Source organism: Phalacrocorax aristotelis, chromosome 4 (assembly GCF_949628215.1).
Source record: "Phalacrocorax aristotelis chromosome 4, bGulAri2.1, whole genome shotgun sequence".
Taxonomy (NCBI): Eukaryota; Metazoa; Chordata; class Aves; order Suliformes; family Phalacrocoracidae; genus Phalacrocorax; species Phalacrocorax aristotelis.
The window spans coordinates 11,355,970-11,428,058 of NC_134279.1; the positions used below are offsets into that span (position 1 = coordinate 11,355,970).

The 72,089-nt window shown below is 39.3% G+C and overlaps 1 long non-coding RNA gene across 1 annotated transcript; it reads left to right on the forward strand.

The window, feature by feature from the left end:
* Positions 1 to 4,216: 4,216 nt before the first annotated feature.
* Positions 4,217 to 52,547, forward strand: LOC142056069 (uncharacterized). The gene is made up of 3 exons (XR_012660197.1): positions 4,217 to 4,306; positions 14,918 to 15,045; positions 52,391 to 52,547. It is a non-coding gene; the product is annotated as an uncharacterized LOC142056069 (long non-coding RNA).
* The last annotated feature ends 19,542 nt before the right edge of the window (positions 52,548 to 72,089 follow it).

The following is a 72,089-nucleotide window of genomic DNA, read 5'->3' on the forward strand; positions in this document are numbered from 1 at the left end:
CTCACTTCAACTAACCCACCTTGCAGAGTGCCTTGAGGACAAGAAGGGGCCTGCCACACACCCCAGCCGGCCACAAGCTTTGAAGATGTGGACCCCTTGTAGCAGCTACATTTCTTCTATGTACGCAAACTGACTTGGTGCAGTGGCTTAGACAATTTTCCCTTGGTTTTACAAATCCACAGACTGTTCACATCAGATGAAAAATTTATTCACTTTACCAAATCTTAGTTGTGGGATTTACTCCTAATTTTCTTCTTTTGAGGAGTTTGCTTTTTTCTGCTGAACCATCCGTAGGACATATAGCCTTTTATATGCAGATTGCTATAATTATGCTTTGAAATAGCTCTGAATTCCCAGTGGCTTAAAGTAGAACATGAAAGGGCAAATGTTACGCTGAGCTGAAGGATATGAAAGTGGCATGTACATCCGTCTAAAATGAGATATAGGGACGAACAGCTCTTTACGCAGCAACGTCAGTTCTTGGCAGGTTATTGAAGGATCTCTGCAGCCACAGAGGCTGCCTTGGGCAGCACAGAAACGCTGCCTAGGGATAGCTTATCAGCTTACATTTTTCTTTTTTAATACCAGGAGGTGAGCAGGTGCTAAGCGAGGCAGGAGATGCAGGCTGTCACGAAAGCTGCAATCCTCCCCACCACAAGCTGGCCTCAGGCCCCAGGCAGGCACTGGCCTGCTGCCGCCCCGGGGCAGTCCCCCACGGTCATGCCTGTTATATTATTTGATCTAATATAAAAATATTATATTTTTAATACCGCTACAGGAGGCTGCGGCCCAGAACACCCCTTACCCCAGCCCCTGGGGCTGCCCTCGCTGTGACTGCACAGGCCTGAGGGTGAGGGGCTTGCACCTCTTCATGGTGGGAAGCCACAACGCTGCCCACTGCCTTCTGGCTTTATTTACTTATCTATCACTTTATCTTTTTGTTTACACGGTGAGACTACTGCTAACAGAGAAGAGGTGCTTAAAGCCAGCCCGTGGCATGCTGGGCAGGCACCAGTGGGGCTCTGCCTCTCCCCCACGGGGGAGCCCACGGCAGGTCTGCCTCCCCAACATGGCCAGTGCTGGAAAATGGGGAACGTACAAGCCCTGTTCCACACCACGCTGTTTTAGCAGCGCAAAAATGTTACATTGGGAAAGGAGTTCCCCACTCCAATATCGAAAAGCCGCACAAATTCTTCCTGTGAATGGAAATATGCCAGGTCCCTTTATATGCAAAGTGTTTTCTCAGGTGTACATTTTAAAGCAGCTAGATTAGGTGCATATATATTCCATTTTTGTTTAAAATGTATTGTCTACAGAACTGTTAAGGTGGCTTCTTTTCAGTCGTGGTTGCACAGAAAGGATTTGCATTCAGGCCCTCTGAAACACTTGCATGCTCTTTTAAACCGTTGAGCCGCGCAAAAGCGTGAAGTTTTCTGTTTCGGGCTTTTTAAAAACTGCCTGTAAGTTCCTCGATTAGCACCTGAAGGCTTCACGCCAGGTCCCCATTTTGCTGGCGGGGGTGTGAGGCGAGACCCCCACCCCGGCCTAGCCTGGCCGGGCAGGGCGAAGGGCAGCCGGGGGAGGCGCTGACCCCGCAGCGGGGGGCACGGTCCGCCCTCGGCGGGGAGATTTTGGAAGGGGGGAGGGGAAAGCCCTGCCAGGGAGCTGCAGCGGCGACCAGGCGGGTCGCGCCGAGCCATGCCGAGCGCGGCTGGCGTTAGGGTCGGCGGGGGAAAGGGGCGGCTGCCGGCTGCGGTCTGGAGCCGCGGTGGGGCCCCGGGAGCGACGCCTCGCCCGCTGCCCCGGGGCTGAGCCGCCGGCCTCGGTCACTGGAGCTCATCCGTGAGGTGGCTGTGTTCAGAGACGACAGAAATCGTTTAGACTATAACAGTAGGAAATCTGACTAATAGGTATCGCCCGCGCTGGAGCAGGCAGCTCCGGCTGCGCGGGCTTCGCCGGCTGAGGAGGCAGTGCCAGGGCGGGGAGGCTCTGGGGGGGCTGCAGGCGCCAGGTGCAGTGCCAAGACCTCTGGTCACATCCTGCCCCTGGGGGAGGTTAAAAAAATCAAACAAACAAACAAACCCCAAACCCCAGTGAGGTACTACAGCCAAGGGGCTGCTGCAAGCTTGGGGCTATCTAGGATGGTGTTCCTGAGTGTTGCTCCAGGTGTGTTTCCCTTCAAGGCTGTATCAGGCGTTGGACCTTGGCACTGGGGTGTTTTTTTTGGATGACAGACAGAAGACAACCTCTGCGCTCTTCTTATTGATATGACTCTAAAAATAGTGGCATAATAAATAATGAAATAAAGCTGAGTAGAAAATAACTACTCGGGAGGTAATACTTTCTGAATCTTGAAATTATTTATGTATATTGATGAAAGCTTTTTTTTTTAAAAGGATTGGAACAATAGGAGGTTTGCTTTGATTAAGCAGAGGCTTAAATCTAAATACTTAAGAACCTTGCTCTGTTATGGTCAAGTGGTGGTGGCTGTGTGCAAGCTTTGGAAATATTCCCCCCTTCTTTTTCATTCTGCCTCTGTGGAAAGGCTCTGACTTGATCTATCCAGTTTGAAGACTTTAATGGATGGGCCAGTTGACAACCTTCTTTTTCCTTCAGTACTTAGAAATGGACTGGCTGTGTTCAGAGGTTATAAAGGAACAAAGAGGAAACTGAATGTGCGCTAGAATTTGGTTGTGTTATAGCTAGATTCATTAAACTGGTACTGAGCTATCTAGCTATCTGTTGTTATTGTTGATATGTTGTTGGTATGGTTTGGAGGTAGAACAGGAAATTCAGTAGTTCCAGATGTTTGAGAAGGGTTTAAATACTTGACAGATATAATGAATGTTACTCTTGGATGGATGCACTATTTAGAGCAGCTCCCTGAACCTTTTTGATCATGCACCCCTAAGAGTAAAAAAAAAAAAAATGCACTCCCAATGAATGTATACTCATATATTGTACTCTGAACATCGCCCCCCGCCTTCTTCCCCTGGCTTTATATACTGAGCGTGATGCCATATGGCAAGGAATATCCCTTTGGTCAGTTGGGGTCAGCTGTCCTGGCTGTGACCCATCCCAGAATCTTGTGCACCTGGCAGAGCATGGGGAGCTCAGAAAGTCCTTGACTGGTGTAAGCACTACTTAGCAACAGCTAAAACATCTCCACATTATCACCACTGTTGCCAGCACAAATCCAAAACATAGCCCCATACTAGCTACTACAAAGAAAATTAACTCTATCCCAGCTGAAACCAGGACAATTTATAAGTTATATACATGTACTACTGTATTAATATATTATGGACATACACAAAAACAAAACTTAAAAAAGGATGAGATAAAAATGAAACAAATCCTGTTTTTAAAATATTTTTGTTTTTCTTTATTAAGGGTACAAAAATATTATTTCCTGCACCCCTGTGTCTTGTCTTGCACACTCCCTGAGGTGCATGCACCCCACTTTGGGGACCACTGACTTAAAGCTTCTTTATAGTTGACCAAGTAAAGAACCCATCTCTCAGTGGGGTAGAAAGAAGAGATGATGTAATTTGAAATAAGTGCTTTTACGACTGCAGAGTTCATTGTCTTATATCTAACACCCTCTTCCCCCCCCCCCCCTTTCTCTGTACTCAAATTCTTCACTAGGTTATCAGCTTTATGAGGTCAAATACCCTAATTCAAATTCACTGGCAGTGAGAACTGAATTTGGCTCAGCTGTAGAAATACTTAATGAACTTAGTTATACCCTTTGCTGATACTCTCTGCTATGATGGTTATCTTGCAAGTGCTTCCAGAGTTCAAGTTTTGTGAAGGCGAGGGAAGTTTTAATGAAGTCCTTAGATTGCAGCAATAGCTGAAAACTTGGTTATTTAAAGTTTTTTGAAGAGATCTTGAGATCAAGACCTATTAATTTCTGGGAAACCGGACACAAGTTTGTATATTGAAGTTCAGACATGTGTTCTGCGTTCATTTTATGTGCTAGTTATTTTTTTTTCTGCTGATTGCTGTTCTTCTGCAATGAAAAAAGTGACAGGAGCACCAGTCTGAACAATACTTTTTCTTCTCTGGCAGTGGGAAGCGAGAGGGAACTTAATGAGAAGTCTGATTTATCTGGTGAGATCTCATATCTTAGAATTACTTGGTGTAAGACTTTGCCTTTTGCTTTTAGTGAAGGAAATTATTTAAAAAAAAAGAAGTTGTCCTTGGCCTACCACTTGAGAAAATTGCATGAAAATCCTCATGGAAATGAGAAAGCAGTAGGACATACGTTTTCATTCTGAAAGTGAATCCTTGCTCCCAACAGGTATGTAGTAATTTCACTCACTCTACCAAATGAAAGATGGCACACTTATCAATGTTTGTTAGGAACAATAGTTAAGAAGGTTTGTAATTCCTTGGTGAGGGGTGTGTTCAGCAGCTCATTGGTCCTATAACCTCACAGAGAACTGTTCTGGTGTTCAGTGTGTACTTTAAAGGGCTAAACTTAAAAGGGGAGATACTGCATGCCCACTCTTTAATGCAGTGCAATGCAGAGATCCTTGAGCTAGCTCGGATGTCTCCAGCGTGAAATCCTGCACTCAGTAAGGAGTTTTCCTCCCTGCCCTCCTGCCACTTAAGATAGATGCAGTCCTGTGCCGTAGCCACTCTCTTACTTCTGGGACCTGAATGGTGTCTTTGCATAGCAGGATGCTATGCTGACTTTTTTATTAACTTATTTGCTGTGATCTCTGGACTGGGATGTGTGAACTGGTGTCTACATACATTATGGCTCCTGAAACTTTCTCTTTAGTTGAATAATCATTGCAGAATCTTTACATAGTTTCCAGAGCATGATAGAAGTTAAAACCTGGATTCAGAGAAATGACTGCACTGAATGCAAGACCTCTCCAGTTAACTGTAAAGGAATGCTGACTTAAAACAGGATGCCAGTTTCTATGCAAATCTTATTTTTCCGCTCATGATTTAACTTTTATTTATTCATTACATAAGAAATCTGGAAAGCAAAGTTCTGATTTAGGCAATTATCATGCAAACTGGCATTGGGTTCAGATAGCGTGTTTTAAATTGTAAGAGGTGAAATATTCAAAGGAGTGACAAATGTTTTGCTGATCAGGCAAGCGGAAGGGTGTATGTTATGTTAAGCTGTGGCTGGACAGGGAAGAGAAACTGTATATGATGGTCTGGCTGCTCCTGTGCTCTTGGGCATGTTTTACTTTCACTGGAAAGGGAAAGAGGGAGGAATTGCTCCTTTCCTAGTGCGCTGAGACTGGGGAAAGCTCTGGTGAACAGGGTGAGGTGGTCAGCTAGTGAGATGGGCAGCAAGAGGAGATCCTGCTTTCAGCAGGGAGCCACTTCAGGAGTGATGACAGACTTTACCAGGGACCTAAGAGAGGATTGTCTGCTCACCCTGAGAAGGGGCTGAAAGCTGTTGGGCTAGTAATCAGGATTGGGAGGGACCTCTCCCCTTATTTCAGAGATGTCAGCAGGGGAATGGAGACATTCCCCCTACCTCAGCAGTTTCTTTAGTCTGATCACCCACTGGGTTTGGGATTCTCTGTCTGCTTACATGCTGTCTTGCAAAATGATATCTTGGTGCATTCTAATAAAACACTGTTCAAGTCCATAAGCCTGCTCTCTTCAAGAGGCATAAAAAGATTAAGCAGTGACCCCTCCAAGTCTCGCTGAGCTCAAGTCTCAGTATGGTTCTGGATTTTCTTTCAACCTGGACTCTTTCCTTTAAAGTGGAGAAGAAATTTGAATGGAGGAAAAGAGGAGTGGGAGTTAATTTCTTTGAATAACAAAGATGCAGGCTTTGAAATGTAAGTTACAGATGCTTGGCCATTTACTTCTTGATATATAGGGGGGTTTAGTGTCTTCTGGTGCATAAAAATCTTGGTTTTCTTTAGTTAAGAAAAAGACTACTTTGGAAAAGAGAAAACTGTAGGCAATTTAATTCATAGAGGGTAAGGTTTCTGAACTTGTCTGATCAAAATAACCTCACTTAATTTGAAAGAAATTACATTTCATACTGCTGTTTTTAAAGTACCTGGTTATTGTTGTTGCATAGAGTAAAACTGCTGCTTAAAAGTCTTTTTCTGTGAAAACTCCTTTAATCATACTGTGGAGAAAGTAATTTTCCCTAGTGCTATCTTCTTGCTTAATAGATATCCATCTTCCCCACTATATTTCTGAGCTCAGATATATATATAAGCAAACAAACATGCCATTGGAAGGTTCAAGTAGTGATTTAATGATTACAACCCTTATCTACCCTTCTGATTGTGGAGACTACTTTACGTTAGACTTATTTTGGGGATGCTACACCGATGGCTGTGTGGGCTAGTATGTTGCATCTTGCTATTGAGTGATTTATTTCTTTTAAAATTTACGCTTAAGATTTGACTATGTAGAAGAGAAGGTAGATGCCAAAACTAAAGCTCTTAATTGCTTGCTATCTTACAAGAAAATACAAACGGGTGGACTGATAAGTACCACTTGCAGGGTGATGTCTGTGGGTGTGAACACTGGTGGGCTAAGTCCCATGGCTTGCAGGTAATTCATTTCATAATACGTCGCCAAGCAATTTGTGTATTATGAAATTCATTTCATAATACCTCACCGAGACTGTGATTTGCCTCAAACATTCCTGAGGCTTAAGATGGTGACCTGTAGCACGTGCTATGCTGCTCTTTCCTTTGAGCCTCTTCCTGTTTCTTGCAGATGCTGTAGAATAAATAGGAAAGGTTGGATTTTAAGGACTGAGATAATTTTGCTATTAGGCTGATTTTTGTAGGCAGAAGAAATGAATGTGCAAACTCACAAACTGACCCATCCATTCTGACTCTTTCTTACTGTGCTTTAACAACAATAAGCTTGTATCGAAATCTGAGGTCTTGACCCCCTCTTAAATCTCTTTCATCTCTCTTATCCTCTTTTGCTTTTGGCAAATCACTTTGACTTGGAAGCCTAGGTTATCTTTGACATGAGAGTTGTGCGTCTGTAGTGAGAGGCAAGAGTCAGAAGGCAGCTCCATGCATCCACTGATCCACAGCCTAATATTCCGCTTGAAATGCAGCTGTGTTGGTTAACAAGGTACCCTCTGCAGGCTTGCTCAGAAGCACGCAAGGTTGTGAAATGCCTGCAACTTGCTTCGTTTCACCCTTTTGTAGATTGGGAAGCATCAGTTTTGTTGATTTCAGTATCTCAGGAGGTAAACTATGGTAATTAGTCTTAGTGATTCAGATCCTGGGTTACAACCATGTGAAAGAATGTACACCCATTTGCGTGCAAGTGAGCTACATACTTTATGATGTTTCACTCATAACTGTTCCCTGAAGAAACCAGAATAAAATGCTGCGTAATGAATTAGGAGACACGCGAAGATTTGTACGGCTCTCAGAACAGTAGAGGGGCCAGACATCCAGGTGCTGTTAGGACCACTCCTCATCACACTGAACCTTGATTCTCTTGGGAATCACAGAGCCATTACATCCTTCACATCCAGGAAAGATGGACTTACATGAGTCTGTTTTGTCAGTCTCCAGGACAAGCAGCCCTGTATGGTACCCTGTAGCTCCTGGAGATTGAATCATCCCCTGCCCTTTTCTTGAGTCTTTCACATGTCTGTGGTGGTATTACCTTCAAGAGATGTCACGCCGTTGAAAGCCTGTCTTCTCTCAGCATTTCAAACTGGTGTGTGGTTGGATGATGATTGCTATTTGGCTCTTTCTGTGAGGAGCTAGGTTTGAATTGATGGCCAGATTGACTTTTCACGCGCAAATTTGGGCATGACAGTGAAGAATTACTTCTGAGCTTTGCAATAAATATGATAATTATAACAACAATCATTGTACAAATAAGAGAGCTGGAAGAAAATTGTTAGTCTAGATGGGGAAGTACACTTCATTTCGTCCTCTGTTGCCATAGGTGAAGTGGGAAAGTAGTATCTGCCTGTGGATCGCTTATGTTTTTTGTTTAATCCCAGGAGCAAGGAAGCCTGGAGAAGCCCATCCAGCACATTTTTTGAGTGACCTGATACGTAGTTTCTGTCCAGGTTAGTGGTGGTGGTTTGAAGAGGTGGTTTGGTTTTTTGGAATAGCTTTCTTTTCAGTGCTAGATAGTCTTTCAAAACTCTCAGTTTTCAGAGATGAAATATATAAAACAACTTGAAAAGTGAAGTTCACAGTGAATATTCCAGACTAACTTTAAGGAAGATCTGCAGAAACCATGAAAGCTAATCAGATGAGTGCTAGATAAAGTATTTTTCATGGATTTCATTACATACCTGATGAAAAATGAGAAGGTAGCACTTGTTTATTTGGTCACCTGGGTTTTGATTAATGACGAGCAGAAGGAACTAAACCTTCAGAATATTCTTGGGATGTTGTCCTTGAAAGGAGGAAAAAAATGGTAAACTTCATTCCCTGCAATGTTGAACCTAAACTGTACTAGCAGTGCTTGCAAAATAGTAAAAAGGAAAGATAAGAGAGAGACAAAACTAACCTGTATAATACAATAAGATGCTGTGAACTTTCAGAATGTATTTGCACATATAGCAATACAATTTTCTTTAAAAAAGGGGAGCAACCCGGATGTCTTCTATTCGTTTCCAGTTCTTCCTTAACTCTTTGGACCTCTGAAGAACCTGATCCTGCATACTGTTACTTTCTATATTAAATTTGGAGTTCATTGTTTCATTTCTGATATAAATTTGGATTACATAATTGTTTTGAAATAAGCTGTAGCTGACAATTATTTGAGTTGCATCACTTCTGAGGAGCAGAAGAGGTGATTGCTTGTAAGTATGAAAGACTCATACTGGGGCAAAGAAGAAAGCTCTAATGTGCTCAGAACTAGTATGTATATATACATATATCTGACATTGCAGAAGTATTATAGAAGGACAAGAGTTAGGAGTTTATTTACATAACTCTAAAACACCTGCTATCCCAGAAAATGTGCTGGATTGAAAGAAGTTGCAAGTTGTTTAATGTGACAGAACAAAAATCTAGCTGCTGCTGAAAACAGACGGTGAAAATGCAGAACGGACGGCTGATATTTAATGAACAGTAGCTGTGTATTATTGAACATCAGAAAAGGATCTATATAGCCAGATTAAAGACAGATGACCTTTTTAGAGTTTAGTTAACCTTTTGGTCACTTTTGAGAGTTATCACTTAAAAAGATAAAGGTCAAGCTGGAGCTTGGTCTTCATATATTATCTTTTTCTGCTTTCTTAAGGAGCTATAGGAGTTGTTCAGTTTAAAAAGAGTAGTGTGTGGAACACTTCTGTTTTTCTAATCCTTGTCAAAATGATTTTGAAGGGGGAATCCTTTTCTATGAAATGGATGGTCCTTGACCGTTAATCTTTTCAGTGTCTTCCTGTTAGTGTAACAAAAAAAAATATTGTGAAAGAGGTCAATGCTTCATCTAAATTAATGCATTACTTTTGAAATCAATATAATTATGCAAACTTGCACTGAGTAGCCTTTTTTTAAAAAAACAGCAGTAGGTAGGAAGAAAGACAAAATATTGCACCCAAGAACTCCATAATGAAAACCAGCAATTGTATCGCAGTTACTTATGGATTGATAGATGTACAAGCTTCTGATCAGCCAACTGCTTGTGAACGTGGCACGCTGGTGTATAGCCACTCGTATAGCCAAGGCGGCCGTGGCTAGTCAGTTCAGCATTTAGGTAAAATTGGAAGCCTGCTTCAGGCAGCTGTTTGACTAGTTTCAGCATTTGGGTTACTCTTACAGATGGGCAGTATACTTTCTAAATTTCCTAAGGCTTCTTTCATCTATCCTTCTTTAGCTGATATAGTCAGGATAAAAATGAAATTAAATTTTGCATCACCCAGGAAAGACACACATATATGACTAGGTATCCAAGTATTTGGCTGGGTGCTTTCAGTGGAAATGTAATAGTTCTCTGCCAGAGTGAATTTCATACCCAGGGAAGAGGGGCTGCATGTGAGAGGTACAAAAGCTGCACTTGTGCCTTCCTTTCTGCCTCTCACGAGAGCAGCAGGTAGGGAAACTGGACTGATTGTTAGAGGACTGTCAATGGTTTTCAGTATATAGACTTCACAGAAAATAAATAACTGCTTAGTAATTGCAAATAACGAAATATTTGCCAATGACCAGGTTTTTTTTTCAGAATTTTAACTTAACATTTGCAATGACCAAATAAGTCTTCTGCTAAAATTAATTTTAGTGAATGCTTTTGAAAATATTTGAGTGTAATAGGAAAATAACTCTTCCATCATCGTTCTTGCAGACTGGCGTTCTGTGTGTTACACAGGAAGTAGCCAAGTGAAAGGATTTCCAGGCCAGCTTGAAATTAAAAAAAAACCCAAACCCGAAACAAACAGACAAAAAAAACAACCCCCAAACCACATGTAACATTTGTAACATGAATAAAATGATAGTTTTACAGGCTGTGCGCGTGTTGACTCCTCACAGAACTGGAGACACAATGCATATTGCATGGATACTGAGTTGTAGATTAAGAATGTAGAAAGGGCTGCGGGCTACTTGCTCTTTCCTTTAATCAATCATTAACGAGACTGACTAAGAGAAAGACCTGATTGTCTTTCCATTGTATCTAACCAGTTGCTACACCAGGTCTAACCAAGGATCTTTCTGCCCTGCTGCCTCAGAGCTTGCAGTGTTCACCAGGGAGAGTGTGAGGAGGTGCAAAGTATGCATTGCATGGGCTATACACTGCTACGCTTGGCTGGCATCTAGGCATCTGGAAGTTATGTCTGGGCGGTCAGGTTGTGAAGGTCACACTAACGCTCTTCAAATTGATCAACTCTCAGATTTGCTGTTCTTTGGCAGTGACTTCCAAAATTAGGAGGAAAATTTGCTTGAAAAACAAATTTAACTTCCTTTTAGACCTCCTCAATGATGACTTTACTGGGGGCTACGTAGTTCTTTCCCCCTGCCCTGCTGTAGAAGAGAATGGTCTCCTCTTCAGTTTCTTTATACGATGTATAATTTTGTAGACTACCGCTCTGTCTTCCCTAGTTTTCTCTTCAGATGGCAAACTAATCTACGTAATCCCTTTGTAAAGAAGATTTTCCCATACCTTTGATTATCCTCGTGACATTCTGCATCTCTTCTACTTTTTTAATCTCTTTTTTTGGAATGGCATTAATAGAACTGCATGCAATATGAATTCATAAATGTGTGTGTGGTCTTTCGGAGGGATATCACAATGCATTCCAGTTTACTGTTCCTTTCCTAATAATTACAAATCTTCTCTTTGTCTGCTTCTGAACAGTGAGTTAATTCTAGTATCTTTCCTCAGTGGCAACTCTCCCTCCTTAAGTGTTTGTGTGAGGCAGAGACCAGGTTTTTTTCTCCATGTACATCTTTGCATTCATCTTTGTCCTCAATCATCTGCTTAAGGTACTCTCCAACCTGTCACAGTAATCGTCACCTCTTAAACCATAAACTCTCTACCCTACTTTCATTTCTCTTGATGCGTCATCTTCCTCTCTGCCCCATCCTAATCACTTGAGTGCATTGAACAGTGGAGTATCACATATATTTCAAGGACTGTCTTAGCAACTGCTTTGAAAGGACAGTTTATTTTTTTCATTAATTAATAAGTGATCAAAGGATAGGAAATGAAGGGTGGGATCTTCTCTCATCTAATTACAGTTCAGTTTCTTTAGGTGCCTTTAATTAGGATTTGTAATTCGTTTTTTTTAAATAATAATTTGTAATTCAAAGTGTCTAGAAAACATGAGTATACTTTATTGACAAGATTATCCACCTGTTCCCTGACCCTTTCGAAGGGCTTCAGCTTGAACTGAAAAGTAATTTCTTATCCTAAGCAAATCACTGCTCTTTCCCTGGTTTGTGTTTGTGTCTGCTAATTTTCCTCTTTTTATGGGTTCTACGTTTTGCTTTGCACACAAGTGATGGATTAAAATTTACTGTTGTCTTGAAACCGTTTTTAAAGATTGTTACGTGGCAAATAGGCACAACTCCTCTTCCATATGTGCACGTGCAGATGACGAGTTATAGGATGCAGTTATTCAGCATCTTTGTATTCAGATTCCCTTAGGACCATTTGGATGAACAGCTGAGTGACTGTCCCAGTCATTTGTGTTTTATGTTCATTTCCTGAATTTATTCTAAGATGTTTTCTACTGATAACTGGGTCAGGTATTCTGATTCAGCCATTAAATAATAGCATCAGCAGTGTGGTGAAAATGGGAGTGAATTGCTCTGAGGACTGTGCTTTAGTCGCCTGGTTGCTGGTTGTTGTGAGTTAACATAATCTCTTCCTGTGTGTATCTTAAAATACAGAGCAATTTAGTAAAGCTTTGACTAGATTTAAATGAGGACTGGCACTTCCAGCAAATGAATGAGGTCTCATAGACAGGGCAGGGCTTTCTCCTCCTTCTTACTTATTTTGTTTGGCTGGACTGTCGCTGGTGGCATTGACCTCGTGAAGTGGTGTCAGCCAGCAGGGGTGGATGTGTAGTGTGAGCTGGGAGGAGCTGAGGACTTCATGTGCACACTTGAAGCATGTCAATGCACCTTTTTCTTGTCTTTTTTTACTTTGGATTAATTTTAACCTGATTTCACAGGCTAAGTATCTGTTGGACTGGAGTACAAGGGGTGCTGTGATTTAGCTTCATCAAAAAGGAACCCCGTGTCCACGTCGCTGTGCAAAATGAAGCACAGTAAATGTGTATGTTTGAAAGCTTAAAATGTGCAATTCCAATCTGCTAATCACTAAATGATGAAGCACCTGCTGTTCTCAAGGATACTGTTGTGAAATCTGCCTCCGTTCTTGGCAAGGCAGGATAGATTGTGAAGGAGCTTTGAGGAAGTGTTCAGTAACTGTCTTTCCGCTTGGATCTATTCTTCTGGTGTGTGAAAGGATGGCTCCTGACACTCTGTTTTCCCGTATCATGGGCAGGTTTGCTGTGTACAGTCACCTGTGCGCTCAAAGTAGGGTGAGGGTTTGTCTCAAAGCTGTAACGGGTCTTGTTACGGACCTTACCTGAAGGCTGTTAAAAACTGTGGCTCACAGTAAGAGAACTTGTCCCTTACAGGGCTACTATTAACATGGAGTGATCGTAGACATAATCTTGCAACTGTCTAGGCTGAAATTAAAGCAGTTTTGCCCGAGTAAGAGGTTCCATACAAGACCTTTATATTTTTTCAAGTATAAATCATGTTGAATGATGTATCCTTTTGATTCTACGTACTCAGTGTTATTATTTTGGAATACAGTCTGTGTGGGGCCTTTTTAAAGAAGCTTTGGAAATGGAGGTCTTGGAGACTTCTTTTAGACATTTAAAAAATATGGAACAATTCAACCGATTGTATCGGTTCTTTGTTATTAGGCTTTTTCGCTTGGTTAGAAAAGCAATAAGGTTATAAGCTTCTCATCTAATAATGAAAGGTCTGGAATGATTTACATCAACTGTTCTTCAAAATTAGGAAAGGGGAGATGTGTCTAAATTGAGGACTGTAATGCCAGGCTTCACATTGATGGAAGACAACTTTGATAAGTCTTTAATTGCTACAAAGCAGGATTTATAATGGAAACGTGACCAGACATTTGAATCTATAGCATGTTTTTGAGGTGCCACTCATATATATTGGATTATCTTTAAGTGCTACTTGTTTAAATATGACTTCTCGTATAGTTTTAGCCCAATTCTTACCTTTAGTAGTCTTTATGCTTTCTTAATTCTCTCTTCTATATTATCTGTATATATTTGATGGTATAGTATATATAAAACATTGCTAAGCAGCTATGGCTAGCGCATAAAATGGGCTTGACTTCTTCATAACTATCAAGTCTAGCACAAAAAGGTATAATGTTTTTCACCCCCTATCACCTATAGTACCTCAAAATAGCACCTCATCAGAAAGGAGCTTTCTCTAATTACATTCTGTGCCACTAGTTCAAGTCACATGCAAATATTCAAAAAGAGCTTGCTTTAGTAGAAATCTGACAGTGCTGGTCTTGCAGATCTTTTTTTATTATTATTAACGTTGGTCTGAATTAGGAGTGTCTTTAAATAAAACATCTGCATCTTAATGAACGTTGAGCAGATTTATGCCCTTTATCTATCCTTTGACCTTAATCCTTATAACTCATCTGCGTGTCCAAGTCAGATATTCACATTAAGTCACTTATTCTGTCTTTCCCTTTTCTTTGGAGTTTGAGTGAGATAGGGTAAATAATATATGACACAATTTTTCCTGTGTAGACAGTTCCTCCCCTCTTCCCCTAACTTCGCAAATCATCATTATCAGTTTAACACTTTTTATTAATAAAAGACACTCTAGTCTTTCTAAAAGAAAAGATATTATGGAGAATAATTGAAAAGTAGGGTAATTGAAACTGTTCCTATTACATCTGGCGGAAATTACATTAATTATGTTGGACTTTGCAGGAGCAAGTAATAGTTGTTTTCATGAAACTTACTTTGAGCAAAATTATTTTTGAATAAAGGCCATCAAATCTGTTACTAAGTTTAACTCCTGAATTACCACTATTTGCAAAAGAGCAGGTGGAATTTATGTTGAAGAGACTTCTAATAAAGAAGCATCTTTATTGTTTATTACATTGCTTGGAAAATAAGATTCCCTAAATGTTTTAATGGATAGTTGCAAGGGTAAGCTTGACTCAAACATTTTTCTGCACACTGAGATATACATGAAATGCTGCAGAAGAGATGATCAGCTGCCTTGTGACAGCAGCTGCTTCATTAAGGTGTTATCTGGCTCCTGAATCAAGTCCCCCCATGAAGTGAAGTACTTCACTCAATGTTATTATATCTTACAGTGTTTGCTTATTGTCAGATTCTATCTATGAAAGATGTGAGCAATTTGCATGAGCAAAACTTAAATTAAAATTCTCCCTTGCATAGGGGCTCGAGAAGAGAGACTTTGTGCTTCTGATTCTGACTGCTGTTCCTACCTGAAGATGCTGTAGGCCTAAAACCTGCCAAGTCCTGATGTGCACAGCTGTGATGACTGGAAAAAGCTCCATAGAAGAGTAAGTGCATAAATAACTTTGTCAGACTCCATTGCTGGAACTGTATGTGTGTGAGGATCTCTCTGTGGGAATCTGGTTCTGACGCTTGAAGCTTGCTTTGCACTTCAAGCGGGGGTGTCAAGTGGGAAAGGCAGCCAATGTATTTAACAGTATGATACTACATCTCAGTTGGTAGGCACCTCTTCATGAGCTAGCAGAAGTGATTTAGAAATGGTGAGTGTGATTTTGTTAATTCTAAAAGCATTAATCAAGACCAGTTTTAGTTGTAAAGCTGAATCCAGCCATTCAGGCTCTTCAAAGCTTTTAAAATTTTACAAAAAAAAAACAACAACCAAAACCCAAAAGAAAAAACAACCCCAACCCCGAATCCGGGGGGGGGGGGAGGCCACAGGGGACCGTATTTCCTACATCTTGAGTGTTGTCAATGGCTGCATAGTTTTTATGCTTGAACAACAGCAATTACTAGTAACTTACTATCACACTGCTCATGTCTTCAAATATTCCTTTAGCTCATATAAAGAAAGAATGCAGGTGCAGTGTAATCTGAACAAGACAAACATGTAGCATGCTTCTGCAGAAACTATATGAAAGTCTGAGTCACAAGGTCAGATACATTCCCTTGTAAGTTCTACTTTACATATTGCTCATCCACAACCAGTTCCTGAAAGGTTAACTCTTTGGTTTTGGAAAAACCACATGGGCAGTCCGTGATGAAGCTGGAAATGTCTTTTGCTAAGTTCTTGTTAGCTTTTTCTGCATCTCTAAGGTCCTCTTATAAGACAACAGGAATAGCCTGTATAGTATTTTTCTATCTGGCATAGGTGGGTTTTGCCAGGCTGCAACAATTTGTAGCAGGATTTCAAAGGGTCTCTCTCCAGTTCATTGAAACGGATGGTAACTCAGTAGGAGGGAAGTCAAATTTCCTGAGAAGGATGTGAATTGAGAGTAGCAGGGCTTTTTTTTTCCCTTCTCACCCCTCCCTTGCTGATCTTGCTTGTCACCTACAAAAGCTATTTCCAGGTCAGTGGAGCAGCACTAGTAAACTTTTCCAAATCTTGTGGTTCCTTTGCTCAGCTGAGTGAAGAGCCTAAGGAGACTCAAGCCACTTAATCTCTATGGTAAAGGTGAAGCACAATGTGACATGAAAGTGATCAGAGTGAAGAGAGAATTTCACTGTACCATGATACTGCACCTGAATTAAAGGGTCTGTGTGCTAATATGGCTGTATCTATGTCTAGTCGTTAAATCTACCAGACTGCACAGACTTGGCTCTGTTGTAGGTAAAACCTAGGAGGACTTGGATGCCATGTTTCCTAGGCAGATTCCCTTGTGGCAAATGCAAGACCAAGGTATTTTGAATCCCTGGGGAAAAGAAGCCATATACAGCTGAGTTAGAGTTTGGTTGCGTAAAAGATTTGGATCAAACCAGGGACTGTTTGTGCTTCAGCTTCCTCCAGGGATGAGCAGGAGAGCATATTGATACCAGAAATTTCCGTACATTTTTTTAGTCACTCAAATCCTGGTTTGGTTTGCCATGATCTGGGAAGGGTGGAGAAAATATCCCTTCCTTAAGTTAATAAGGACACCAAGGGAAGGGAACTGATTTTACCAGGTTGAGAGGTGTCTTTACCAAAGCCTTTCCTGTGTCTCCTTTATCATTGGCTTTTGCAGTCCAACCTCACACAGGTCTCTGGAGATGTGGCTTGCTTTTTTTTTGCATGCCCAACCCTATTCTTTGTTTGTTTGTTTAATTTTAAATTAAAACAATATCAAACTTGACTATTAAAATCCCCCATTAGTCATAATACTCTTTCTCCTTTTGGCTTCAGTAAGTACTTCTGACTGTGGTTGCTAACTGGTGAGCCCTGGAGAATCCTGCTGGAGTGGTTAATGTTTGCCTTCCTACTTGATTCCTTTTATCAATCTACTCTCCAGTGCATAATGAAGAGGAGTAATGTATGTGCTTCATTACAAAGTATGGAGTATTATCTTAAATTATCAATTAAGCTGGGGTCTGGAGTGAAGTGTTTCAGTTGTTCTTTTCTCTGGTGGATAGGCCACAGGGGAGTGCCTGGGAACTCAGGTTTGGCAACTGTAAACTATTGGAGTAAGATTTACCAGAGCATGTTATAAGCACCCTGTTATGTTACAGGGTGGCTGCTGAATGCTTCAGCACACGAAGTGTTTATTCACCTGAACAAACTAACTACTCAGGCAGTGATCAGAAAACTTGTAAGTGGCTGTGTGAACTTCTGTAACAAGGAGTATTTGAACAAATGAGGTTCAGACCTGGGCACAAAGCATTCGTGTGTGGCGAGGACTTGAAAACTTGGGGTTTGTAAGTGATTGTGCACTGTTGTGTGTGAAAATATGCTTGTAGTAACTTCTGTGTGGTAAGATGGCCGTAAGTGTCCCAAAGGTGTTAAAATTGTCATCTGTTTAATCTGTAAATAAATAAATAAATAAATCTGTAGGATTTATTGAAACTTTCTGAGTTATTTTTCCACATGAAATGGTTTTTGCAGAATCCCCAAAGAAACTCATGTTAAGCAAGTTAAAAGCCCAATTAGTGTGTAGGATTTTCCCCCCACTTACCGTAGCATGATTAGAGATATGATCAGAAACATTCAGTGGTCAGAACTGGACAAGTATGTGGGCAAAATCTTTTATCTCATTTGTCTTATTGGTGTATTACCTATGACGTTGATTTGTTCACCCCTTCCATCAATATAGTCAGCGGAAAGAAATGAGGTGATTGTGGGTGGGTTTTTGTTTATGAAAAAAACCCACAAGAATTATCTTATTTCTATGAAGGTCTCTGTCTGTTTGTAAAAATGACTTAATCTCTGGATTATTTGGACAAAACCCATTTGCATTTCTTTTAGACTTTCCACAGAGCTCTTCAGCTTCCACTAAATGCTGCACCAACTAAAAAGAGAAGTTAGTATTATAGAGGAGAGAAAAACCTTATGTTTTCAAATATTTGCATGTAAATATGGTGTTAGATGACTAATTTTCTGAGTAAAGCTCAGGGGAATTGCTCAGACAAGTAGCTGTGTAAAAGATCTTGTCCTGCAAATTCCTGAGTGTAAGTGCCCTGTTACTGGAGTTGAGTGCAATGCTAGGCACACATAAGGAACTGTGTGCGTGGAAGATACAAAGCATTTATAACCTCAGAAATAAGCTAAAAATTAATAAATATGAGTACTTGGTAAAATTAAGTTTTAAGATAACTGCTCTCTCTTTTTTTTTTTTTTTCTTCTTCTTCCTGCTTTCCCCAAAAGTTTACCTCCCATGGGACTTGTTTTGTCATGGTGGCAGTTTTTTTGTGGATATCAAGAAGGCAGGCAGATACCAGGGCAGATATAGGTGAAGGGCCTTGAGTTCTGAATTTAAACTTTCATTCCTGGTGCAGCAGCAGCTCATGTGCAGCATTATGTTGTTCTTTAAAAGCTCGGTCAGTGGCATGCAGTGATGCCTCCTGACAGATCAGTAGTTGTGAGGCTGTGTGTCATTTTCGTATCTGTTGTCTTGCAACATATTATCCATTACCAAAGGAATTTATGTGAAAAGATAAACAAATAGCTGAGGTAGGGTTCTTACTGGTCATGAAAGGCTTAAATACATTTAAACGCTTATCTCATCCTAACCTTTCTCTGAGCTTGAATGAACGCTAGATACAATCGGGTTTTTTGGACCTGATATCATGGTTTCTCTTCCCCCACCCTCCACGTGTGCAGCTGGAAAAGACAAACTCTGATTGTGTTGCTAACAACTTATTTTGAAACTAGATTTGTTTTGTGGCTCTCCAAATGCTGATGTGAGTAAAACATCTAAGAAACAAATGCAGATGACTCATTCTTTGCACTGTGGACGTGGTCCACGTTTGATCTCTAATATACCATAAATACAGAATGCTCAAAGATGGAGCAGTAACTGTATAGGCTCTCCAGTCTTCCAGAAAGCTTGTTTGGGTGGTATAAAAGAGCACTTCTTTGTAGGTGGAATTTTCTAAAGATTTATTTTAAAGTACCTTTGTAGTTCTACAACAGCATAATTCAAGCCCTTTCAAGTCAGGGAATTTCTTGTGTGTTAACAGTACTCTGGGTATTTTTTATATTCTCAAAGACTATGTATGGAAAGGAACTGGCCATTGGGTCATTCATGAAATGGATATTTTCAAATTTGCGTTATCTTGTTGTATGACATTTTCTGACCATTACGCTGAAGTTATGTCATCTGATGAAGGAAGGGGTGGTTAGGTAGAGTACTTCATGAAATGTCGACTGTTTCTGGCAATATCTTCTTCAGCCTTGCTAAGCATGTTCCAGAGCCCTAATCTTATCCGAGACTGCTTCAGCCTCTGAAAGACAAAAACATGATGTCAATTAAACATAAACCCACATACAATTCAGTATTAGGTGTGTTGGTTATGCTGGAAATACTTTTGTGCATAGATCTGCATGGCAAATCTTATATCCTTAATTCTTCAATTACCACTATATTAGGGTAAGTGCTTGCACTGATTACTGTATATTTGCAGTAGGGGTTCTAATAACAATATTTAATGAGTCAAATAAGATTGTAGAGTGACAACAGTTTGGAGAACATTACAATGGAAAATATTTCTGTACAGAGCAGGACTGCAGTGTTTTGCAATATAGGCATGCCTCTCGGGAGTGAAAGTCATGTCACGCTTTGGGTTATTTTTTGGGTTTGCTTGTTTTCTTTTCTACTAAGAGACCTAAGCTAAGGCATGATGCAGCCAAAAAGCTAGTGTGTGATGTGTCTTTCACCTCGTTGAGAGGCATGCCATGTACCATGAATTGTTGCAGCCTGAATTGCAAAATGCTGCCATCATGTCAGGGGCAGTATATAAAGCAATACTGTGTATAATTTATGAGTGCAGTTGCCTGGAAGAAGCTGTGGAAGAGGGGAGATTGGAACAGCTTTTGGTCAGTTGTCCAGTGTATTGATGAGCTAGACTTCAGAGTTTTTGGTTACTGTTTGAGTTATTCACACCAGAGCAGCAAAGCGGCTGTGTGTACTGGATCACAGAAAGGAATTTGAGAACAGAAGAAACGATTAATCCTTGTGTGTACTAAATTCTTTCACAAAGAAGATAGGACTCAGTGTAAATGTCAAGAGTCAGATATAGAGAGGGGACATAGATGTTGTGACAAGGTATATTGCAAAGCCTGTGTTTAAATAACTGAGATCCGGTCAGTGGCTCTGGGTGAGGCACCTGAATATCTCATAATGCTGATGGAGAAGCCTGGTGAGGGTTTTTTAACCCAGCCAATGGGTTGCAATGCAACTTAGTCCTCTAGATTGAAAGGCAGTGAGATAAGCTACAGGGAAATACTTCTTCCATGCAAATAAAATCTTTAAGGGGAAGAATTGAATTTTTTAATAACTTTTTGTATATTGTAAAATATAGCTGTAGCAGCCTGTAGTCATAGCTGCAGCAGTTCCGTCTTACTCAGTAAATGATTTGTTAAAGCACATAGTGCAGCTGTGGGGAGAACTGGGCTCAGATGTCTTCCCCTGAAGCTAGTCGAATTGCCGTCTCAGGAGAATTTTGCCTGTGACTACTCTGAGACTCATGCTCCGGAGCTGTTATGCTCCAAATGAAATCTGGGTTCAGCTGGGACAGGGGAGGCGAGAATGGTTTGGGGGTTCTGCTGGAGTGTTGTTGGATACCTCCTATAGCACTTCTTAGTGTGAGACGATTCTGTCTGTAGATGGGGGGTTTGACTGTTAAACTGGAAAGTCCATCTTTATTCCACAGAGCAATATTTAGAAAGGGAAGAAGTTTCAAGAGGAAGTTTGAGACTTACGTTTGGTATGGGTGTCTCCTTTGTACGTAGCTTGGCTCGTAGCTAGGCATGTGTGCATGTAGCAGTCTCTTAATAACAGTTACTGTTCAATTTAATGGTCCTATAATTAATTACACTATTTTAACAACCCTTTTTAATTAAAACTGCTTTCTACTTGGTGTAACAAAACAAAAAAGACCTCTTACTGTGTTGCAGGGTTTCCGCTGACTTGTTTGTGTGCTCTTTTGTGGACATGTCGCAGGCAGCACACAAAATACCACTGGAAAGACAAGATCTTAAACAGCTGTGGCATTAATAGAATTCCCTCGAGAGGTGCTTGGCAAGGCTTTGACATGTCCCATTGTCCAAAAGGGTGCATGAATGTGCTTCAATGGGCAAATGTGTTTACTACAATTTTATGTCTGTTCTGATGTAGCAGTTCCAGCTATAATGGGTAACAGAGTGCCTCTGCGGCTGTGTCTTAGTGATGTTCCTTTGGTTTTTAGACACATGAGGATTTTTGTCTGTCCTGTTTGGAGGGAACTTAAGGGCCTGTGATGTGTGGGAGTTACCTTATTTTTCTATTCCTTTTCAGAAGATATAGTTTTAAATTGGGCAGCTGAAGTTAAAGGTACTTGAAATTGCTTCCTCAATTTAACAATAACTTTATTCAGTAATTCTTCTAACCAGCATGCTTGGTTTAGATCCTGGCAAAGCTTGGCCACATTTGCTTTTTTGAGGTATAGTGCAATGTAGAAATAACCAAAATAGCTCTTAAACATGCTGCACTTAATAGTTTAATAGTGGAAAACAGCTCTATGCAGGCCGTTGTCATGTTTTGTAGGTTTAAACAAAAAACTGGTCCACTTTTACTGCCTTCTTGTAGAAATACAATGATAGTTAATTTGGGAAGTCTAACAAAATAAAAATAAGCTTTTATTAATTTTATCTTGGATTCAAGGTAAAATGAGGTAGATATACGCTCTATGTGTACACTTTTAGCACTAATCCAAGTGAGTGTTTACAGGAGTTAAAGCCTGACTCGGTTTACAAGGAATTTAGCGCCCAGGTGCAGATTTACCTTTGGTGCCAGATGTGGAGGAGGGAGGACCGAATAATCACCAAAGAGAAGCTGACAGAGGTTCAGCAGTTCCTCTCAGGTTGGTCAGTGGCTGGTATTTCTGGGCATGTTGGCTTTAAAAGGGCAGCATGTGAGGAGAGAGGCAAGGAAGCTTCCTGTTAGTCTGAAAGTTACGTTATGTGAAAGAAATGACAAGTGATAACTTAAGCTGGAATGCAAATTTGCAATGTAGATTTTAGACTTTTTATTATGACTTAGTACAGAAAAATCATTGCTTTAACATATTTTAATATAATTGTTTATGTGGAAAATGTTTTTAATGCTCTTAAAGGATAATTTACCTGTCAATTTTGCTATACTTTTGTGTGCTAATTAGTGGCTGTAAGGAAAATATTGAAGTGTAGAAGCAGCGGGGGCATTAGAAAGAGGGATGTAAGCTCCAGATGCATAGGAATATGTTGTTTCTGAAAAACGGTAGTACTTCAGAAGCAGCATATTTTGTTTGCTTCAGTTTTAAAGAACTGTATGTAATCAATCCCAAGGATCTCTATAAATCTCTAGCCAATATAGCTGTGTCAAAGTGCAGTTCGTCAGTGTGGGTAGTCGAGTGGTTCTACGTGAGAAAGTTGGCTTACTTCAGCAGAAGTTAGGACTTTTTACAGTGCTGGTTTTTGTTTGTTTGTTTTTTAAATCAGTGCTATAATTCCTAGGTTTGCATGCTTCCTGTAAGACTGTCTTGAACACTTTAATAGCATTTTAGTGTTACAGTTGCATAAGACCTTTTTCTGTCAGTCAAAACAGGTCCAGACTAAGGCATCTGATGTGCTGGTTTGTTCTTCCAAGAGACTGAAGAGCAACCAAGCTCAGATGAACTTGTATTATAGTGATGATTCTGGTACTTGGAAGGTTATCTCCTTGAAGTGATGTCTCAGTTTGTCACTCTGCCCTTGGGCAGAGATTGTTTTGTAGGAAGAGCTAGGAAATGTGGAAGTTTTAAAAATTGTTTTTACTTTTCGTCTTTGGCATCAGTGCAACTGTATGCTTAAGCTTAATAAAAGAGAAGACTGCTGAAAAACAATTTTTTTTTTCCTGAGGTTTGAAAGCTGCTGCTTCTGTCAAGCATCCTGATTTTTATTGTTCTTCAGAGCATGTCAGACACCTGCAAGAGATCTGGGAGGACTTCAGAAGAGAACCTGGATTTGTTTTAACTTGTCCTGATTTTCCACCAATGTTGGATCCTTGTGTCCTGCTCTTACTTTAGAAGCTTGGCTAGATGAATAACATGCTGCTGACCTGATCCTAAAGCCCCTATTTTTTTAATTTTTTATGAGACGGAGAGAAGATTGATTATTGTATTTTTCCTTAATATTAGATCATCTTTCATATGCAAATTTATGGTTTGGTTTGTTTTACTGTTTAAAAACTCACTTTCATTTCACATGCATGCTTTCATTAAAAGATTGTTGGGAAAAATACAAAACTAGCCATTGGAAGAAGCTTGAGCCCCCAGTGACTTAGAAAATGCTGCTTCCTCTTGATTAGCTTTTCTTCTGCTGATATGTGAATCTCTTGCAATATGGTTTCTTTCTGAGGTATGGCTCAGCTTCAACAAAAGGAGTATAAAATGTTGAACCTAGCATATAGCTTATCCGTTAGAGATCTGCCCTCCAATAGGGAGCTCTCACAGGAAACACGTCTCACTGTGGGCCTGCAACCCAAGAGCAGTGCCAAACAAAGCTCACAAGGCCTAGCTGTACTGGTGTAATGCCCTGTCAGTCCCAGCGGTGTACCCTGAACTAAATGTGTTCTTATGCCTCAGTTGCTGTGAATTCTGGTCCAACCTCCTAGTTCTGGCTACTAGGGACTGTGGGTTTGTGATGAGCGGGATGGTGAGGCGTATCGGTTATGGTACTGATCCTGCAATGGGGCAGTAGCCACTGGCAGAGTGATGTAGCACACTAGTGGATGAGGTTGAGCAAACTCTTAGGTTATCATTACAATTTGGTTTGTTGCCTTTGAATCTGAGCCTTAGCACCCCTAATTCATGGCTAATGGCTCATCTGCTGTAGGTGAGTGATGCAATCATCTCCTTATCCTACTAATTTTAAACTGAAAGCTTTTGGATACTGTGTAACAGAGGGTTTCACTTTTAGCATCAAGGTGTAGGCATAACCTGCCCATGCCTAAAGGCTTGGACTTCAAAGGATTAAGTAGACTTAAGCGTATCTTCTACTCCTGAATCAAAATGAAGTTTAGATAAGAGCTGAAAATCTAGGTGTTCCTTGCAGTGTTCCTGAGTGTACACAAATACTCATAGAAGTTAAGTACATGGGGATCTCTGGCTATGTCTGTTGGACTGCAACATCTCCTGCCTAGCACTTGCTAATACTAGAAGTGTTGCTGACTCTTACTTTCTGAGACTCAGTTTTACTTTTATGACGTGTCTTTAACAGACATGGTGTGGGCTAAGCGATGCCAAAAATCCCCTTTTTGAACCTATCCTTCTAGTGCATTCTCTTTCTAGTAGAGCTGCAATTTTTGCTTGTAACAATGAAATTTATCTTGTATGATAGGTTCCTCAGAATCTTTTAATAATCTCTTCTACCTGGGATTTGGTGATCATTCCTGAAAATGTCCTGCTAGACTTTAAGTATCTTGATCTGTATGTATTTTTATTTTTCTATCTCCTTTTCTGGGTGATCAGTGATCTAAAACCAAGCTCCACCTTCATTAAGGTTGGGCTTTACAAAGGAGCTGCCCCAGTCCTTCATTTCCTTTTGTCCCCTCAGTTCTTCTCCAACTAGCTATTATCAAGGAGTTCAACACTATTGTCATACCACTTACCTCAACAACAGGGCCAATTGTGTCAAATATATATTAGTTCAGACTTTGACAAATACAATGCCTCTTCCTTGTCACTCAATATCTGGCCATAGTGTGGAATGCTTTTAGGAAAAACTTATGTTCTCACTGTATTTAAATTTAATAAAAACTTAATGACTATATCTTTATACCCAGTGCTCAACTACTTGATTTCATCTGTTTCCTGATCTATTTCTGTCACAGGGGAAGAGTCTTCTCAAAGAAACTCTTTTCCCAGTTGAAATGAAAGTGGAGTGAAAGTAAGGATCTCCAGATTCTTCTGTCATCTCTGAGGGTTTGTGTGATGTCCGCATATATCAACACCAGATACTCGCCAGCTTACCATACTTCCATTTTTCTTATTCTGGCAGACTGAACACCATTATGTTGCCTTTGGTCTTTTAATGAATATCTTTTAGTCTTCTAATTAAAATGCAGGTAACAGTTTTTTGCCTGAAGAAGCTCTAGGATAATATCCTGGTTTGTCCCACAGAGATGCCCCCCAGGTATGCCTTCTGTAGCTTTTCATTTTCTTCTATAGACACACAATTTCCTGAACAATTAAATGGTTGATACAATGATTCAAATACCATTCTGAATGTCTTTATATGCCTTCTTATTTATGCCTTCATATTTAATTTGTTTTTCAGTTTCTCTTTCCTGCATCTCACCTCTTTACAATATCTGCAGACAAGAAAAAGGAACAATGTTAAATTCACTGATTTCCCAAAACTTTTTATTTCTTGGATGCTACTTGATGTTGAAATGTTCCTTGGCAGTATTTGTGTTTTCCTTTTCAAGTCTGCGTTTCATGCACCAAAAAGACCACCCAGGCCCCCACTATTTCCCTAGAAAACAAAGTCTAGTGCCTCCACAGCAGAAATAGTTTATGAGTAAGTCATCTCCAAAGATAAAGCTGAAGGATCCATGGTATGTAGTCAGCCTTACCTCTGCTCTGTGTGTTTGTCTGCTCAGCAACCTTGCTTTGCAAATGGCTTTCAGGGAGTGAGGTACTTTGTATGCTCTGAGAGGAAAAGATTAGCAAGTGAAAATCAAAATCCTGGGTCTGAACAGAGACCTGAGTTCTCATGCTTAATTCTTTAGAGATGAGCAGAGCCAACTCCCTCACCTGGGCTTTCAAGAGATTAAAATCCCTACCATGTATTTGAAATGGAAACTAACTGATCTTGCTAAGACTCCCCCTACCTCTAAACCCAGCATCCTCAGTTTTGCCTGCTGTTGTCATCAGGAGATGATTCTCTTTTCTGTTCTGTTGTAGTTTTTGCAAACCTGGCATTTTTTTTTCCTCATCAGTGAATGCCGTATGAATAGAAATTGGAGTAATTTTCCTGGCTATACTCGAAGTTGGAAAGAACTTCTACTTTCCTTGATGAAATCCAACTAACCCACGGTAGTGAAAATAATGTACATTGTGTATGGTCAGTGTGCATGATGCTCCTTCATTGCCTATTGCCTGGTGTTGGTTATTTAATTTATCGTCCTTATGTTCTGACCCTTGAGACCTCTCTTTCCTTTCTGTGGAACAACTAATGTTTAGAGAGTTTAGCAGAAATGCATCCTGTTGTTGGCATTAAGACATCACTGGTACTTGGCAGTGGAACAATTATACAGTACCAGAGAAATGTGACAGCAGAGATAATCAGACTATCAAGGTTATAATCTGTTCCTTGTATTCATGATTACAAGCCAGAGTGGCAGAGGCGAACATTAGGGCTAATGTATAGGGCACCTGCAGTTACAAATGCACGAAGATATGAAAACACTTCAACATCATTTAGTAAATGGAAAGTGCTGGTATTTCATCAAGTTCATATCTAATTGTTTTAGCCTTTGGCATGAATAGCCATGTTGCTGAATCAGTGGTAGCAGGGCTGGAGCCAGCCTGGCTGAGACTGTTTTAGGGGAAATATTACACAAAATGCAAGTGTACCTTTTTAATTAAAGACAAATGAATATATGGAAAAAAGAATTTCTGCCAAAATACGCTAAACAGTGAGAAGAGAAGCCCTGAGAAGCAATACAGTTCTGGTATACTACTCATGTTTAAAGATGTGGGTAAATATTTTAAAGGAGGGGTATGCCTATTAGAAGTATGTTGAGAAATATGTGTTTGTGTGAGGGAAGGACAGGAAGGTTTTTTTTCTGTTCATAGGTTGGCTTTTTAATTTAATTTAGTGCTGAGCTGAGTTTTCAAAATCATGATTCTTTAGAGCTCCTCCTGAGACTTCTGTGGCTGATACTCAGTTTTCATTAAAAAGGCATTTCTTTATGCGTGTTCTAGCTCTTACAAACAAGTCAATTTGGCAATGCTTTTAACAAAACTTTATGGTAGTTCTCATTGTTTGCTACAAATAAAATACAAAGTTTACCTTTTATATACAGTAAGGATTTTTTTTTTAGTTCGGTAAGCATATCCTGCAGTTGTCCTAAATGACAATGTATATTTGAAATAAACTAAGAAGGCATCGTTAGGTTGCCCGGGAATGGCATTCCTAAAGCCCTAATATGTTGTTTTTATTAAAAAGCAGGGCCAATCCCCAACTCTTCCTCTTTTGCAATTACTATCAGCTTTAGGGTCTTCTGAGTTTATGCAGAACACTATAAATGTGGTCGCGCTGAATTTTGCAGTCTCGTATTTCATAAGCACTATGATCAGAAATGGTATTTCTCAACAGGACAGGGCAGGTATCCCATTCCTTCATTGTACAAATTGGAGGACAGGCCAATGTGCGGCCCATAGGGGAATTTGATAACACCTTTCACAAGTGCGTGAAGTTTGACTTTTGGTTGAGGTCCAATGGTAAGTGCACTAAGAAGCACAGACCTTGGTTTATTCCAAGCCCATGCAGTCAAATTGTAGAGAAAATGTTAGTGTAACGAAACAGTGATTTTTAATATCAAACTTACTTGGAACAAAAGCAAATATTTTACTGCCCCCAGGCTCTTTTGTTTTTAGTACATTCAGCTATTTGCATGTATGGATTTAATGATAAAAATATGGGACGGATTCTGCGTTCTCTGTGGGTGCTGTTTTCAACTCCTTGCTCTAAATCTAATAGTTGTAAGCAAAGTACAGGCACCCTCATTAGCAACACCACCAGCAGTTCTGTACAAAATGTGATCGTGTACCCGTGAAGAAAACGGGGAGTGTGGGGTGTTGCCACGCTGCGTGAAAGGCATTATAGGATCTGAACGATTTGTTTGTTCTTGCATTAGGGTGACTGCACACCCACCTAAAGCGGTGATAGTATGAATCTCCATCTGTGCCATTAGATGAAGCGGCATTATTTTAACACTTTGGCATTAGTTAACTTCATATGTTGCCCGATCAATGCATTGATGTCCAAGTATTTCCGAGATGCTTCAGTGTGCTTGTTCTTTGTGAAGACCATCTGCATGAATATTTCAGTCTCTATGTAGATGAATGCCAAAAGTGCTAGAGCGTTCTAGTTAGTCATACAAGGCTCTTTAAGAGATTTAAAATTGCTGTATACAAACTGATGTCACTTTACTCTGTGTCAGCAGGCTTGACAAGGCTTGCTGACTGGTAACACTTTCTGGAAGCTGTAAAGATTGAAGAGCTTAGCGTGCCAAACATTTGCAAGAAGGATCATACAGAGCCATTCCAACTGCTTATTCTTTTAAACTGGGTGCAGCTCGAACTCCTAACAGGCTGGGTTGGAAGAGTTTGTGCATGTTACTAATGTGTTTTGCCATGTTCTAGACACCACGTTCTAATAGTGGTTTTCAGAGAATGAAAAAAAAAATTGAGTAATGTCAATCTTTTTCTGTACTGTACAGATAATGTCAGCAACATTGGAATGGTATTTTATTGGGCTGTCTTACTTGCATGAGTGTCAGTTTCTCCAGATGTTCCATTTTAGCCATCTCCTGTATTTCTTCCCTAAGGAAAGTACAGTGTAATTGCAGGTGGCGAGATGATGGCCTTGCATGGTTCTGAAATGAGCCAGTTTAAATATGGTAGGCATGTATTAATGTTGTTGTTACTCCACTGGGCTTAGCACGGACCAAAATACCCTTTCAAGTAAGGGCTGGTATTGCTCAGTGTTTACAGCACTGAACTGTGTCTTTTGACGGTTTATAATTCTTGTCTTTTACTCGCTTCATCTAGCTGCTTCTAATGATGGCTTGAAACAGGGGAGGTTAGACTGGCTAGTGCTTGATGTCATTTCTAGTCTTTTCTACCTCAGTAGAATTGGAGGGAACACGCAGCATTTCCAGGGTGAAGAAGGAATCTAGCAGTCTGTTGTGGAAGCTCCTTTTTTAGAGACTGGGCTCAGATTCCTCTGAAGCTTTGTTAACATTTGCTTGCATTGAAGCACGCAGGTCGGTCTATCTCAGCTTTGGAGGTCCTCCCGCTGCTATTTCAGTGCTTGATCTAGCTCAGCTGGAGGGCTTGGCTGGAGATTGACCATTCTGAAGGAACAGGTCTTTTCATGTGCATAAGGAATCTTCATAAGCTGTTGCTGCTTTTTTTCTTGCTGTCCTTTTGGCCATGGGTTGATTGTTCAATTCTAATCTGTCCCCATGGGGAAGGTTGGCAGTAGCTATTTGTATTTAATAGAACTCATCCGAATTTATCCTGCTGTAGGAATCTGAGAAGATTTGAAAATTAACTGTAGTCTCCTCATCCTAAATACTGGAAGAATACACCTGAGTATTTATTTGATTCAGTTGAGGGACAATGAGAGTAAATACATGATTATGTAAAATCTTAATTTTTATACACTACAAGGGGGGATTTTCTAAAGTATTTAAGTTAAAGGTTATGGTTATCATAGTAAAATAGGTATAAGTAGAAGGAGAAATCAACTTGCTATATTAGATAATGATGAAGTCGAGCTGTTGGACTTCTGTCAGTCTTAACGTCATAGCAGGTGTTTTGGTAATACGATATTGTTGAAAACTCTTTGGTCAAAAGGAAGTGAGAACAGATGTCTTGCTGGTTATTACCAACTGGGGAAGGGGAACAGAGAAGGAGGACCTACCAAATCCATGGTGAATTCATGGGAATTAATAAAGAAAGTAAACAACCGCTGCACGGTGATGTTTTATTTAGGTCAGTAGATAATGGAAGAAGAGGTTTTTCAGTATTGACAAGTGCAAAATAATGCAGTGCTAGATGCTTGGGGAAAATATTTGGTCTCACAATAAGTAATTCTGTGGGAGAATTGCTGAATTTCCTGAAGCAAAGATTAGCAAGAGGTGCCATGGCACTCCATTAGCCTGAAGGGTTGTGCTGTGGAGAGAGGCTGTTTTGTACTGATCCTGGTGGCTGTTCCTGATCCTTATCTCGTGGCAGTTAGTTCTGCTCCTTCTTAAAATTAAAACCTAATTTAGCCTGACACAAGTCACTGAACAGTCCATTAAAAAAAAAATCTCTTTTGCTAAGTGTTTCTTTGTACAGAGTGCCAAATAAAGGACCGGTTTCAGTAGCGTGCTCTCTGTATGAGACTTGGATAACTCTGTGACTTCTGTGGGGGTTTTGGAGCACTCTGCACCACAGCTGAGCAGATCCAATGATACTGACCTTTCCAGTCCATATTTGGACTGACATATATATGTCCAACATGGAAATTGAGTTTTGGGTAATTAGAATATTGGGAACCTCATTAAAGTCTGGAAGGGACTCTTTCCCATGAAGTCCTGCCCACAAATGTGCTTTCCCACACCTGCAGTCCTAAGGTGTTGCTAATGCCTGTGTGATTGCCCAGTGATCTAGGTAAGGTACTGACAGAGTTGAAAACAACTCTGTCAAAAAAAACCAAACCAAACCAAACCAAACCCCCCCCCCAAAAAAAAAAACAAAAACCACAAAACAAAACAAAAAAAACAAACAAACAAACAAACAAAAAAAACCAAACAACCCACCCCCCAAAAAAGTGGGTGGGCAGGCAGCCTCTGTCACTCAGAAATCACCAGACTTGCAGTCTTAACCAATAAATGATAGCACCAGTGCTGCTTAAAAACCAAAACAAAACCAGTGAATCTAGAACTACTACTTACTTTTCTACGTGTTCTTGGTTTACACTCATGCCACTAAATTCCACAGGAATTTAACCTTATATGGTTGACACAAGTTAACCACTGGTGAGTCTGTAACCTGGTTCCACAGATGTGACAATGTGCAATTTAGAATCCAGAGTTTGTAATACCTTCTTGCAATTCTTGATGATACATCAAATTATGTAAAAGAGCCCAAAGAACTAACCCAAAATAACAGATTTTTGTTGCTGCTCTTGGCCCTCATTTCCCATTTCTTTCCTATCCACCATCTAAATCTAGGTTGCTAGTGAGAAGTTAAGGATAAAAGACTTAAAAGTAACTTAAAATAGCTTTTGGAAGAGCACTTCTTACCACAGGTTGGGCTGGGAGGCTGGGAGAGCAGAACCGCACCACTTGGTGATTGCATAATGTGAAAAATATTTACTGAGCAGGACAGCTACAGTGGACGGATAGCAATTTCTCTCCAGGCCAGTTCGGACTGACACCATGGACCCAGGGGAACAGGACACTCACTCTCACAGCGAGGTGTATTAGAGCCCTGGCTAGTGGCTGTGCCCTGATGGGTAGTAGCTCCACCTAGGGCCCAGCGCTCTACAGGGTGTCAGAAGTCAGTCTGTGGTGTTACCCCAGGAGGAGCTATTGTGTTAACTACTTGTGGCTGTCTAGGTTATGTTGCTGGAGTAAGCTGCCAGTGCCCTTGATGACTGCATAGCCCACAGCCTAGTCCTTCTGACTATATCTATATGTAAGGCCAGTTAGTGGTTGTTCTGGGGTTTCTACTCCCTTCTGGATTCCTATCCCACGTGTGGTATGAAAATGTGAAGGTAGCAGCAGTTACTAACAAAGTTGTCTATTCCTCCTTTGTTTTTCCAGCTCATAATGGGTTCATCTAGTCCCTTGGAGCCAGGCAGATATGGTCAAGGTCTCACTTATTTGAGCAGTGCTTTTGGCCAGCCTTTAGTCCATGACAAACCTGTAGCACTATAAGGTGTATATTTAAATAACGATAGCATTGTGCTTTTAGCAGCACACATAAAAACTAGAAGTAAGTATTTGTTTAGACAAATATTTAACCTTAATCTTTGCCCTTTATTAATGGCACTATTCGTTTGGTTGAGGCAAAAGTGCCTGCCAAACCTAATTTGCTGGTTTTAAGTTATACCCACTATGTCCCTGTTTCTCAAATAAAACACCACAAAAGAGGAGTCATGTTGGTGTGCAGACATCTGGTGGATAGGAATCCTGATACAGAGTTTGTTTTGGGATATTTTCTTGCTGTCATCAGGATCTCAATCAGTCTGTATTACAAGCTAGCACTTTTCCGTGAGAAATATGTTCTGAAAAGCAAACAAAATACTCTTCTGTATTAAAGTGTTAGTCAGCATATAGCTCTGAAAAAGGCTGCCATAAAGAGTCATATTGTTTGGGTTTAATAGTTCATGCACTGTGAACGCTGAAATTGGATATGTTACTGAAAGCAGCTCTTGGGCAGTTTTACCTTGCATGACCGGCATTTACTCGGCAGATCACCATAGGTCCTGCTGATCTTCCCCTGGTAGCACTTAAGCAACGTTTCTATAATGGATACATTTTTTTCTTATTTTTGTTATTATTCCTCCCCCCACCATGTATTAGGCATTAACACGCTTTCCTTGGAAACTGGAGCGTGCATTTCATCTCCTACTGCCTTATTTCCTTCTTCAGCAAATTTCAGTGCCACTGCAAGGGAATGCTATCCTGTGCTGCTCAGTGGTGTAATATTCCAATGGGTAATATGCTTGAAGTTGCCATATCGTACATTGGCAAAACCAGTAAAGGATATATAGGAACTTATGTTTTTGAGAGCAAATTCTGCCTTCAAGGCACTCTGTAGCTGCCCTGGTCTATCAAGGGGAGCTTAGCAGCAAAATGTAATCTTAAAACTTGGATAGCACCAGAGAAGGCAGCATCTTTCTGATTTTTCAAACTCGCATAATCTGGGGTTCAGCTCAGGCAGACTGTGCCGAGCAGCCCTTCCTTTGCTAGCTGCTCATGCACACTGTTCAGTTCCAGCCTCTTCCGTGCAGCTGGAAGGGAGTCTGTGGTGACGATGGCATGAAAAGTGTGTGCCTGGGATGTTGTCTGTGTCATAAAATGGACTTTTCAAGTGTACGCTTACATTTTAAATTTGCTTTCAAATCATCCAGTACCCCACACATACTTAAAAGAATCATTTGTGAAACGGTTTGGCTTGAGAGATTTTTTTTTTTTTCTTTTTAATGTACCATGAGGTAAGAACAGACTGGTGTTAGAAAAGTGACACCACAACTAATCTATAGGGTCAAGAAAAGAAGAAAACAGTGTGAGGAAGCTTTTTGTGGTAGGATTACTCAACAGTGCTGGAACTTAACTGTTTTGAGCACAGTGAAAGCTGTTACAGGCTGTAGATATTATCAGCTTGCTCTTGGCCTTTAATGCCAGTAGCCCTGCTACGATATGCAGTATAGTAGTCAAAAACCCAGAATAGAGCCTTAGTTTTCCTACTGTACATTTAACTATGGACTTCATAAGTTTGCTTTACTGTTATTTCACAGCGTGTACTGTAGTCTATCCAACTAAGTTATTAGTGTCAGTCAAATGTTATTTGACAGAGCTTTCTGAGAGCAGCCAGCAATTTGAGGTCAAAACCCAAGAAGGATGATCACTGACGAGTTGGTGTCCGATTCAGACCAGGAGTTCTGAAGCGGGATCTCCCCAGAGGGATTGCAGCTTGGAGTTTTCGGCCTTAGCTTTTTAGGAAACTGTCTGTAGTAGTATGTGTTGGGGGTGGAAGGGACTGCTTCTGTGGTTAAGGTATCTTTCTGTAGTTTCAGGCTCATGTGGAAGAGGGAATGGTTTTAGATCACGAGGGGTTTGTTTCCCACCCAGCGTTGTAAACAAGATGCCAATGCATGCACACCCATGCAAATCAAAGTTCAAGCGTTTGTGTTGTGGCTGGAATGGATGATGTTGAAGATGTGACAAAAGACTCATTCTTTCACATCCTGAAAAAAACAATGCCAAAATGTTGCATGCACAAAAAGCCAGACTTGTTGGTTTTCTTCCATAAACCTTAAATGTTCGTCAGGTTTTACCAGGTAATACGAGTAGAAGTCAGAATTTATCTCATAACTGCATTTGTACAAGCATTGTTCTCATTTAATTTTGTGTTCAGAAAACCTTTATAATTTCATACATAGCAGACTTGATCTTTACACTATCAGATATGTTTATGCTGTGCTTAACCAGTGTCCATTATACTATGAAGTATTCATCGCTAACAGGGTCTTCTCTAACTTTTTTCTTTTAGGATAACAAAAGTAGCCTGAAACATTGCCCTCCTCGGTCAGATCAGCATCCTGTCTCTAACATAGGTAGCTAAATTTTGACATTGGTTCCGTAATTGCAGATTATGCTACCTGTAGGGGCTCATGGTTTGTAGGTTGACGTAGGTCTCAAGTGTCAGAATTTTACTTCAGCTGTGTCACTTCTGATACGAAAGATGATATGGGATGCTGAGCTCTGAGCTAGCAATGCAGCAAAGCTTTCAATAAGCTATTGGCCGGGATCTTCAGCCTTTTTGGACTAATCTGTTTTCTGCCCTCAGTAGGAGATGGATCTCTCAGTTTTAATAGTGAAATGTATATTACATATGGAACATTTTACTCAGAAATATTGCTTTTGAACATTGAGTCCTTCTGTTTAGGGTCTTTCTAGGCTATGTTTGGACACAGTGAACTTGGAAGGATGGCATGGTTAACGTATTACTGCTACTATTATGGTAGAGCTGTCACGTAGCTCAGTTCTCAGAAGCTGAATCTTTGCTACTGGTTAAATATTCAAATATGTTGCAGCAGTTTGTAAAGCCATAAAATAAATTATGTTAAAGAATGTTTATAACTAACATGCAGAAAAAGATCCAGTAACTTGGACTGTTTAAATAAAACATTAGAGGAAGGAAAATGCAATACTGGAGAATTCTTTAACCTTCTTACATTTTAAGTGGAAGTGTGCTCCTACAAAGCTTCTTGATTTGGAAACAAATTTACAGAAGTAATTGGCATATATGTGCATATAAATAGTAATAAATAAATTTAAATTACTGTCTTTCAGCCTATATTTAGCAATGGAGCAAGCGCAGAATACTCTTCCTCTATCCTTTATTTCCTTTGAAATAGTGCTTTGCATGACAAGTTCCTTTCTGTAGACGATTCTGTTAACTTCCTCCCATCTGTATCTCCCTTTAGCCTTAGGCTGTTGAAAATGAGACAGTTTTTTAATGAATAATGCTTATGTGATTACTTTTTTTGTACGATTAAAGAAAGTGTGGGATGATATTTTGGTACCCTTCTTTTTTTTCCCCTCCACTAATGAAGATATATAGACTGTAAGAGTTTCTAGGGAAGAAGGAAGGAATAATACGATTCCTGTTTGACCCTGTTCATCGGTAGGAATCCATTCCTGTTTTGCCTTCGTGCATTTGGGCCAAGCTTTCTCTTGTTAAGGTGATAACTGATACCTGCCTTAATATTGATTCAATCTGAGGAAAAACATTACCTGTCCTTCTGCTAAATTAAAAGTATCCTATAACTTGAGCATGTGGGAAGAAGTGGAGCAAATGTGGTTAACAGAAAAATCTTAAATTTTTAAGACCTTAATATCCCTTAATTTAGTATCAGATTATGATTAATAGCAGTGGTATTTTGCTGCCGAACTCAAATCTACTATTAATACTGTATGCACATTTCACGGAAGCTACCTTTCAGTAATACAGGCTGTAAAGATCTCTGTTGATCTCTGTTGTGGGTGTCACTAAACATAAAGAAATGAACAGTTTCTTCATAACTACCTATAGCTCATATTATGTTTGCCCTCTCAGCTATTCAAGCAACTAATGATATGAAAGTTAGTTGTTTAATGGAACAGGCTTTCAAGGGTTTTAATTATTCAAAGTATAATAAAGGAAAGTGTCAGAAAATGTAATGTTAAACAGTGGATCAACTTCACACCACTGAAACCCTATGGAGCTCTTTTGAAGTTAACGAACTTACTCTGTTGTTTCAACCTTATCTGCCTAAAAAAGAAGTAAACAAGAAAAACCATGAACTTTCCTCAGAAAAAATGCTTCCATTGACTCTAGTGGAGCTATTGGCACGAGTAAAGCTAATTGTGTCAATTAAAGAATTAACAGTTTGTCCTCTCAATTTATGTGCTATCCAATTACATACTGAGAAAGGGATAGGCACATAGACAGCCAAAACTTTAGACAAATGAATTAAATATTTTAACGTATTTGGAAGCATTAGGGGCTTTTAACTTTAAGAGAGAGAAAATTAAAAAAAAATTTAAAAAGATTAAAAAAAAAAGCCAGAAATTTGCTCTGTTCCGTTGGAGAACATCTAGGTTGTTCTGTGACTGGGAAATGAATCCTACTTTTTTTGTTTAATGCAAGTCCTTATTTGCATTTGATAGATGCAAGGGAGTTCAGAATGTAATTTAAGGTATTGATCAAGGCTTAATAAACAAAATACTGAACGGGGGAAGCAAGCAAAGGCTTCAAAATCCTTTAGCTATTGCGATGAAATTCTAGTATTTGTTTCCCCCCTACTGGGTTGGACTTACAGAAATAAGACAGTCCTCCTGCATTTTGATACCGCGCTGGCTGACAAAGTAGTCGGACAAAGCAGAATACATGGAGTCCAGTGTGGTCTTCACCATCACTTCAGCAAACCAAAGCAAAACAGGTAATTTTATTATTACCCTGGCGACATATCTCAGTGATTGGTCTGAAGTTGCTTGTGGTAACGGTTGAAGTACATGTGTGTACGTATAGCTGTTCATCAAGGAAGATCCCAAAGTGCCCACAGACAGCCTGCGCAGTAGTGGGATCCATTGCCAGCCGCTGACCTGGGCGGGCCCCATGCAGTGGCAGGGGAATGTGGTGGGTGCTGTGTGTCACAGGTGCTTTGCGCAGTGGGCTTTTTTACAGGAGAGCTTTAATGGCTAAAGCAGCAGTGGTAGAAGCTTGTAACCCAAATTAAAATGTATTTGGTAAACTGAGAGAGACTTGAACTCAATTTAGGGACTGAGAAGCAATGGTAGAGAGTCATTACATTTTTAACGAGCAAAAATGATCAGGCACATCACTTTGTTCATCAGATTTGTGTCTAGGCTTTTTTTTTTTTATACCTACTTCTCTCCTATTCTTTGTTTAAGATTTGTAGGCATACAAAGACCTTTAAAATTATGGCTCTGCTGTGAACTTATTTTCTTATAGCTGTTCCAGGTAACCGATAAGGTCAGAGAACAGATAGTGAGATATGGTGACTAGAGCCTTTTAAGGAAACTAATTTACAGTGATCTTTAAAAACAGTTTTGTTTGTGTGAAATGAGTAGGTCTTGGTTCAGATGCTGGTAAAGAAATGTAAACATTACATACAAAATAATGTAGCTGGGGTTTTTCCACCTTAACACAGAGGCCGTGAACTTACTTGGGCATTTAACAGAATAATAAGTGGGATTAGTTTTATTTATTTATTCATTCTTTAAAGACATTTTGTTCAGAGTAGGTACAGAAGGTGTACTGACAGGGTGTCATGAAAAAGCTTCAGTGATACGTCAGCAAAGTTCAAATGTGATTTGCTGTATGTATTGGACTTCCTACACTAGAAAAGCTTGGAGCAAAGTCTCCTTCAGCTATATATTTCTCTTGGGGGCTATGGAATACATTTAATGATTGCTGAGAGTAACTGAAGTTTTTAACTCTTTCTCTAACATCTTGTGGTGAAATAATTCAGTGCAAATCCTGAGAAGTTATTGCAAAACAAAGTAACAAATGGTATTACAGAAGGACTGAAGGATAGCGGTAACAGAAAATAACTTTGATACATTGATAATAAAGTGAGTGTCTCTTGCCATGCTTATCAACTTCAGATACGACCTCACAGAAGACAATTTTTGATACATTGATTTAAAGAAAACAAAAAAAAGGATTTGATTTTATGCTGTTTTGAAAGAATGTGGGGGTGCGGTCCTGTGCACTTGTACATGAACTGTTTGCTTAGAAAACAGCACAATAGTATAATGAATACCCTTTATTTGTGATACCTTTGTATTTTAAAACCAACTGAGGAATAAGTCTGTATTTGTACAAGTCTGCATTGTGCTGTGTTATTGGGCAATTGATGCAGTTGAAATGTATACCGTTGGACCTTTTTGCAGCATGTCAAGCAAGCTATTAAAATGCACTTCAGTGTATAAATATCTTGGTAATTATGTTTCTGATTTCCTACTTTTGTGAAATATAATAGGCTAAGACTTTCTTTTTTAACATATAATACCACGTAGTAGTATTTGGAAATGAAAGTCGTGATTGAAAGTGTATTCTCAATGTCTTTCAATCTGTCCTGCATTGCCTTTTTTTTATAACTCCCAGCTTTCATCTGGTGCATAAGTACTGAGCCCATTCTGGGCTTCTCAACACATTTCCCACTGGTCCTCCACTGCACCTGCTGTGCTGCCATCAGCCATTAATGTTCAGATGAAGCCAACAGCCTGTTAGAATATGCCTGAGATATTCAGTAGTGCAGATGGTGTGTTCTGTCTGCCTCTACCTGTAACATCTGGCAGCAGTCAGATGTGAGAAAGCCCAAATGAGAAGGAGGGAGAGATTTTTTTTTTTTAAGTTGAATTGAACAAATAATTTTCTTGGACAAAGTATTGCAGATTGGTTGAGATCATAAAGAAAAAAATGTGAACTGGGGCAGAATTAGTTTGCTTGATCAAATTAATTGAATGAATGCATATATTTTGTGGACTTACAGAATTTCTCAAAAATTGAATTGGAAGTTGGTTTAGAGCTTAATGATTGATGCTGTAGTATCTAGGGAGTTTTCTCCATAACCATCCCCAAGAATCTATCAAACTACGTATCAGGCAGATAGAAGGTTGTACACTTGCTTTTCTACACTGTTATAAGTTTTGCCATTGGTCTTGATGCAATTTTAAATACAGTTTCTAATTGTATCTGGGATTGTGCAGATAAGATTGGAATGGCATCTTTTCCTTCTAAATGACCTTGGTTTTGTTATGAAGAGCCTGACAAAAGGACGACTGACTTTGCCCTCTGATCGTGCAGCCAAGAATAGTCAAACTTTTTTCTTTCTGAATTGAATACTTTTTTCATACCTTACCTTATAAAAATCCCTAGTGTGGTACAACGTGATGTAGTATCCTTCACAAAGTTTGTACTCTGTAATAACCAGAGCATGGTAGGTACTAAGGTAGTATCAAAGGTAGATGCAAAGGAAGAATACATGCCTTAGAGAACCAATAACCTGCATCATTCTCCATCATCTTCTGGGTTTTTGACTGGAAGCAATTTTGCATTCATGATTTTTGCCAATTAATTGTCACTATTAGTGATGCAAATGGCTGAACCCTGAAGGAAAGTCCAAAACAAACAAACAAACAAAACCCCCCAAAAAAACTGGAGTAAAGGAAGAAGGTGAGGAGTTTGGCTTTTTGAGTTGCCTGTTTCTCCAAGACTGGCTGGGTGTCAGTCTGCTTGTGGGAGGTGATGAGTGATTGCTTTTGCATCACTTGTTTGCCTTTCTGCCCCCGATTTCCTTCAGTTATTAAGCTGTCTTTATCTTGACCCATGAATTTTCTTGCTTTTGCTCTTCCTGTTCTCCCCCTGCTTCCCACTGGGAGTAATGGGAGGGAGCAGTGTGCTCTGAGCATGGCATTGGACAGGCTGGAATGTCCTTTGGCTAGTTTGGATCACCTGTCCTGGCTGTGTCCTCTCCCAGCTTCTTTCTGACCCCCAGCCTACTTCCTGGGGGGGAGGGAAGGGGGTGAGAGCGGGAAAGAGAAAACCTTGGTGCTGTGTAAGCACTATTGAGCGGTAACCACGACACTCTTGTGTTATCAACACTGGTTTAGCCACAAACCCAAAACACAGACCGTATGGGCTGTTGTGAAGAAAGTTAACTCCATTCCAGCCAGATCCAGTATAGACAGGAAAGTCTATCCAAGTGAACTTTAAATAAACAAATCTTCTATAGATTTAACAAGTTTTTTCCTCTTATATGGACAAAATATGCTAGAAAATGCTGAATTGTGGAGGAGATGAATAAGATTACAGTACACTGGAGATGGTAAAGCTGTAAAAAATTAAGGCATTTTGTAAAGCACAAGAGAATTTAATAGATTTGGAAGATGGATCATGTCAATCTTAAGTCTTGCTGGCATCCCAAAGGAGGAGGAGCAGAATAATATGGCTTCTCACCTACAACTATTTCTGACAGTGTGTGGAACAAAAAGTGAGAAGGACTCTCTGATTTCTGCTATCAAAACCAGCTCCTGGGCAAAGACCTCATCTTGTTACTTTGCTTTCAGAATAAATAATACATACACACTTATAAAATCTCATTTTTGTCAGGATCTGTGCAGAAGGATCTTGACAACACTAACATGAAATGTAGCAGCATTAATCATGCTTAAGCTTTAAAGAGCTGTGAGAAAGGTATATTTTGTTTAGCATTTATATTATCAAGTTAGAACAAAAACTGCTTGAAACTCCAATGTCCATTTTTTTCACGTTTGCCATTAAGGTGCCAAGACTGTTTCTGAGGATGAAAAGTCAGCAAGTAATTCTTAAGCCCTGCGGTATGAGAGGTATAGTTTAATTAAAAGCTGCAGTAATAAAAATGCGTCAGTATCCTGTGCTTTTTGCATCCTCAAAATAGTTGTCTTGATTCTCGCTTGAGTTGTGATTTACTGCCTTTTACATGTCCTGTTTACTCTAGAGTAAGAACCAGACTATAGAAACAATGGCAGGCTATCACCTAAAGCAAAACATGCAGATAACTTGAGTTGTGAACTGCTGACCTGTTTACAGGCCTCTTTTTTCCTCTGTTCTCTCATTGACAAGCTCTAAAAATGCCTGTTACAACCTTAAGCTGCTAAAAAGGGAAAATCAAAGTATGTAAAGTAGGACACCAGACCTCTTTCCGTCTGTATAGCTGAACAGATTCAACTGTTGTCAGTTAGAGTAGATGCTAGTGCTGTTAAACTTACAAACCTGATGTTCCTCATCAAAGTCAAGTGTGTGCCATTCCTCTGAGTGGAAAGGTTTGACAGACACCAATTAAAACTGATGGAAAGAGTAAGGCACCAAGCAGGTTCTTGGAAAGGAGAAACCAAGAAAAAACAAAGAAGTGCTCACAGTGGTGATTTAAGTTGTTTGTTTTGCTTCTATTTCATAAGCCATAAACTTGCTAAGCCTTGAGCAGTGCAGTAACCAAGAAGTGATCCCTCCTGTGTGACAAATCCTCGTGTCTTCAGTGTTCTCCTAGTAACTGGGGCGGGGTTAGGAGGAAAGGGCGCTCGCCCAGATGTGCTCATCGGGTTCAAGTGCCTGCTTGTGCTATTTGTTGCTTTTATGACAGTAAGCAATTTGTAGCAAAACCAGTGAAGTCTTGGCATGTATGCTTAGCAGAGGACAACCTGTACATGGTTTGTAATGGCACAGGAGGAGCAGGTTGGAGGCACCCCGCAGTGGTCGGGGTAGCTGTGTGCTGGAGGAAGCTGTATGAGCTCTCTGGGCAGTCACCGCCAATGGAGGTTCGTCAGGACAGGTCGGTGAGGCAAACGTTTCTCGGGACTGGGTTGGGAGTACTTGGTACTGCTGGGGTGTGACCTTCCAGGCCGAATTTGAGTAACCACCACCAACTGTAGATATCCTCGCTGGATGGCAGTCTGATAATGCTTTACTGTTTTGTAAGTTTGACATGCGTTGTTTCAGAATGGCAGCTGTAGCCCCTTCAAGGATGAGTCATCTTAAAAATGGCTATCATGTCTACATGTGTCAGGTGTGCACATTTTATAAAATGAATAAGTAAATATCTGCAGGCTGATTACAGTTCCCTTCTATATTAGATTTAAAACCAAAGATTTCTTCATTCGGTTCATTTTTTTTCTTCTCCATGAACTGTGGTGATTTTTTTTTAGTGAGAAACAGCAACATAATTTGTTTGTGCAGAAAAAAAAAACTATATCTGCCAAACGATTGATCACTTTTGGCCTCTGAATCCTCTGGCAACTATTTCACAGTGCATTGAGGAGTATTTTTGAAGATATAAATAGATCATCACAATCTGTGGCAATTAGCAGAAATAACAATCAGCTCTGTATCCTGAATATGTAGTAAAGCTGGATTTTAAAACCAGAAGAAACACAAGATTTCCCCTTGCAGCACATGATTCAGTCCCCCTATGATGGAACACAGGCAAGAGTGAAGCTGACTTGGGGGCTACAGTTTAATGATGCAGCATAAGATGTCATTTTCCCCATAGTTATTTATTATGTAAAGAAATGCCTTGCCTCTGAAGGGAGGGCATAGCTTATTCTTTGTGTTGTTATCAAATTGATGTCAATTTGGTGCATACCATTTCGAAAAGAAGACTGCTTATTGGTTTGTTTGATCTGTTGGGTTTACAATGACACCTGCCGAAGTGAAGGGCTAGGAATGTTCATTTACATGCTCTCATTAAGGACTGTTCTTCCAGCAAACTGCTCTCAATGAGAGAAGTGTGAGGGTTACATATACCAGACCCATGCAAGCCTTTCTTCAGGTCTAGAGTAGGAAGAGTAACTTCAACCCCCTCCTTCTGGAGATGTAGTCGATTGCCTTTCCTTAGCAGGCTCTTTCAGTCTTAGACCCATAGAAGGGCTTCTGTGCTTGAAGGCCTGTTTGTTGAGCTACACTAGCTGATCCTGCTCAGTTTCCTCTAACCCTCGCTTGCTTAGGCAATCATGGCTCACGAGTAACAGCATATTTCTGTGCACGTCTGTTTCTTGATTAAAAAACTGGATTGTATTATACTGTTTTCTTTACTGTTTTCATCTAGGAAAGATATATTTTTCTGTATATCAAATGTTTGTATGGTAGAACAGAAGTCAGTTAAATATATATCTCTGTTGCTCATATGCCTACGTAGGAGATTAGTATTTTTGGTAAGGAAGCTTTCCTATAAATGGCTGTCCTGCTGAAGGAAATTTTTGTAGCATGTAGTAAGGTTGCCAATTTCATGTTTTGTAATAGTATGCCCTTCCACAAATTTGCAAAAAGCAACATAATATGTTATAAACTGATGACTTAACCCTGTGGTACTCTGTTACAGCATCTTATGGGCAAATATCTGGAGGAAAAATATTTAAGCAGTTTTCTGGCAGAATTCAGAAAATGCCATTTAAGGAGTTTCTGGTAGAATATGGTAAAATGCAAGACACTTCCAGGTAGAAGATTCCTCCTCAGCCTTAGAGCCATAGCACATTGGGAATTCAAGAATCAGGTCTGTGCTTCTGGCCACAATTTCACTCAGTGAAAGGGTGGGGTGTGCAAGTATTCTGTGTCCTTTCTTACCACTCTTGTTTTCTTGAGGCATCACGAGTTTCAGTGTGCACTTGACAAAGGATGCACGTCACCTCTGGCACTGGAGAACCATTGTGCTGTTTGCTACGTGAATATCACTGACTTTGTTCTTTTACTTAGAGCGGTTTTGGGCAATTTTTAACGAAAGTCTTATTTCCTAAATGTGGTACTGCTCTGCCGTGACATAAGCCAGTACCTTACTTTATCCCAAATTCATCATTCTAATGTGATCATGCAGTGAAAAGAATATGCAGCATAAGTCAAGCTTTGAGCTTACTGCTTTTTTTCCCCAGTAATGAAATTTGTAATTAGCATGTTCAAGATGCTAAAGAGAATGTGAGCATGTTAACAACTCTCCAAATGTCAAAATGATTTTGCAGTTGTCACTGGTTGTTCACATTACGGAAGTAAAGATGCTTTTTACTACTCAGTAAGTTTCTTACTGTCACAAAGTAGAGCAGAGAAATATTGATGGAGGACATCATTCAAATCTGCAAACCAGCAGGGGTTTATGTTAAAGGCCATAGCTGTCTGCAGCTGTTAAAAGCATCAGCTCATGACAATCGGTGCAAATAAACTTGTTGGGAGCAAGCAGTATCTAGAAAAAGTGTCATAAGTTATATATAAGAAGACAATAAAATAAGCTTTAAAAGAAACCTCTTAATAGTGTTACTACTCTTCTGAAAGAGGGCATACAAAATAGCATAAGCAATTTTACACAAGGAGTATAAATCCTAATTATATGACTGGATTTTCCTTAAAGCAAGAAAATCAAGTATTCAGGATGAGCTCAAGGTAGTTCACATGCTTGACCAAGTCTTATCAATCCCTAAAAGTTGTCTTGATCCAGAGAAATTTAATTAGGAAAAACTAATTCTAAGAAGTTTCCTTCATAGAGGTGAACTGCATTGCAAATATGTTGTTACACAACAGTTAAATTGTTATCTGAAAAGATTATAGATATCTATCACTTAGAAATGAAAGAAAAGGCCTGGTATTTTTTTTTAGGATACAACTTTCTGATTATTAGATTATTCTTAGACATTAGCCAGGAGCAAATTTATATTTTTAATATAATTGCAGCAACATAAATGCTGATAAAAGACTGAGGTAATCTGTGTAGCCAGAGCAGTTAGATTCATGTATTAACATTGTGATTTCTTTACAAGTCTGGAAAATTAATATGTACTGTAGATAAACAAAAAAAAATAGATAAAAACAAAAGATACATTTTGTTTGCATACTGGCAATCAAAATCAGTTCCTTCAGCAGTCATTAACCTTTTCTTGAATTCTGAGGTAACTCTATATGCTGCTGTAATTTTTAGTGTGACACCTGAATTTTTGTTCGTAGGAACCTAACAAAGAGTATTAGTGTTAATTCAGCCTGTTTCATCTCTCTGCCAAGAGGCAGTTAGCAGGTACCTTACCTTTAAAAAACAAAAACGTATAACTAAGGAGTCACTACAGAAATGGTACCAAAAATCTTATTACCTCAGGAGGAAGTGCAGAAGGGGAAGGTGGACTAGTCCACCCTCCCCATCAGCCGGTACCTGATTTAGTGCCATTACAGCTGGTGCATGCTGATCATGCACTTTTGTCTGAGGACCATCAACACGGGGGGTGGGGGTGGGGAATGAATAGAGCATCTGCAGTTGATGTGTTTGTATGTCTGATGTTGACACAAAATACACAGTCATATCTCAGCCGTGGTTGGATCTTGGTAAAACACCCTTTAGATGAAGGACACTAAGCTTTCTGCTATCATAGGGCAAAAGTTATTCCCAACTTGGTTTTGGCTAAAGTATTTTCTAGTGAATACAAGGGCATTTTTTCTAGTAATTTCTAGTAATGTAGGCTGGGTAATTGTAAAGCCTGCTATGCCAGTAGCTTCACTGACTGTAGAAACATCAGCTAATGGTGACAGGAACAGTCTGTGAATTGAGAGATAAGCAGGTAGATCCATTCCTGCTGTTCTAGCTACAGCTGTTAAGAGAGTCTTGTCCCTCAGCTAGCAGGGCGGTGGCCTTCTGCCCTGCTGAGACAACCAGCTGAACATACTTATGAACGACTTGCTGTATTGTGGTGGGAGATGTTGGAAGTTCAGAGCTGTCACTTCATATACCCTAACACTTGGGCAGCATGAGATAGAGGACTAGCTTTGTATTATCTGTTTGCTTGAAGCCAGTTTTCATTTGGTTGTCAAACGTTTGACTGGGCATGTCGCAGCTAGCAGTGTGAAGGTAGAAACTGCTGTGTAAGTAGAACCAGATGAGCCCAATAATCTTTTCATTAAAGGAAGCTAAAATTAACTTCTTTACAAATAAACAACCCTCTCCAAACCAGCCAAACAAACTACCAAAACACTTCAAGGTCTGCCACCCTGACAATAGGCAAAGAGAGCTCCTGGATGTCAGTTGCTGTTGGAAGATGCTTCGGCCTCTTCAAAGTCTTGTTATACTCATTCTCATACAGTACTTTTGTGGAATCACATCTTATTACCCGTTTATCTCCTGAAATGCTGCATGCAGGATGTGCATGCTTTTGTTATTTAATCCCCGATAGCTGGATACCTTATCCGTTGGTGAGCAATTCGATTTTCACTTGGAAATGACTTTTAATTCAAAGCAGATTAGATTAAAATACAAATGAAATTATTTGCAGCATCCAAAACAGATAACATGGGTACTAATGTTCCTAGACTTGAGTGAAGAAATAACGGAAGCATTTCTAAGCAGAAGTAACATTGGAAAGGTTGCTCTCCCTGTACCTGCATTCCTCGGACCTCCTGAGCAGCTTCCCTGGGCCTCAGGCCTCAGGGGAGAGGCTCATCTCCCAGAGGCAGCTCCTGTCTGTAAAACCTCCTGGGCTGCTTCAGCAACTCACTTAAAGTCTGCCTTGGGGGCTTCAGTTTAAACTCTATCTGCCTCAGAGACTTACTGATTTTATGAAAGTGAGAGATGCTTGAAACCCCTGGTAAACAAAGGACTAGTGTACTCCTTTGGAGGTGCAAATACCGCTGTGCCAGACCCGAGGCTATGAACCGCAGTCTGATGAGTGGAGCATACCTTTTGGCCTCTCCACCTTGACTTACCACTTAAGTGAATGTCTGTATCCATATTTACATTGATGAATGTACAGGAATGCCACAAATAGTTAGGCGACATTAACAAAATGGGATTGTTACTCTCTCTTGGATAAGACCCAATGTAGTTGTGGTCCGTAATCTTGAGGATACCAGGTTTGGAAGGAGGGGAGTTGATCTCTAAGGGACAACATGACTTTCCTCACATAAGGTCAACAGGAAAGCAGTTTTGCCTAAGACCTCATTCAAAAACTAAGTGGAAGATGTTTGACACTGAGTAGCAATGCTGCGGTGCTAATAACTTGAAAAGGTTGTAGAAGAAAGTCATGCAATGTACTCTTACCGTGCTTGTAATTTAATCAGTGAGTTTTGATAAGGCTTTTTTTTTTTTTCCAGTTGGTTTAGAATGTCTCCTAAAAAGACTAAATAGAAAAATTGCTAATATCAACAAAGCTGTTCTTTCTATCATGTCAGAGATAAATTTCCAGTACTTCCTGGCAAGGACATCAAAGCAAGCAATTATCTATATGAACCATGTGTTTTGGAATACAGGTGCTATACTGGAAACACTTGAAAAAATATAATTTTCTCTTATAACTGTTCTTATTCTAGCAACTGCTAGTAAGCTTGTGAGAAATGGCCTTGATCCTCCAGTCCTTAAACAATGCACTTTTCTATCTTAAGTGGAAGTATATGTTGGAAAAGAATAGGTATGAGGAACAAGTAATTTAATGCTAGCGTGGAAGCAAGCTAGGGATTAGCAAAGGAGCAACGCTTTTGCTTTGCTTTCTATTTTTATAGTACACTTCCTTTAATATAAAGATGACTGCAAATATGTAAACTGTTCAAAAATTACTTTAAGATGGAGATGTACATCATATGAACTATTTGCAAATAAACTTGAGCTTAATTTATTCTTCAGTATATTAATTCAGTTCTAATCGCTGAATTCCACATGGCTGAGTTCAAAAGAAGATCATGCACTTCTGCTCCTTCCCTAAATTTTAATTTCTTCTTAGTTTGCTTCAAAAACTGAACTGCTTAGAAATACCCTACTTGACCTTTAAAACTACAGTGTCAGGGGAATCACGATAATTAGATGAAGCTATACAATTATTTGTCTGAAATGGCTGTATAAATATTGGAAGCCACATATGAGCAGTTTGTGAGACTGCTGCATCTTCACAGGCATGGGATGCTGTTGTAAGCTGCATCTTCATGAATTAATATGCTGTTACTGAAGATGTTTGCTGAATATCATGCCTGTTTTTAGTGGAAGTTGATTTTACTTTTACTGATGCAGTCTGAAAATAATTAGCTTTTGTTAGTTGGCTGTGCCCTATATTCCTTCTGCATAGTTCAGGCTTCGGAATAAGCCTCTACTCGATAACATATTTGTTCTAAGTAAACGTGGTCAGTTCCTCTTTCCCTCCTCCTAATATCCACCAGTGTGAGACTATAGTTTTCCTAAATGATACACCACTTCTCAAATCAGCACCAATGTTCATCATTTGCTGAACAATGTCTTCCGTAAAGAAAAATACATTGCATGTTTTATACAGGACAGCTACACCTACAGAACCATTTCAAATAGCAGGTGTGCTACATCATATTTGGCACATAATAGCTATGTTAGAGGCCTGTCACATGCCAGTGAAAAACAGCAGCTAACCAACAGACTATGTTAATGGTTTGGAGCTGGCAGAAAAGTATCAGTGTAGGTTGGCATACTTACTGCAACAACATACAGTGACTTCTGTAAAGAGCAATGACAGTTTTCTTTCTGACAGTATAGAAATAAACCAATAGAGGAAAATTAGTGTATCTAATCCATGAATGCCATGGAAGCCATTTGCTAAGGGTTTTAGAATTTTCTACACATTTGCTAAATCTCCAATGTGTAACTAGAGGGACGTGGGAGGATGACAGGAGCTAAAGAAAACACAGAGGACTAAAAACTAAAAGCAGACTAATGAACAATTTGGATAAAATACACATCTCTGTGCTCAGCACAGTAGTTCAGTTTAAATACATCAACAGTTTTGTGCATCTCTTCAGATTAAATGTAAAACATGTTCCAGGAAGGACTGTCGTCTCCTCCAGTCTTAACTGAAGGACTTCTACTTCTTTGAAGGGGTTGCCATGGAAGATACAATATATTGCTGGGCTGTAGTGATAATATTGATTTTTTTGCTTTAAAGAATTTTAACTTTGATAAATTGTACCCTGTGGAATAATTTAAATGAGTAACAAAACAACAAAATATATTGTCTTAAATTGTCAGAGTTGACCAATAAATTTATGCTTTAGTGTTTGGAGAGCTTCTTCTAATCATGTTCAAGGAAAGAATCCTTCCTTAGGTTGATTCATTTTAAATTGTCTCAAATTAGTTTAAAAAAATAGGACCTCTCCAAATCACTAGTCAGCATCAAAAATTTATATCTCCCAGCTACAGTTTCCTAATGAGGGACTAGGGAGCAGTCAGTACTTACGGGGTTATTGACAAAGTTTTAAAGTACAGAAAATCCTTACGAGGATGTGTGTGGTTCTTCTGGCCTATCAATAGGAAGCTGGATATCTTCTCTTATTCTAAATTTTTCTTTGCATGGATGGAAGACCCATGGACCCTCTTACCATAAATGTGTGTAGGGAGTATTGTGGAACAGTGATAAATACTCATCCTAGAGAAACCTTGGCCTTCGAGCAGGAATGTGGGTGTGAAGGATAGAAGTGAGCCAAGAACGGTTGCTGTAACCTTTTGATAATTCAGTAGCTACCCATCCTCATTAAAACGTTTAGGAAATGCATATAGATGGACTGGGTTATAATTCTGAGTTGAAACAAGAATGAAAGGTGACAGAAAAAAGTCCTGTGCAACTAAATGTAGTCTCTTGAATGTGTAATTTAAAAACGAGAGAGTAGTGAGCTGTGGTCACCCACATTATGCTGCCCAATAAAAGACCTGCTGATTAAATAGTTCCGTTACTGAAGGCAAAGATCGTCTGGAGCAGGCTCAAAAATCTGCTCTCTGGTAGTAATGAAGAGTGGGTAGGGATACAGGAGAATGGCTTATACTTGACCATGTATGCCATGAGAGATGCTGTCATTTTTGCATTCTCTTAGTAACTGAAAAAAAACAATGAATCAAGTCTAGGAAGGTCATGCACTAGGTCTAGGAAAGGGTGGAAATCTTTCCTTCTGTGTTAGTGAGGTTGAATTAAGGAAATTAGTAACTCAGTTTCATAATTTCCCATGAATTTCTGACCATACCTTAATGCTAGTCAAGCTTTTAAAAACACTTTATTTAACAGTCTTCCTGAGTTTGAGTATTTTTAAGGGGTGGCAGCTGAAACAGGGAAAGCCAAGCTGTGAGTTAAACTAGACATGATGTAAAGACTGCTGCAGAAATAAGAGAGTAAAATGAAGAAATTACACGTTTTTGTGTGGCTCAAAAATAATTTCTTCTGTCCTCAGTCTACTTGGCTTTAGTTTCATTGGTACACTATCTCTTGGAGAACACAAACTCTTGGTGTGTTATTTATGTGCGAGAGGATTTTCCTATCAATAGAAACAGACCACTGTGGTGAAGGGGAGACGGGGGCAGCTGTTGTCCTGCTGCTTCTCTGGAGACCTTTCCTCGCACCCCCAGAAGGGATGGCAGCTGTTTACACAATAAACCTCTATGGAAGGTAACAGAGTCCAGTTGTGGCAGTAATTTTGAGACAGTAAAAGTAAATTTTTCTTTTTTTAAATCAAATTGTTTAGAAGAAAAATGTTGGCTGCCTTTCTTAGGTAGGTTGCCTTTCACAGTAATAGCCTCTTCCCTTATTATGAGCAGCAGGTGGCTTATCGGACATATCCCCCGTGAAATATGAACTGTGTTTGGAGTAGGTTTTTGATTGCTTGAGGAAGAAACCTGCCAAACGTTCCAGCATTGATCTTTGGGCTACTGTGAAGTTTGCTGGAGCCTGCTTGCCCTTTTTGGGTGAATAGGGGTGGGGAGCACATGCAACATCTCCTATGCTGGGCTTATGGTCTGTGACTTTTGTCCAAATAATTATCAATTCCGTACAGAAAACAATTAAGCAACGCAAAAAAAAAAAAAAAAAAACAAAAAACAAACCCAAAAACTGTTATAGCTTAAGAATTATTTAGACTACAGCATAACTCATCTTTGACTCATTGCACAACAAATATGATATTGAGACTGCCAAACTGTACAAAGAGTTTTTCCAAGACCATTTTTAACGTTAGCAGGACAGATTGGGGGGGCAGTATGAAACCAGTTAGGAATGCATGACTAAGATTTGGTTTTGTAGGGTATGTGAGCAGCTTGTTGAAGAATGTCAGAAGTTCAAGACTTGCATGTGGTAATTAACTAAATCTTCCTTATTTGAATTGTGTAAACTGAGGCTTTAGGATTTTCTCCAAACAAAACTTTGACAGAACAGTTTTTCATAGGTTTTTCACTGTGCTACTTGAAGGCTATATTTTGAAGTCCTTTATTCAGGTAAATCACTTTCTGTTCACAGATCTGTGTTCAGTAGAAGGTGAAACCAGCCCTTACAAAACCAAAGCTCCCCTCTCCTGCTCATTTATTTAGACTTACTAAAGTCTGAAAAAAAAGTAGCTGAAATTGTTCCGATTACAAAAGACGTATCACTTTTTTTGGATTATATGAGTGGTGGTGTTCTGTGTGAGTCAGGGGAAAAAAATGTGTTAGATGCTGTAAGTGTTGAGAAAATTTGGTTTTAAATATTTAGAAATGAAATATAAATATAAATGAGAGCAAAATATGCTTATGATTGGGTTCATGTTAATGAGTCATCAAATAGCAAAATGTACTTGATCAGGTGTAGCTATGTATGTGTATGTATAAATGCACATACACACTTTAGTGTGTATTTCTAAAATTCATTTTATATATGTATAAATATATATACATATATATGTGTGAGTGTGTATATATATATGAAATCCAGAAAGACCCACGAAGTATTAAAATATTTCGTAAGTGGTAGACTTCCCCTTTCTGAAAGAGCCAATTTTAAGTGTAACCTCACAATAATAGAGGTCACTGCAGTCTGTAAACTCCGTATTGTAATTCATGAGGACTGTGGGTTGCTAAGCTGCACTCAGAAGAAGTTACCTTCTGCTGTTCTGACACAATGCCAAAGGGGTGCTGCTACCAACAACAGAACCAGGGTTGTGAAGATGCAGCACTACCTACACGATGAACACTGTTGCTCCTCTGGCCTGAGCGTGGTGCCTGTAAAAAAACCTGGTTGCCACCCCAAGGTGCTGACTAGGAGATGAGAAGCCAGCTCATCAGATGCAGACGGGTGGAAGGAGGTTAGAAGTAGTATATGAAATCAGTTTGAACTGCTTCATTGGGAGCCTCCAATCAAGATACCCGTATCAAGTTCAGCTGAGGTAGTCTGAAGCAGCTCTTGCAAACCCCTGTGCTTGTTATATTACCTTTTTAAAGGAATACTACATTCTGGTTACAACTTCCTTTTTTTTCAGGAGTATGCTGGTTTGCACTTCAGATTCTCCATTAGATCATTACAGTGATGTTCAATTCATTTAGATTAAAGGCACCAGGTTAAACGTTTAAATTAGGGAGTTTAGGTGACAAATTAGAAATATTTGTGCCTCAGAGTTATATTGTGATGTTAACTCTGAGCACAGCAGGCTTAATGCTGTCTTCTAAGCATAGTTCCAGGAAAAAATGATTCAGACTTATTTCTGAATCATAATTCCTTTTCCCCCTCCTCCCTCTGTCTTAAAGGGCAAGATAAAACTGTAGTACTTGCAAAATGGATCTTTGCAGGAACAGTTCTTGATATTTTTTTCCCTTTCTTTAAATATCAGAAGTGTTCCACTGAAAATACTTTTCATATTCTTAGTGGGTTACATAAACATTTTTCTAACTACTTAACCCATGAAAGTGTTTTCAGGTGTGGACACATCTTGTTCTCATTTATGCCTATTTAGATATGCTGCTGACCTGTATACAACCACAGTTCCCCTGCTGCTCTCCCGCACTGAGCTGGATCCGATCCACTGGGATTTCAGCCAAGAGAGCCCACAGCACAGCTCCTGCCCTGTCTGGCTGTTTGGAAACACTGATGCTTTCTACTCTTTTACTTCACCTGGGTGAGTCTGTCTGTCCTGCTTGAGCACTCTCTCTTTGATTCCCACACCTGTTTCTTATCATCTCTGCATATTTTCCTGTTTTCTCTATGATTTGTGTCTGGAATGAATCACTGAATGAGCAAGGTGTGTTTCATCTTCTTTGCCTTAGTAGCACAAGCTAAATCAGTATATTCTGTATAATACTTCTAGATCACTGATGTTTCTCTTGTACGTGTAAAAATAACACAAAGTGATCTTAGAAATGTGACTGTTCGCTCTTCCCTGTCAAATTGTCGGTGCCTGTTAGAAAACATGTTGTTTCGGAATTGGGCTTTTTTTATTCTGCTTATAAAGTAAAGAGGAAGGAAGAAATGAAAATTATTTTCACAGAAAGTATGTTGACCTTCAAGCTGTTCTGAATGAAGTTTTTTATGTGTTCTCACTCCTGGGGTGTACAGGCCCCTACGTTTACTAAATTTAAACAGACAGTGCTCAAAATAATGAGAAATCTGACTTGTTAATCCTGTAGTTCCCTTCAGAAGAGATCTGTGCTCTACAGGGAAATTGGCGTTACCGCTAAGGCCCGTGTCGGGGCTTTCCAACCGCTGCTTTTAAATGGTCCTCTTCCTTCCAGGGGTGTTGAAAGACTTTCTGCTACGAGCTCACCTCTGTGCCTGTTCAAAGGGCAAGGCTGATGCGCTTTAGAAATTCATGGACTTCTTGAAGAGTTCAGTGCCTGAGCATCTTCTGAATGAACACAGCACTGCATGTGCTACCCTCAGCATGTATATTTATTTGATGTTTGTCATTTTGAGAATTTCTAAAATGCTTAGGATTTCCTATGCTTTATAAAGAAAATGTGTGATTCTACATACGCAAGCTGTGCCGGGTATGTCGGTGGTGTGCTTTTGGGAGTACACTATGGTTTCTGCTTCTGCAATTCAAATCTCTCATAAAGGCAAAGGGATGGAGCAGGGAGAATGGAAACAATACTGGCATTAGCAACCCTTCAAAAAAGGCTAGATTCGCCTCCTGTGTTTGGAACTGTGTGTGAAGCAAATGTATGTAAATTTCTAAGTGCTTCTTTATTTCCAGCTCTGATTCCACTCTGCAGAAACTTGAGTATGTATAAGGATTGAGGCAATCGACGTCCTACTACAGCTAACAGAGTTTTTATCAGTAGAAATCTCAAATTAAAAACTGACCTCTGCTTTGTGGTTTTCATTCATTTACTCTTGAGATTAATGCTGCTATTGTGATTTAGTAATCAGAAAAGCGTTTGCTTTTTACACTTTTTGTTAATAATTGCATGCTTTGTGCCCTGTATGCCCAGGGTTCATGTTTCAGAAGGATACAGTACAGTAGAAAGATTTTAAAGCAAGTGTTTAATATCTTTATGATGTTTGTAATAGAACACTGAAGCTTGGTGGCTGAAAGTTGTACAGAAGGGATCAAATTCCTATACAGGATTAAATAACCTGTTGGGTCGGCTGCCAAACAAGGGCCTCACATAGCCGGCCCCATGCCCCTCACTCTTACAGAACCACAGCTTTTCCTTCAGGCCTCATGCAAGGCAAGACAACAGCAGTCCATCAGGTTTTAATATTAGACATCTATATGACAATGCTTAAGTTAGTAAATTCATTTCTCTGGCCGTGCTATTTCAACATTATTTTTTTTTTTCGGGCTGGATGAAGTAGCTGCAAAGTGTCTAGAGCGAAAAACCAACATGCCACCTCTTCCTCAGGCAGATGTGGCACTTGAGTGCGCTTCCCTGCAGGCCACGGGCGCTCCAGTAAGGACAGCTAGGCACTTGCGTTCTGGCAGAGGCTTGTGTCCAGATTCTGAGATAAAATGGGTGTAAAGGGGAAAATCAACGCTTCTGCTGGCTTGTCTCCAAAAATGGGAAGAGTTCCAACTGTTTGTGGGTTTTGTTGTGGTCCTCTGATTAACATAATTGCATAACCACCCAAAAGCATTCCTGTTAACCTTAAAAAGTTTGCTCAAATACTTGAACAAGTACCTCTCGAAGTGTACTGCCAACTGGCTCCTCTTGGACAGAAATCCTCTGAAATCTTCAGTTAACTTTGACTGTGGTTGTGACAACTGATTCTGTGGACTTAGTCATATAAACTACTTACCCCTAATCTCAGAAATGTGTATTCTGATAAATTATTTCTAAGAGAAAGCAAAAGACAGGAAACAGGAGTGATACAGTTGTCATGCGAAGTGGTTTGTTTTTTTTTTTTTAAGAAAAAAAGCAGGGAGACAAAAGAGCTGTCTTGCATTTATTTCACTCCACAGGTTCACATTAGCTGAGACTTGGGAAAGTAGTTCAAGAAACGTGTTTGTGCAATGAAGACTGTTACCATAGCTGTTCTGGGGGGGGGACTGAGCTATTGCTGACTTGTTAAGCAGCTTTTACTCTTCAAAAGACAAAGCTGTGTGGAGCCTTTGAGAGCAGAATCCTAATGAGGTTGCTACACTTGTGCTTTTTTTTTTTCCTCCTGTCAATCCCAAACCTTTGTAACATGCTGTGATCTACTGAGAGATTAATTCAAAATGTGAAAGATGGATGGGGCAAAGGCAGGGTTCTGGGTGCTCTCCCCAGCTCCCTCGTGGCCCTGTTGCAGCAGCGGGTCAAGCAGAGGCGTTGCCCAGCTGTCAGCTCCTGTCTGTTTCCACTGACTCCATTTTAGAGAAGGAGGTGTCTAGCTAGTGCTCTACGTGTGAGGGATGCTACTGCTGATTTGTGGATACAGAAGTTTTGGTATTGGTATGACACTGGCAATAAAAATCAGTTCTGCAAAATGCATCAAATTAGTCTACAAAACATTTAATAAGTACATTTATTGCTTGGAAAAATCCATCATATTTTTGGCAATGTCGGCATATCATTCTGATCAGAGTTGCTATGATTTTCTGAGTTGCAAATTGTAGTTACAGATTTTTATATGCCCCTCAAGGTAGTTGTGGTACCGTAAAGGCCCTGAATTTTTGTACATCTGCTAATATCATCAGGAACTATAATGGCTGCACAAGCATTGGTAGGATAGGGAAGGGTAGGAAGTAGGACACTTAAAGAGGATCTTTTCTAGGGAAGTAGAGAAATAATTTCTTAATTTCCTGTGTGTAGTTTCTTTACTCTGAAACACATGAGAAAAATATCAGGCTGTCCTGGAATACATATGGACTGTGGTATGACTTGCTGGACGGATGCTGTGCTAGTACTGGAAATCTTGGTCTGCCCATCAGCAAGAACCACCATAACTCACACTGCTGAGCTGCGGTGGCCTGCCTGTTGCATCAACAAAAACAAATGTTACCTACCCCAGTCCACAATCAGGTGGCTAGTGCCACAGGTGGTACTCATCCTCCTGTCCTCCTGCTGGGTGAGGGAAATAGATTAAACCCTCCTTTAGGTTCAAACATGATAGTTTCCCAAAATAGGTTTAAAGATCCTGCAATCTTCAAATATAAGCAGGTGAAGTTTGGGATGGACTAAACTGTACAAGAGCTGCTGTCTGGAAAAACACTCAAGCAAATGGTAACACTAGCTTTCAATATAAATAAGAACAATCTGATCATGTTAGCAAGGGAATTTTGGCAATAGGTGGCAATAGCTCACATGTGAATGGAAGTGCCAGTTCTCATTGAAGCTTTATGTGAGTAAGCTCATCAATTATTTCGTTGCTCCATGGTTACAATAACTGAGGAAGCTTTGGTTTTATTTTGGAAGATCATCTAGTAAAATATCATAGTTACATGCCAGCCAATATACAGAAACTGTAGAGAAGAAAACAGACTGAACTGCTACCCTAAGAGCATTACGTAGATGATATTTTTTCAGGTTTCTAGCTAGAGCCTCACATAACCCTACCTTTTATTTAAAAAAAAAAAAATCAATTTAAGAGGATTCTACTATATATCTGAAAAGTAGCCTGCATTGCAGAATTTAATAGGATTATACTATTGATTCCATCTTTACAATGCTAGCTAGTGTTTGGTACTTGTGAACTGCAGACTATTATGTGACTGAACGCAAGGGAAGAGGGATTAGTTTGTAAAAGAATAAGCAGCTTTCCCTTAAACTGCCCTGAATCAAACATATATACCTGTTTTGGTCTCTGATAGTAAATGCCAACTAACAAAACACCACTGGCAGCACCTTCTAAAACCGTGTATCTTCTTACAATCACTTCCTCAGTCTCCAAGTAGAAGGCACAGACCTCTTGTGAGCTGGCCTCCATTCCTGTAATGCAGCTGTTCACAGTTTCTCCAGAAAATTCCACCTGTATGTCTTTATCCAAACAAAAGCTACTAAGAAGTTGTCTGGAAACCGATGTCATGTACTGATATTAATGGTTCTCCTGGCAATAGAAGGTACTTTCTGCTATTTTGAACTTAATGGAGTAAATGCCCAGTTGAAATATCGTTTCCATTAAAATGTATTTTTTTGAAAGGTAACTCTTCCTAACTGAGACAGTAGTTTTATGTACTAAGTCACCTCCTTCCATATTATTACTGTATTCATGACCATAGACCGAGGGGGAGATCTTATCAATACGTATAAATATCTGAAGGGTGGGTGTCAGGACGATGGGACTGGACTCTTTTCAGTGGTGCCCAATGACAGGACAAGGGGCAAAGGACACAAGTTGGAACACAGGATGTTCTACCTAAACATGAGAAAACCTCCTTTCCTGTGAGGGTTGTCAGGGGAACAGGCTGCCCAGGGAGGTTGTGAAGTCTCCTACCCCGGAGACATTCAAACCCCGCCTGGACACGTTCCTGTGCCCCCTGCTCTGGGTGTGCCTGCTTCAAGCACAAGGTGATCTCCAGAGGTCCCTTCCAACCCCCACCATTCTGTGATCCTGTGATAAGAGGTGAAAGTGAAAACAAGCCAGCGACCTTTGTAGTTGGTAGGGATTAAAGCTACATGGGATGTGAATGCTTCCATAAATCATTTCTTCTTTGAAATGAAATGAACGTAGATGAGAAATTCCTATCTTTTGTGCTACTTTATTCAATTAGTATTTGTAGTACTTTGAAAATTTGAGACTGTTCACTGAGTAGCTTAGCTGTGGCTGGCTTGTCAGTCCCATTTATTGAATGTATGCATTAGAGGAATGCTGGAAAACTCCCATCACTTCTGCACAGTAACAGGGACAGCACTTCCACCTTTTTTTTTTTTTTTTTGTTAAGAAAGAAGTCTGTTTGCCCAATGATACATGTGCAATTAATGTTGGTGATTGCTGCTAAAGCTAATGTGAATTGTAAGCATTAAAGCCTCCCATCTCCTTTGAGCGAAAGGGACGTAGTGCCAGGCAATGGCATTCAGTCAATGTTCTCTGTCTCATCAGTCATGGGAGAGGGTAGGGGGGACAGTGTATCACTGCTAACTATAAAATATTTCTGGAAACAATATGCCTGAGTGCATGGGCTCAGGGAGGACACTGAAAAAACATCATGAAGTGTATCTTGTCGTTTATATGTTTCTGGTAATGCAAGTTGAATTTATTAGCAGTTTGTTGCTACAGTAAAAAGCATTCACAAGATTTACAGCTGAAACAGTAGCTGTAGATGTTCAGGCCTGTCGTATTTATTGAAGGTTTTGTTGAGCTCATGGCATCCTTTGATTAATTGCCATCTGTGGTGCATTTTGTAACAAGGACTGTGTCAGAGTTCTGTGTCACTGTATTTCATAAAGTTCTACTGGGTCTTTAGGGAGAGGGAGTGCAAAAACATTAACAACGGGTGTGTGGGCAAGTGGTGAAACTACTAACTAATTGACTGCCAGTCAGGATTTATACATTTAGAGAGCGCCTCCTCAAGTAATGATGGGTTTTACATTTTACTTTAACACAAGAGTAGCCATTATCTTATTGCTGGGATGAGTTTACAGAGTGTGTGTCGTAACAGCCCAGAACCATTTAAAAAGAAGATGGAGGAGTATACTGTAGTCTGCAGTATTTTCCTTTCCTTTATAGTGGAGTGAAAAGGTAACAATATGTGCAGATCATGGTACTAGAATAATATTGGGTTTAGCTCGCAAGAATTCTTGCAGTATTTGAAGACATGCACGTGCAAAATGGAGGATCTTAATGTTTAGATGAACTCCATAGAAGTGTATTAGAGGATTAAGGATAACTTTGTTCGAGTGTATCAGATGTGATCTATGGGTAAGATTTTTATTTTTTAAAGGCTGCCAACTCCTCTTTTATGGTTTTGGAAACATAATTTAACCTAGAATCTAAAGATTAAGCTAGGTCCTTGCTTTGTGCAAGTTGTCTCCATAAATACCTTTTGTGAGGTCACAACAGTCTGACAGTAGATCAGTTTTATTGTTATTGCTTTTGCACAAGTGTCATTTGTTTGGTATCTAGCAGGGAATAAAAAGTAGAAAACTGATGTAATTTTGCCACCAAATATTTGTGTAATATGTATTATAGGAATATGTTTGCTGTATGGCCAATTCCACAACTGTTACTATTTCATGGGCACTGGACCTCTGTCACTTTTTTTGGTCAAAAAAATCAAATTCAGGTTGGTTTTTTTTTTTTTTTTGAGTGCACCCATTTCAAAGTGCTAACCTTCTGATTTTTATGATTTTCTGTAGAGTGAACATGACTCATAGTGATTTGTATCTTATTAACTAATTTGAATTGTGTGCTTAGCTTCAAGCTGCTTTCCTTCAGTATCTCTAGTTAAAGCATGCGCAGTACTGAATGCTTCAAATGGCAAAGTGGGACACATCTTTCCCCACACATTTGTAGCACCGAGGATTTGGTTGTGCATATAAAATATTGGCACTTATCTGTACGTATTTGTACTAAATTGACACCAGAAGAATGAAACCTGAGAAGGCACTGGTTTTACTATACATTTAAAGGTGGTATGCCCTTTACAGAATCTGGAAGTTAATATCGGAAGTTAGGTGTTTTCTTCATCCTTGCCTGTCAGTGGAGGATTAGATAGGCCTTTTAATAGATATTTCTGTTAATAACTCACCCAACTGAACCCTGGGGATAAAAACCCCAACATTTCTGGCGGCCAGGGCTGCCCCGTGCAGGACACAGTTGCTTCTAGCCGGCTCCGACAGGCCCGCTGCAGGACACAGCTCAGCCCCTCACAGGAGCGGGCATATGATTTGGGAGTGGAGTTGAGCCTGGGAAGAAGGAGGGAAGGTGTTTTTAGTTTTGTTTTTCTTTCTCACTATCCTACTCTGTTCTTAATTTGCAATAGATTAAATTAATATTCCCCAAGTCAGGCTCGTTTTGCCCGTGATGCTAACAGGTGAGCAATCTGACTGTCCCTACCTACACCCTCCACCTTTTTCCATTATATTTTCTCCCCCTGCCCTGCTGAGGAGGGGGAGTGAGAGAGCAGCTGGGTGGGTGGGTGGCAGACAGCCAAGGCTAACCCACCACAAGCCCATCTACCCAGTTTTAAAAAATACAATCCCAAACAAGTGAAAAAAACTCCAAGTCCAAACAAACAAAAGCAGCTACTGCTGAAAATGTAAAGAAACATAACAAGAATGATGGCAATCATTTGTATTTCCTTTTCGGAGGGAAATGAAAATGGTGTTGTTTAGAAATGTCAGATGAAATGCCTCCAGCATTTTAAATAAGGCTTTAAAATAAGGTTCTAAAATCAGGATTTTTCACCAGTTTCTTAAAAATCCCAAACCAAACAAAAAACCCCGCAACAATTTTTATAAATAAAATATTAACAGTAGTAATTTTTATAGCATTGCCTGCACTAGCAATGTAATAATTTATTTTGAAGAATGCCATTATGTCTGGTAAATATTTAGTCTCTGTGCTTATACAAATCCAAACTGACTTTATCTGAAATCAGCTGGACGGCTAAAGTCAGTAAATTGTTGATGCAACTGATAAATGGTACGTAATTATTTAAGCATCCCATTACAAATCCATTTCTAAATAAAGCAAAGGACACTCAGTTATGTAGATGCTCCAAATTGTCCATATAATTTTAGGGCTTAGTGTGAGATTCACAGGAGTCGCTAACTTCTGCTTTGGGCGCCAAACGGAGTGTAGATACCCAAATGCAGGAGTTTGGTATCCTTCCAGCAGCTGTTAGGACAGGGAGAGGACATAAGTAGTGCTGTAACAGTAGTGTCCCAGTCCTCTTTCTTTCCTCTGTGCACTTGAGTCATTTGCACAGCTCTTCTTGCTCCACTGCTGACTTTGGGTCCCAGGAAAGCCATAAGCACTTGGCTGCTCCCAAATAACAAGTGGTAGGTGCCTGGGAGGCGGGATCTCTGCCATGGCATGACTGTCAGTGGACACCTGTCTCATGCTGGTGTCTGTACAGGCTTTGGCGAGTTAGGCATCCCTGTATTTACACTGTGTGAAGGCCTCTGTAAGCGCTTGTCCGTTACACTGATGAGTTAAATCATGGAAGAACAATTTAGGAAAGCAGCCAGGTAACCACAGCCCTGCTGATGCTGGTGTACCCTGCTCTTCACTTAAATGAAGGTCCTTTCCCTGAGACTAAAACTCCTGGGAGCCGTTCTTCTGGATAAAGATGTGTTTAAGTTTTCAACTTAAAAGGAAAAGGCAGAACAGAAAAGAGATTTCTAGTGCAGAGTAATGGAAGGGTAAGAGAGGACCTTTTCTACCTGTGGAAAGGTGCAGACCTCCAGTGGTGGCAGAGACAGCGTAAGTGGGAACGTGCACCTCTGTTGTAGGGGGTGTGAGTGCTGGCCCATGTCTGTGGGACCAGTTGTTTGAATCTAGTGGTTCAGTTTTAACTTGTGCCTCTGTCTAGCTTCTCTGCTTTTCTATGTTTTAAGGGTCAGCTGAGTAGTTCCACTGTTTTGTTGCTTTTGCAAATAGGAGGACAAAAATGGCCTATCTGTTACTGTGACAGTCTAAAATTGCGTATCTCAAGAATTTCTTCTAGACCTTTATTCATAATCAAAGCGTTTTCAAGAGACAGTTACAAGTTGTTGTGGCCACATGAGTTAGATCTGGTTATGCTTTGCTGGTTTGGAGAAGGTTACGTTCAGAGTAGCTTTTGTGTGCTTGTTCTTTCACTCTGCCATTCATGAGTGAATATTCATGGATCGTTTCCTTTAGAATATTTACTGGGCTGTCTGCTTTCATATGTTAAATCTTCATATGAAATAAGCAAGACAATTTTGAGAAAACATTTTAATTAGCCTTAGAAGCTATAAATATTTCATTATTTAATAAAATCGTGCTGCAAGATGTAAATGATTAAATGGAACATGTTTTAGATACCTTACATTGTATAACTTAAAATTACTTATGCTTTCACACTTCCAGAGGAGACAAAACCGTGATATATTGCAATATTCTTTTTCTCAGTGACTGAAACTTTCTTTTTTTTTCCATTTTTTCTCCAGTATGATACTGTAGAAATGGTCCTCCTTTGCTGAAAGCTAAACTAAAAGGATTAAGCTTTTGGGAACAGAGGTAGGTAACTTGTTTTACATTTTTATCTTCAGCTTATGGACTACTGATTTAAAGAATAATGCTGTCCCTTTATCTTTGAAGATCATATAGAAATCATAAGTAATACAGAAGCTGATAATATGAAGCACCAGGGTCAGGTAATATGATATAGGAATATTGTGAATACAAGTCAAGTCTCATTGTACTTACCCTTACTGAAAAGGTCAAGAGTGATTTTTGTTTAAAATTCTGAATGCTTTCTTTTTGAAAAATGAAAATGGGAAATGAAAGGTATAAAAAAAAGAAATCTGGTTAATGCAAACCAGTTAAGAATGTATGTTTTCCTTCAGTGATGTAAAAAGGTTTGTGTTGCAAGAACAATACTATTTTCAGAGTTTATTTACATCTGCATTCAATTTCTGGTGCTTTCCTTTCTGAACCACAAAGCTCAGGATGCATTACTGTGCTGTGAGAATTTCATCAAAATTGAACGCAGCTATGTATTTGCATTTTGGCAGTCTGGGAAGGAGGGTCACACATTTACAATAAGTACAAAGCGCTTTGATATTCTTTTTCATCCCTGAGATCAGGGCAGACTGCATGAATGGTTTGATAGTCTTTTCATGAAAATCTTGTGTGAAACCAAACTGCAGACCCTGCTTTGAAGAAAAGTTAGCAATGAGGGAACATAGATTTCCAGTTAGTAAATGAGAAGATGAAATAAGTGACAGTAGAAACAAAGGTAGAAGAAAAAAAATGTTGATGATGCAAAGCAGATAAATACAAAAGTAAGAATAATTTGTGATTTGGGATACTGAGCATTGCTTATGCACCCCTTATGTTCTTGGGAATTTGATTTACTTTCTATGCTACTGAAACAGGAGATCCATCGATATTAATTGATGGTTTTCTGTGGCATTCTTTCTGTTTTGGTGTGGTTTTATTTTTTCTTTTTAAATTTGATGGACCATTTGCTTGCAAAAAACCCAAACTGAACCCTGATATTATGTTCCCTGCTGGAGGCTCTAAAATAACCTGAGACTATTTCCTCTTGGAATAGAAATGTGTATGTTGCAGTTATGTTTTGATAATACAGCTCTACAGCTAAGGTTCGGGTATTATTTGCTGCCCTTGCCGTCATCTTGTATGCAAGATGACAAAGGGAAAAATGAAACGATATGGATTCTTCGACATCATGTGTGATTTCTCAAGTGGTATTTTGACATTAACTTCTATAATTACTAGTGGATATTAATTAAGAAATGGCTTTACCACCAGGAATTGTGAAATAGGCAATCTTGTCCACTATTTTTAACGCTGGCTGAGAGCCAACTAAAAAGAAAAAGAAAACTCAATTCACTTTTTTTTTTAAAGCAAAACAGCCTTTTGCTTAACTCATGTAGTTAATATCTATTAAACACTGTAGCAGTATGAGAGGTTTAAAAATATTGCGAATATAGAATAAAATGGCATATATATTCCTTGCTTAAATTATGCCTAAATAGATGCTGGCAGTTGAATAGTTGAAAAAGCAAAGAATAGACTTTTCTGTCCTGATTCACTATATTTGAGTCTGGGGGGAAAAATGGTAGATTGAGTATTATAAAGAACAGCTGCTAAATACCTGCACTTCATCTCTGGGTGGCTCAGTGTTCTGAGAGAGAGGCAGAGTGAATTACACACAGAAGTATAAGGTAATTGTAGGAATATTACAAAGAGAATCATAAGACAGATGGCAGCACTTACCTGCACCTGCCTTGGACAGATGAGCAGCCTTTCCTTTGAATGTTTCTATTTCTTTAGAGAAAGGTGTCTGGAAGTTCAGTTACAGTTGCCTTTTTTTCTTTCTTTTTTCCTTTTTTTTTTTTTTTTTTTTTTTTTTTTTTTTTTTTTTTTTTTTAAATTCTAGGTGTTATAAGACAGAAATTTTAGTAATTCCAGTGAGGTCATGAGAACTGTGTGCTTGCATCAGCTGAATGTTATTTGAATATTTAAACTTCAGAAACCTGTGATAATCTCTTTTGTAGGTTTTTAATTGCCCACCACATTGTAGTGCTTACACAAATCATTTCAGCGCTGTTGTACCATGTTATTTGGATGTGTGTGCTGGCATAGGTTTATACTGACTTGGAAGAATTATCAATTCATATTTCATAACCTTAACTCTGTAAGGATGAGTAGTCTCCAGGAGAAGGAGGAAAAGCATGGGATAGGTCAGAAAATATTTGCCGTAATGGTAGGGTATGTAAAAATAAATAAATAGGATAAGAAGACAAGTAAAGGGCTGAGGTCAAAATGAGTCATAATCATGCGAGTGACCAGATACCCTGCAATCAATATGAGAGATGGATATTTAATTTTTAAAAAATCATTTCAGCCAAGAATAACATCTGTAAAATTTATTTTGTGATATCATACCAGCAGGTGTTGTTATGTGGTTGTAACATAACTCTGTTTGGGTAAAGTATTTTTCAAAAGCCAGATCGTGCCAGCGCTACTTCAGCTGACAAGTGCCCTGCTCCAAAAGTGGTCCCGTTGGCTTCACTTGAATTCACAGTATGTTTCCTGTGAATTCGAAAGGAATGCTTGCTGCAGTACAAACTCCAGAAATCCAGTTGAGTGTTAGATGTGTCAGCTAGAACTGACAAGACTGAGAGCTTGCAGGTCCTCAGGTATTTTTACTTTAAATGTGGTTTTTACTGTCCCACAGAGTGGGTAGAGCGAACTTGAACCTCAAATGAAACGCATCTAACCTATTTTCAGTTTAGGAAAAATAAAACCAGTCAGATTTTCTCCTTAAAAATAGTTCCTGTCACTTCAGATTATTCATGCGAAAATTTTAAAATGTAACCTTTTTTCCCCTGATTAGAAACTTCAGCCCTTTGCTTGTAGGAATAGAGTATACCCAAATGACAACGAAGGGTTTGATCTGCCACGCTAGTGATGTTGAACGTACTCCTCTGAAGCCAGCGTCCAGATCACTGGAAACTAGAAACTTAATTGCAGGCAACCTTTCCAGCATGGTTTGTTTGCCTTGAGAAACCAGATGGTGAAGAATCCTTGATTTTGAAAGAAGGAGAATACAAGTTTAGTGAAGTCATTTCCTTTCTTAATCAGGTACATGTGATTTCCTTTTAAGCTCTGAAACATCATTAGAAGAGACCGTGCTGGATTTGGATTTCAGCTATTGTGAGGTAGATCATAAGCCTCTCTTAGATGATGAGATGGTGAAGCATACTGGTAAACTAGTGGGACTGGCTGACTGGCAGATTGAGGAGCAGAGAAGTGAGGTGATAAAAGGAACTTTAAGAGAATGCGTGGCTGTAGCAAACAGGCAAAGCTAGTGTTTTGCTGCACTGTTTGCTCCAGAGGAGTTTAGGAACACAGTAAAGCAGGGTTTTGCCTTCTCCAGTGAAAAGCTCGTGGAACAGTCTCAAACTGCAGTACCAATAGTAGGAGTTTGAGACTAAAACAAGACAATGAACTGTAACAAATCTAAGGTTAGCATAATATTACCTAAGAGTCCTTGGGAAATTAAGAAATGAAGTGGCTGAGCGAATGGTTGTGTAGCATGACCTTGCACTAAATCAGCCTTGATATCAAGGGAATAAAAGGTGGTAACTGCAAATACTATCTCTCGTGCTGATCCTACACAGGGTAGGGTTCCTGTTGAAATCTTACAGAACATATGCCGGGAACTGGGCTGGCAACCTTGGTAAATAAACTGGGAAAAAAAGGGTAAATAATAACATGACAGTTAAGTACACAGCTGTTCAGTCAGCTTTATATTTGACTTTCTGAAGAATGCTCATATGATGTGACTGAAAGGCGTGCAGAACTACAGTATTCATAAATGCAAAGTAATGCACTTAAGGACAAGATAAAACAGCTGCGTCGACATATATGCAATGTTGGGCTCTAATTTAGTTCTCAGTAGTTAGGAAAGACAGCTTGCAATTATATTAAAGAACCAGAATAGGCCCAGAGTGGGAAAGAACAGAGGTGTGGAAGTGGAGTTTTAAAAGAAAGATGAAACTGACTCTTCAAATGAGAAAAAAATGTACAGGAGAGGTGAAATATGATGGAGATTTACAAAATCATGAGAGTATGGAAAAGGTGAATAGGGAGTGATTGCTCACTGTTTCTGACAATGCCAGTTCTAAGAGGTGCCCAATGCCATTATTCAAACAGCGGCTCTAAAGTGTAAAATAATATCCCTCTTCCCCCTTTGAGAGAAGTTAGTCATTCAAACTTATGGCTTCTAGGGGTAGGGAGGCCAAGAGGAAAAACTCAGAGAATCCTGTGTCCATTAGTGGCTTTAAAATATCTTCCCTAAAAAGTGTTTGTCACATGCTTGTATGGTATTGCAGGGAAGGGTCTTTCTCCTGACAGATGCTGCATGTCACGCTTCTTGTGTGACTTGAGCTCCTTGTCCTTGAGCTCCTGTGAATAGCTTGTTGTTAGAGGTCAGGTAACAGGGTAAGCAGACCTTTGCTCTGATAAGCAATTTCTTTCTTAATCAGGGGAGCTTTCAGAACTACAACTGATGGGAAGCTGTTGCTCGAGTTCATTATTAGAAGGAAGATAAGGCCTAGTCTTCAGCAGTAGGCATGGATCTGGTCTTTTTGGTGCTCTGCTGATACCTTGCTCTGTAAGTGCCTGAATTCCCTTGATAACTGCCTATGCTGTGGAACCTCTGGGGCAAAATGGAACGGAAGCTGAAATTAGAGCTCTGAAAATTGCCTGGCAAAGGTAGGGACCTCGTTTACTGAGTTTGAATGCTTAGACCTGGCAGCACTGAGCATCTCCGATCCAGCTGAAATTGATTCACAGCAAGCCTGAACCATGCCGGTTATGACAGAGCAACTCACTGGGATCAGCATGTAAGCACGTCAGCTCTCGGAAGGTACTGCAGTGTTAGGTAGAGGCACCAGCTGAATAAAAGTTTCCAGAACCGTGAGAGTGCTCTGTCATCTAAACGGCAGCTCAGTGCCCAATGTCATTTGTGACTTTATCCCAGTATGCTAAATAAAAAATCTTCCTATAATTCTCTAGCTTTAACCCTGTCTCAGGATATACTGGGGAAAAAAAAAAATCTTTCAAGGCTATTACTTTTTTTTTTTCCTTCTTGTCCTCGATGATAATTCAGAATACATGAACGATAATCAATTTGATTGCATCCAAGACTTAAATCTATTTTCATTTATACTTAGGTTAGTTCTCCTGTCTGTAGGTGGCTTTCTTGGCTGGTTATAAGACTTCTCCCCTGTCCCAGCCCACCAAAGCTCTCCCCAAACATTCTGTAAATGCTTAACATTGAAGCAATCAAATAGCTTTCAGAATTGTAGTATACAGACAGTAGGCAGTTATAAGGCATACATAGGGCTAGGATATATATAGACCTTTTTTCTTTTCTGTATTGATGCGTTTTCAGTGCTGGTGCTTGAGCCAGGTTTAACCTTTTTGTCCCAGGAATCAAATTCTCTGTGCCCGTGAGCTACTTTCCAAATAAAACTGGAGATCCCTAAATGTGGGCCTGCCTCCACAAACAGGGGCTTGAAGAGAGACTGTTAATATACATCTGCTGTCATTCTACCCAGCTGTATTTATGAGAAATGGCTTTTCTGTAGTCTTCCACTCAGCTCTTCCCGAACATCTGTAACAATCCTATGAATTCCTCTGATGACTGTATTATTAGGGTGGGGAATTGCTTCGAGTAGTCAAAGACAAATTTTAGAATGAAGTGATGTTCTCAGTGTAAACCAGTAGAAAACTGTAGTGACATCAGGGATATCAAGACTACCAACATAACCTGGATTTACATTGGAATAAAAGAAAATCCACTTTTTGGTTCTAAAATTTGTTAACTCGGACTGTAAACACAGGAGTGTTTAACCGTTTTATTACTTTTTGTAGACCATTCTTTCTCTGTATACAATTCACATGTGTTTAGATATTGCTTATTGATTTTTCTTAAAAAACAAGTTTATATTAATAGTCTTGATTCAAGTAAATTAAAAATTTTTACACAATTTATGTAATATTCTCCTGAACCTTGTGGTTTACTGTTGTAACATTTACAAAGTCTATTTTTCTGACCTTATACGCTAACTCAGGCTTTTGTCTAGAGGCCTATAGAATAAATGTTAAGCACAGGTTTATGCTAATATGCACATTAGTTTGCAAGCTAAATGTTAAGGCAATACTTCAGAAGGAAAAAGTAGAATTGAAGGAAATATCATCATGATGGAAAAACTGAACCAACATATACAGTGTAATACATCAGTTTTCTTCTGTTTTGCCTAATTGTGCTAAAGACGTGTAACCTTTAATATATAGACTCTACCATTCTCTTGCTTCAATAAGAATGTTACTTTGTAGTATTCTTTCATTTACCAGTCTTCTGATAATCAGAAGACAACTATATTTCTTTATACGTCAGAACTAGATAACTAAAGAAGAATTTGTTAATGGATAGAAGGTATACAGGGAAAAAAATCTTTAAGTAATTATATTATTTGCTGATTAAAAGAAAGTGAAATAGTTAAAATACATGTTTTATTTAGTTAAGATTTGCTTTTGTGTAATGATGTATTTGAACATATTTCAAATATGGTCTGTAAAGTGCAGCTTTGTACTTGATACTCATTTGATGTTTTTCAGATGTGATTTTTTTTTTTCAAAATGGTCACTGAATAGAACTTTCAGACAGACACATTTTATCCATATTGGAAATGTTTACATGAAAATAATGTAAAAAGCAACCTCAGGATAAGCAGCCTCATTAATAATATATAATATTATCTCTCATTCATCAGAAAAAAAGTGGATTTTGATATTTTATTTCACTGTGTGCACTAACCGTGCTGTTTAGTATTCTTTTTTAATTCAGTTGAGGTGAAGTAACCTAAACCATTTTGAAGCAAACTATATACTAACTACTGTTTAGGTTTTCTTTTTGAATATTTTATGCTTCCTTCTACCTATAGCAGCAGCACCCAACTCATCAAGAAGTACAAAGCTGATATAAAATATCTTTACCTTGTCCTCCAATAGCTCCTTCCTTAGGAAAGAACTATGGAGACCTATAGAACAAGCTGCAGAGTAGAAGTCATAGGAAGAAGGTTTTGATTCCTTATTTAGAAGGTTTGGAGTTATTAGTACTGTATATAAACTTTTTCCTCTCTTATGAAGAATGTTTTTTTCTGTCTGAAGAATTTTTGAGAAGCCAGGCGTCGATCAGAGAAGTACCTGGTGGCCCTTGCGGTTCAGTGACACTGGCTTTTTTGGAGCTTCCTGCTGTGCTGTACAGAAGCCATGTTCACCCCCTCCCTCTGAAATTAGGCACTTGTTAACACCTGGCCCCACTTAATGCACCCCCACTTAGCAAAAGGACAAAGTCTGTGCACCCCTTCACTGTGACCGGTGAAAAAAACAGTTTCCCACTTGTCACACAATGGTCTATAGTTATGGTACGTAGCTGAAAACATCACAGTAACCAAAAAGGGACATTTGTGTTCCCTGATGTCATTGTGGTCATTAAAAGCAGATGCCAACGTCTGTATTTGTCCCCATGTCCATCTTTTCAACCTTAGCTTGCCCTTCACCATGGCTGGCAAAAGCTCCTCAGAGCCTGGAATATACCCAGCAGCCCTGACCCGGGGCAGAGATCTGCCCATAAGTATTTCATATGCACTATATGAAGCGTCTGCCACATGGTACATCCCAATGTATACTGCTTTCAAATTTTGCTGTTATGCATTGGCCTATTTCGTGAGGTATGCAGTTCTCAGGGGAGTGAAGAAATATATCCTGCTGTGCCCTTGGTAGAAGCAATGTCATGTCCTTCATATCCTGATGTGCCTAGTTAGTAGAGCAATGCTAGAAAATACTATGAAATCCTGTTGCCTTTCCTCGTGTTGCTTGTCATTTTCAACACAGGTGTATTATCTATACAAATACACCCATGAAAAAGGCAGGAAGGAAGATTATTATATCTGACCAAATTAAATCTGTGTTGAGGACTGTTCTGCTTGAAATAAAATACTTCTCACATTTGAGGTTGACTTTGGTTACAATCTAGAGTTGTGTCCATATGTTACCATAATCCTGTTTTCTTTCAGGAACTTCTTATGCATACATTGTTTTCATGGAACATATTTGGGCCTTTAGTTGAGAGTATACATTTGCTTTCTCCTTTTAGTAATGACATAAGAAAAAGGTAGTAGTGTTATATATTTATTAATACGTGCTAAATCCTTGACTTGCATTAGGCCTAAGCCGACAAAATGGATCATGCAGCAGATGTTGCTTTTTTGTTATGTGTAGTGGGAGTCAGGCTGAAGGACTAGACGAGGTAAAGCGGTAGGATTAAATACAGATTGTACACATCTTTCTTCCTACCCCTCAAGCTATTCTTGTTTGTGTGGCCATAGGCCTGTAAATTTCTAATGGGGTACTGTCCTAAGCTAGAGTATGTAATAGAATATGATTACATTACAAGGTAAATAGAAATAAAAAATAAATGGAAGATTAATTCACATTCGCTGAAAGGTGTAACTGAACACACAATGGATATGTTTGTATTCTGCATTTTAAAAGAGGCTGGCCTGTGTATACTATGAAGAATCTTCAAATGAAGTGAAATGTGAATATTCACTGGAAGTATACTGAGAAATGTCAGTATGTTCAGTAATTTATGATCTGTATCTACCCCTAGAATTCTAATTTCTTCTGCAGAAAGCATTTATTATACAAAACCTGATAAGTATACTTTATATAATAAATATATACATTTATTCCATCTTTCTCCTCTTCTATCTCCTGTATATGTTGAATGACGGTCATAATGCAGTTAATATAAACAATGTATTTGTAAAGAAACACAAAAATTATGCAGATTTCTGAATTAGAACTGTTTAGGCAGTGGATTTAAGCAGAAGTCTTTAAGCATGTACTTACCTTTTAAGATTGTATTTAGTCAAGGATTATTACCAGCTGAAACTTTGCTCTGCATTGCCTTCTTAAAGCCTATTGTTTCCTGCCTATGAAGTTAGTCATTAAAATAAAATTCTAAGGAGCTCACAGACAGACTGAAGAGTCTGTGAGAGAAGTGTTTGGTCTGTAAGGATCAATTGTTTTCTTAATTTTCTATGTCTATAACATAGGAGCCGAATACAACTTGTATGTGTTCTATATATTGGGATCATACCCTATAAAAGGGTATAGGGTAACTACAAGGATAGTATCTTTTCAGTGCAGAAGTAAGTATCTGCTGTTTCTTACAAGCAAGTGAAATATTTCACACAGTATATGATGCAAGTAATATGCTACAAAACCAAGCCTTGCTACTCTTCTGTAGTATTGTGGATTGAAATTAAAACAGTTAGCAGAGACGTTTATTTGCAAAAATTAGTTCTCCATATCTCAAACACTTTAAATACAAGCAGTATTTTGCTGCTTAATGTTCGTCGGTCTTTAAAAGTTCTTCAGAACTATGTGACAGGACACAAGAATCTTCTTCTACTTTTTTTTTTTTATTTTAGTCCTCTGATTCTTGGGTACAGTCAGCTATTATCCCAGGATGTTTTGACTTGCATTCAATCTGTGGAAATCCTTTTACTCAAAAGAATAAAAGCAGGTCTAAGAAAGGCATTGTGCATCGAGGAATATGTGAAACAAGTGGAGATTCACTTCTATACTAAGAGAACTTGCTGAAAGGCAGAAGGGGAACTAAACTCCCTGTGTGTTGATGCTACGTACCAGTTAGCTGATACAAATAAGCCAGGATGAGAATTTATTCTCAGATAAAAAGGAAAGGTAAAAACGTGAAATGAATACTTGCCTGGGACTTCAGCTTCATGTTCTTTTGTATAATAAACTACATTGCACGTGAATGACAATTCTAAAGTAAAAAAGGAAATGCTAAAATGAGATTTAGTTTTTGGTATTTTTCTATTTTTCAATTACATGTATAACTTTCATATTATTAAATTTTACTAAATTTTTTAAATTTTAGTTGGTGTTGCGTGTTATTTTTAGAAGCTGTTGTCATTATGCTGATTAGTATATTTTAGTATAAAGAGAGACTAGATTGTGCTTTATCTTAA